This window comes from Saimiri boliviensis, chromosome 12 (genome assembly GCF_048565385.1).
Source record: "Saimiri boliviensis isolate mSaiBol1 chromosome 12, mSaiBol1.pri, whole genome shotgun sequence".
In the NCBI taxonomy this organism is placed as follows: domain Eukaryota; kingdom Metazoa; phylum Chordata; class Mammalia; order Primates; family Cebidae; genus Saimiri; species Saimiri boliviensis.
In genome coordinates, this window is record NC_133460.1 from 21,044,261 (window position 1) to 21,103,691 (window position 59,431).

Genomic DNA, 59,431 nt, shown 5'->3' on the forward strand with positions numbered 1-59,431 from the left:
TGGTGGCAGGTGCCTGTAGTCCCAGCTACTCAGGAGACTGAAGCATGAGAATCCCTTGAACCCAGGAGGCGGAGGTTGCAGTGACTGTGCCATTTGCACTTCAGCCTGGGTGACGAGTAAAAACTCCATCTCAAAAAAAAAAAAAAAAAAAAAAAAAAAAAAAAAAAAGCTTACTCAAATAAAAAGTTTATACATATATTACTTACAAACTGTATACATATAAACTGCATATATAGATACATACAATTAAAAAAGAAAAGCAGGCTGGGCCCAGTGGACCACACCTGTAACCTCAGCACTTTGAGAGGCTGAGCTGGGAGGATTGCTTGAGCTCAGGAGTTTGATGCTAGCCAGGGCAACATAGCAAGACCCTGTCACTACCAAAAAAGAAAAAAAAATTTCTTAATTAGCCAGACAAAATGGCTCCCTCCTGTAGTCCCAGCTACTTAGGAGGCTGAAGCAGGAGGAGCACAGCACTTGAATCCAGGAGTTCAAGGCTGCAGTGGGCTGTGATCACACCACCGTACTCCGGCCTGCGTGACAGTGAGGCCCTGTCCCTAACAACAAAACAAAAAGCCAAGGTGTGCGGTTTCAGATGTGCTATAAAAGCCACCCTGACAAGAGGCAGCCATATTTGTTAAGTGCAGAGACCTGAAATAGCAATGTGGTCACAGGAAGGGAGAATTTGGTGGTGACTGGGTGGTTCATGAGGTGTCCTTGGGATGGATGAGTAGTTATTTCCTATTGGGGCTAACAAATTACCACAAACTTAAAGGCTGAAAACCACACCAATTTATTATCTTACAGTTCTAGAGGTCAGGAGTCCAAAATGGTTTTCACTGGGCTGAAGTCATGTGAGTGTGGCTGCGTTTCGCCACCGAGGCTTTGGGGCAGAATCCGATGCCTCTTCCAGCTCCTCCAGGGGCCACCTCATCCCCTGGCCCAGGGCCTCCCTGCCATCTTCAGAGCCAGCAGCTTCCTTGCCTCAGTTGCAGACCCTCCAGACTCCCTTTCCCTTATAAAGGCCCCCATGATTACTCAGGGTCCACCTCAACCGCCCAGGGTCATCTCCCTACCGTGAAATCCTGGGGAGCCATGGTGGCTCAGGCCAGTTGTCCTGGCGCTTGAGGAGGCGAGGGTATGTGTCCAAGGCCAGCTTGGGCAACATAAGAACCTCTCATTCATTCAAAAAAAAAAAAAGGCTGGGCGTGGTGTCTCATGCCTGTAATCCCAGCACTTTGGGACACTGAGGCGTGTGGCACAAGGTCGGGAGATCGAGACCAGCCTGACCAACATGGTGAAACTCCATCTCTACAAAAAAAAAAATTAGGTGGGCGTGCCTGTAATCCCAGCTACTTGGGAGGCTGAGGCAGGATAATAGGTTGGACCCAGGAGGTAGAGGTTGCAGTGAGCTGAAATTTCGCCACTGCACTCCAGCCTGGGCAACAGAGCAAGACTCCCATCTCAAAAAAAAGAAAAAAAAAAAATTTGACATCACCTTGGCCAACATGGTGAAAGCCCATCTCTACTAAAAATACAAAAAATGAGCAAGCTGGGTGTGGTGGTGCGTGCCTGTAATCCCAGCTACTCGAGAGACTGAGGCAGGAGAATTGCTTGAACCCAGGAGGCAGTGGTTGTAGTGATTATGCCACTGCACTCCAGCCTGGACAACGCAGCAAGACTCCGTCTCAAAAAAAAACAAATTCCGAACTGAAGCACTGGGCGCTGGGTCCCTTTTGCTACTATGCAAGGGAACATTCTCAGGTTCTGGGGTTCAGAACCTAGACATCCTTGGAGGCTGTTATTCAGCCCACCACCATCATCAGTGAGGCCGCCTCAGAGGGACTGTGAGGTCAGCTGTGGAAGGGCTGGATTTGAGTGCTTGGAAGACACCCACAGGAGGCCCCCTTGGGCTCCATCCATTTACCACGCACTCACCCAGCACCCCCAAGAGACCATCCCTGGGGCCTACAGGCAAACCCTGTACTCAGCAGCCCTGATACCTGCTTGCTACTTCCGGACCTCTCTGAAATCAACACGTCTTTACATCAATGGCATCTTACTGTGTCACTGACAGGTCTCTTCTTTCTTAGTGATGGTTAAAGAAAGGTATCTCACCTCTGATGGCTTCTTGGAGTCAATGAAATTCCAGTGTGGTCAAGCACTAGAGGGGGCCTCACAAGAGTGTCAGGTACTCCCACTCCACCCTGGCCCCAGGTCTTTGCTAGTTGCTCATCTGGCCCCTTCTGCCCTGGGCTCCCGTGCATCCTACAGCTCTGGTGCCTAGACCTCCGTAACCATGAACCTCATCAGAGTCACACACACTCAGCTCTACAACCATGGTGGGGTCCAGGAGCCACCCCTTCCCCTAGGTTTGCCTCAACCATGGGGGTTAAGCCCAGGGGCTCTTGGCCTGGCTGTGCACTGGAAACACCTGGGGGCTTCTGAAAAATGAAATGCCTGGGCCACAACCTAGACCCACTCAATCTGAATCTCCACGGAGACATTACAGCTCCCCGGGAGACTCCAAGGGGCAGCCAGAGTGGAAAAGTGGAAGAAACCATCTAGCATGGTGCAGGGAGGTGTAAGGCAGTGCTGGTGGGGGGTGGGGGTGCCAGGCCCAGGCTATAGAATTACACTTGTCTGGGCCAGGTGTAGTGGCTCACGCCTGTAACCCAAGCACTTTGGAGGCCAAGGTGGGCGGATCACCTGAGGTCGGGAGTCAAGACCAGCCTGACCAACATGGTGAAACCCTGCCTTAAAAAAAAAAAAAAAAAAAAAAAAAAAAAAAAACCCGGGCACAGTGGCCCACACCTGTAATCCAAGCACTTTGGAGGCCAAGGCAGGTGGATCACCTGAAGTCGGGAGTTCAAGACCAGCCTGACCAACGTGGTAAGACCCCATCTTAGAAATAAAAAAAAATTTTAAGAATTATACCTGTCTGTCTTCCATTCCCCCACCACCAGACTCCTGAATTCCTAGACAGGGACCAGCCCAGCTACCTCAGTTTCCTCAAGGCACTAGCCCTCTGCCAGGCACATAGTGGGGCCCAGAGAATGTAGGCCGCAGGGCCACAAAGGCTAGACAGCAAAGGCTGTGTGCCAAGAAAGGTCTGGGAAAGGGTTCACTGGGTCTGGGCCAGCCCTTCGATTCCTTTGACTTCCAGTGAGTCACTGCCCCTCTGTGCCCGTACAATGCAAGCTTGGCCCATGCTTGGCCACTGAGTTTGCACTTGCCTGAAGGGCTGTGGGAACAACTGCAAGGACAGAGGAAAGCCAGGTTAGAGAAGATACTGGCTCTCAGAACCTCAGGGATGGGCCTTGGTCTTGGGGACTCATCTCACTTCTGCCCAATGTCTAAGGAGCTTGAGAGGGCGGAGCGAGAGTAAGAGGATTCCTGCTCTCCCCTAACAGGGTCCCAATGTCTTCTGGATGCCCAGGTCCTTCTGATCCTAAAAGCTCCCCTTCTGGGGCTCTATTCCCTGGTGGCTGCAAGGACAAAGGATCTGAAATTCTGAAAGCCACAGACCTAAGGAGAATCAAACAAGAAACCTCAGAGAGAACCAGAGAATGACACAGTTGGGGGTGTTTACATAGCAAGCAGAGTCCAGGCATGGAGGCCACGGGACGCCTGACAGGCCCCTCCAAGGAGGATCTTCATGGGAGCAAATACTCAGGGACCAAAGGTGAGTCCAAAGGGGCTGTGGAGAAGACCCCTGTCTTCCGGCCGTCAGCACAGCCAAGGCCCTAATACACAACTAAAGGCTTTTATTGGAAAAGGGAAATTGAAAAATGGCCTCCAATTTCCTCACTGCCTGAGACACTTGGGGGTCTCCTCCACAAAGTCCAGGAAAGAAGGGCCCACCAAACTGGGCCCCCAGTAGGCTCAGGTGTAGAGGTCAAAGTCAATGCGTTTGGAGTTGTAGAACTGACCACCAGGGGGGTCCAACTTCCGGCAATAAACACCGTCCGGGAAGTAGCCTTCGCTCACCCAGGTCTGCAAGGAGAGGGCAGAGCTGGGGAAGGACTGACAGGAGTTGGGGCAGCAGGGACAAGGCAGGAGGAGGAAGAAAACGGCTCACCTGCATCTGGGCGCTGGTGAAGGGCCCATACAGCTCGGCATCCCCTGTGTTCTCCCACTTATATTCCCACATCACATCCACCAGACCATCTCCCGGCGACTCTGCTTCTAAAATAACAGGCAAAGCCATTTGGCCTCCAGTGTCTCTGCTTCCTTCCCAGTGCCCCCTCCTGTGTCCTCCCAAGCTCACCTCCTTTCTGGGTAGGGGTTGGGGTCTCCAGTTCCCCCTCCGCCACTTCCTCAGCGAACATGTCCAGGGAGGGCGGGGGTGTGGGATTGTGGGCTCCCAGGGTCTGGCACCCCAAACCCTTCAGCCGCATGGCCAACCGTTCCCTCGTTTCCTGGTACACACCAAGGTTGCCCCGGGCCACCATCTGGTCGGCCAACCCAGAGAGCCGGTCCAGGCGCTGTGGGGAATTGGGTCGTCCGGGCCCCTTGCTGCTCCCTTTGCCTCCTCCTCGGGCCCCCAGACGCCTCAGTGCCCCAGCTACTGTTTCTCTGGGCAATAGGAGCTCCAAAAGTCCCTCCAAAAGAGCCTGGGCACTCATTGGGGTCTGGCCCAAGCCATCCTCCTCCTCTGAGTCTGAGGTCTGGCGCTGGCCAGGTGGCCGCTCCCGGATCTTCACCTGTAATGGGAAGAGGAGGAGTGATTTCCCACAAACTGCCACGGAAGCAGGACCAGCAGCTCTGCCACTCCCTGGTCCCAGCCATGCCAGCCCCTGGGCCACACCCAGTCAATGTTGTCCAGCCAGCTGTCTCGGATCTGAGCATCCCGGTTCAGGAAGTAGTTGCCATCAGCATCGAAGTGGCCTTCCTCCATCTCCTCCTGCAGGTTAAAGGGTGTGATCCGCACACCCCCCTCGCTGGGGAGTGTGGCTGCCTCCTGACCTGCACCAAAGACAGGGGTGTCCTTTGCTAGGGATTAAAAAAAAGGAGAACGGGGCCTCCCTCACTTCACACCACCAGAGGCCTCTACTTGTTCCTCCAGTAGAGTGTATTCTTGGGTACAGCTCACCTTCTACATCCTCTGAGGCCAAGATGTCATATTTGCTGGACCCCCCATCATCATCATCCTCCTCATCGCTGTCCAAAGAGTGTTTGCCTTTGAAGCGGCTCCCAGGACCCCCTGACCCAGCCACAGGGTCCACCAGCTGTGAGGAGGAGCCAGGAAGTCAAGAAATGCAGGTTACTGGCTACCTCCCCAAATATTTGGGTTCGGATCTGGACCCAAACACTCCCCAAATATTTCAGGATCTCGACTGCTTCCCCAGATATTTCTTTTTTTTTTTTTTTCTTTGAGACAGAGTTCACTCTTGTTGGCCGAGCTGGAGTCCAATGGCTGATCTCAGCTCACTGCAACCTCCACCTCCTGTGTTCAAGTGATTCTCCCACATCAGCCTCCCGAGTAACTGGGACTGGTGCCTGCCACCACCCGGCTAATTTTTTGTATTTTTAGTAGAAACGGGGTTTCACCATGTTAGCTAGGCTTGTGTTCAACTCCTGACCTTAGGTGATCCGCCTGCCTCGGCTTTCCAAAGTGCTGGGATTACAAGCGTGGGCCACCACGCCCAGCCCTACTTCTCCAAGTATTTCAGGATCCACATTGAAGATGCTCCCAATCCACTCCTCAGAGAACCTGGAAAAACTAGGCTTTTCTCTGCCAGCCCGCCCTGCCCTGCCCAGCTTTCTTCCTCCTCAGGCTTCTAGCTCCTCTCTTTCCCCCACACAAAGAAGTTTAGTCCCCTCACCTTCTTCTTGGAGACACTGATATCATCCTCTTCCTCTTCATCTCCCACGCCTTGGAAGGTCACTTTCCTCTTTGGCATGACAGAGCAGAAGAGGCGTTCCTCAAGCTGAGGAAAGGATGCAGAGGAAGAGAACGGGGTGAGGAGGGGACTCGCCGCCAGAGGATTCCCGGCACAGCAAACATTTTTCTTGGTGACAAGTACAGTTTGAGTGGGAAGGGAGCAGGAAAGCAGGGGCGGAAAGGGAGCAGGAAGACAGAAGGCCCCTGGTACTTGGTCTGGCATCCTCGAATTAAATGAGGTGGGGACGGAGGGGCGATCCCTCTGGATTCCCAGACCCCGGCCAAAAGGAGACAGGCTCCACCACGTGACCACCCCCAAGCCCAGCCCCCGCAGTCTCGGTATCACCGGGCTCGACTGGCTGACCCCCGCCTCCCACCCAGGCTCTCTCGGAGCTCGCGGGGCCCGGGCGGACCCAGGACCTGGCGCCCTCGCCGCCCCGCTCCTCCCTGCTCCAAACTCCCAATTCCGTGTGGTGAGCTCCAACTGTCCCGGGTTGTGTACAAATTAGAGGGCCACGGGGATTCAGACCGTCCCACTCCCGCGCGCTTACCTGGGGATCCGCGGGAGGTTGGTGGAAAAGAAGAGATGCTTGCGCCAGGGCTACATCCGGGGCACCCGGACACCATAACCCGGAAGAGGACTGCGGAAGGCGCCCTGAAGGCCGGAAGTGGCTTCGCTCCAGTTAGAAGACCAACTGGAAGAGCGGGCGGAAGTACGCGGTGAGCGAGGGAAGACACCTCCACCCTTTCTTACGCCAGAAGTGACGTCAGTCGCGTGGGAGGAGAGTGGCGAAAAGAGGAGACTTCAGAATTCCTAGACTCTGACCCGGCGTGAGAAATGGCCGGAAGTAGCTTGGATTCCCTCATTGAGCAGTAGAGGCTCTGGAAAAAACGTGCAGCGCATCCACTTAAAGTGTCGCCCAGGGTCAGGATGGAGGAGCAAAGCCTAAGCAGGGCCACTGGTTTGCTTCCCTGTCTTCCCGTCCTGGGTTCGAATCACCCTTCCCCCAGAGCTAAGGGCTCTGTGCCCCTACGGTCTCGTTAGAAATCCTGCCTCCGGCCAGGCGCAGTAGCTCACGCCTGTAATCGCAGCACTTTGGAAGGCCAAGGCGGGCGGATTGCCTGAGCTCAGGAGTTCAAGACCAGCCTGGGCAACACGGTGAAACCCTGCCTCTCCTAAACTACAAAAAAAATGAGCCGGCATACGCCTCTAGTCCCAGCTACTCGGGAGGCTGAGGCAGGAGAATTACAAGAACCCGAGAGGCGGAGGTTGCAGGGAGCCGAGACTGCACCACTGCACTCCAGCCTGGGCAACGGAGCGAGACTCGGTCTCAAAAAAAAAAGAAAGAAAGAAATCCGGACTTCGGGCCGGGCACGGTGGCTCACGCCTGTAATCCTAGCACTTTGAGAGGCCGAGGCGGGTGGATTGCCTGAGCTCAGGAGTTCGAGACCAGCCTGGGGAACACGGTGAAACCCCGTCTCTACTAAAAATACAAAAAATTAGCCGGACATGGCGGCGTGCGCCTGTAGTCCCAGCTAGCTACTCAGGAGGCTAAGACAGGAGAATCGCTTGAACCCGGAAGGCAGAGGTTGCAGTGAGCTGAGATGGCGTCATTGCACTCCTGCCTGGGCCACAGAGTGAGACTCGTCTCAAAAAAGAAAAAAGAAATCATGCCTTCGCACTCCTATGGTCCAGCGGTCAGCAGTCCTAGCCAGAGAAGTGCAGCCTTGCCCTCCCCAAGGGGAAGCCTGGCTCTCCTGATGGCCAGATGGCCAACCTGGGGCCCTTGGATGGCTCTCGGGGCACTTTCTGAACACAGCACTCTTTAGGACACAGGGGAAGTCATGTGTCCCACGTCCATTCCCTGGGCGAGTTCCTGGTTTGAGGTAGGAGAGCCATCACGAGAGGTGGCATTGGCACCAGTACCCAGGTCAGAAGCCCCTTTTGCCCAGCTCTCAGGTAGGCCTGGAAAACGGCAACAGTGCCACTCTGTAGCATGAAGCCCCCCTGAGCAAAAGGGCCTAGCAACTGCTGCCCAGGTAACAGAATGTGGCCCAAGCAGAGGTGGGACTAGGGGAAGTGGGGGAGTCAGCCCCTGTGCTGGGACCTTTAGCTCTTGATGACACTCGGAGCCTGCATCCCCCTAAGCCAGGCGTCCTCAAACCTTTTACACAGGGGGCCAGTTCACTGTCCCTCAGACCGTTGGGAGGGCCGCCACATACTGTGCTCCTCTCACTGACCACCAGTGAAAGGGGTGCCCCTTCCTGAAGTGCGGTGGGGGGCCGCCTGCCCTAAGCCAAGACTGCGCCCAGGCAGCACCTGCTGGAGCCAGATGAGAACAGCATGGGAGTCCCCCCTACTATTCCCCAAGACAACTAGATGGACCACTTCTCTCTCCCTAGGTGTTTCCTCCCATATTGGATGACGATGAAACTGCACAGAAAGTCCATGCTCAGTTTCTTTCACGGTTACAGAACACAGGCCCCAGACCAGGAAGGTATCTTGTTAAAGGGGACCTGAAACCCTAGCTACCAGCGCCAATGGTTCGTCTTCCGGGGAAACCTCCTCTTCTACCTAGAACGTCACACCGACCACACACCCCTGGGCCTCATCCTGTTGGAGAACTGCCAGGTGGAGCCACACCTTCAGGCCACAGAACCCTATGCCTTTACCATCCTGACCCCTGAGGTCAAGGGCACAGGTGGGCGGGCCTACAAGCTGGTGCAGAAACCCAGGAGGAGCTGGAGACTTGGCTGTAGGCACTGGCCAGCGTGAGCTGGAGGCGGCTAGCTGGACTGCTGCCGCCCCTCAAGGCCCAATACCCGGAGCTGTGTCAGACAGCTGGCGCACCCCCAGAGGACCGTGGCCCTCTAGCCACTGTGAGTACCCCCTTCAGCTTCCAGGAGTTGCATGAGCATTTTGGGAAGGAGATCCGGGTGCTGTAGGTGGTACATAGAGGGCTCCAGGCAGTCAGTGACAATGGAGACAGCAAATCCCAGGCAAAGTGCAGCAGAAGCTCAACCACTGTTTGATGAGTGACTGAGAGATTGAACCCAAAGCCAAGAGGTACCTACTTGCCAAGATAGCAGACTGCTTCAACAGAGACCCAGGTCCTGGCTCTGTCCCTCCCTCCCTTGTCCTTCCCCCATCCCCCATCCCCCCATCAAATAACAAGGCAAGAGACAGGCCCAGGTACGACAGCAGGTTCTTTTCCGATTCCTCAAAGCGCTGCATGGGGTGGGGGCAGAGACAGAAGAGAATGTAAACATTGGGTTCCACCCCCTGGAGCTCAAGGGAAGACCCTTACCCAGATAGGGAGTAACTGGAGGGGCAGAAGGGAACAAGGTGAAAGGCAGGGGTCCTGACGAGACAAAGCAGGAGGGCCTGAGAACAGAGCAAGGTGGGTTTGGAGGGAGCACACAGCAGGGTGCAGGAAGGGAAATGGGAGACATTTCCTATTCCAGTGCATGTCCCCTTAAATAAACGGTACAGGAGCATTATGGAAGGAGAACCAAAGGACAGAAGACAAGCGAGACCCCCACTCCCCAACCCGGGGCCAACCCCATCCTCTGTACATAATTACAACACAAAGAGGTCCAGAAGGAGAGCCCTGGCCAGGAAGTGAGGAAGACAGGCAGGGCTGAAGACGGGGAAAAGGAAGCCAGCTCCACCTCATAAGGGGAGCCATGGAGTGTAAGAATCTGAAACTGCTGACTCCCATCACCAGGAGTCACCCCTGGGATGACAACGGGCCAATCAGGACAGCACCTAGGAGGGGACCTGGAGGGAACTGGTGCAGGGGCGACAGAGACCCCAGCTGAAGTCTCATGGGAGGTGAGAAGCTCCAGACTCATTTGCAGCTGCCCATCTGTCCTGCTTGTGTAGGGATCAGCAGCTGGTGAGACGACGGGAAACCAAGCTACTTTCCCCAGTGAGGGACAGCCTGCCGAGGGGCTAGGGGGTGGCACCTCAGGCCAGGCCTGCTCTCGGCTGAGGGAAAGAAGGGGGCCATGCAGTCCAGCCCCAGGGCAGAGGTCAGAAGTAAGCGTCCTGCCGGGCCTCAGCTGCTGAGGGCCTGTCGTCGCCATCGTGGGGGCCTGGGGGCCCATCTGCCTTTCGACGCAGTGAAAGCTTCCGGCCCTGAGCCTTCTTCTCCTGCTTCTGCCGCTCCTTCTCCTGCTTCTCCCGTTCCTTCTCCTGCTTCTCTCGTTCCTTCTCCTGCTTCTCCCGCTCTTTCTCCTGCTTCTGCCGCTCCTTCTCTCGCTCCTTCTCCTGTTTCTGCCGCTCCTTCTCCCGCTCTTTCTCCTGTTTCTGCCGCTCCTTCTCCTGCTTCCGGGTCTCCTTGCTGGAACCCAAAGGGGTGCTGTTGCCAGTGGGTGAGGGAAGGGATGGATGCAGTCCCTCAGCAGTGACCATAGGCCCTGGGGCAGGCCCAGCGCTGGCCCTGCGGGTGAGGGGCGGCGGAGAGGGGGGCCCTCCAGCTGCCCGGGAGCCTCGGCTCTTGAGGCCAGGGAGGCTGAGGAGGCTGGAGGAGGGGCCCAGGGGTGGCTGTTGCCGCCGACGCTCCTCATGGATGGCCCGGGAGCCATGCAGTCGCCGTGAGGGCCGATACTGCAGCTCCCCCCGTGTTTCCCGCCACTTCTTGAGCTGGGCTGCATTCTCCCGCTCAATCAGTGCTTCTGTCACTGGCAGATTGGTCACCTGGACAGAGAGGAAGTGCATAACAGAATGGAGCTGAGGGTGGGAGCGGGCTGAGGCAGGCAGGGAGTGTGCTGAGGCCACAGGCCTACCTCATGCACCAGGAAGTCCTCCTGCATGCACTGCTGGGGCAGGTTGCGCAGCTGCTCCATGGTCTCATACATGCCTTGGCAGGAGCGCAGCTTCTCCACTGAGCCCAGCGTGTGACGCAGCAGCACCAGGGCCACCCGGAAGATGATCTTAACACCTGCAGGGGTGGAGAATAGAGAGCATGGGGGGGGTCAGACACAGCATTGCAGCCTGTCCTGATCAGGACAGACTCACAGCCTCCATCCCCATCTACTGCCAATCTCAGATGAGGAAACTGAGGCCCTAAGAAAGGAAATGAGCTGCCATCGGTCTCAGGCTCCTGGCACGAAGAGCAGGCTCTAGGTTGGTGGCATAACCGAATCAGGAGTTTCTCCAGCCCCCAGCTGCTTATGATGAAACCTCCACTCAACAAGTACCTTTAGTCCTTGGACTACCGGAAACATGACAGGATCCCTGGTAGCCACCATAGAAACCCCAGCTCCTCATGGCCTGGCGGGCCACAGAAGTACCTTCACAGAAAAACATGTCCCAGACGCGCAGCACCGATGCCCAGGGCAGGGTGCGGGCGAAGATGCACATGAACCACTCCGTCATATAGAGCACGGGGTCAATCCGCTGCCGCCGAAGGTGCCGATGTGCCAATGGGGAGGCCCGGCGCAGGAGCGCAAAAAAGATCTCTCCATCCAGCTGAATGGCCTCCTGCAGGTGGAACGAGCCATGAGAAGAGGGCCAAGTCACCTGTGTCCCCCTCAGGAGAACTGGCCCTGTGGGCAGAGGCCCAGAAGGCCGCGGTGGGGCAAGGCAGGCAGGGACCTTCCTGCAGCCTGGAGGAAATGCCACAGCCCCGGATGCACCCAGCCTCCAAACACTCACCAGCCCTGCGCTGTAGTAGCCTGGGAGGTACTTGTCGCAGATCTGCACCAGGCACCAAAAGGCTTGCTGAGAAGAGCAAGAACAAGAGGAGAGGTGGGGCCTGAGAAGCAGGGAGCAGGGAGCTCCCATCACCACTGCAAGCCAAGATCCTCCCACCCCTCCCAGCCCAGGACCACAATGCTGACCTCAGCAGGCATGTGCATGAGCAGGACCGCGGCCACGGGGGCCTGGGCCTGGCAGTAGCCCTCGTCAGGCCGGTAGATGGTGTAGGCCTTCAGGATTCGGTACAGGTCCTGTTGCCTGTGGGGGGTGGGAAAGATGGTGAGGGAAGTCGCAGGGGCCAAGAGCTCTCACCCCAAACCCAGTTCCAGATTCATCCCAGAGCTTTACCACCAGGCTCCTCCATCCACCTGCCCAGGCTTGCTGAGTGAGCACTCCAGGCCCCGGGGCTCCGCCTTTGGCTGCACACTCCACATGCTCCCTGCCATCCCAGCAATGGCTGCGCCCTCACCCTCCTTCCTCTGCCACATCCCAGAAACCTTCAAGGTCATTTTCTCCAGGAAGCTTTCCACAGCCACAGCATCAGCCCTCCTCTAGCACTGAAGGTCTTTGTCACCCCAAAGCAGGAGCTCCCCAGGGCAGAGCCTGCCTTATTGGTTTCACTGAATTTCACAGTTCTTGGGGAAGGGGAAGGCTTGAAAGCCAGCTGTGCCTCAGCCCTTTCTCTTATCACTGCATCCAAAATAATAAAATCTGTACCCTAAACTTGCTCCTCTTCCTTGAGGGTGTCCCGCTGCCATGTCTAGGACTTCTATTCACTCAGCTCCACATCAGAAAAGAGCTCCTGCCTCCAAGCCTAAGCAGTGCTGCACCCTGAATTCCATTCCTGCCTGCTCCCTCTCCACAGCCACTGGCAGCTCAGACCTCCATTTCTTGCCCAGAAAACAATGACCTCCCAAATCCACTCCCTGCCTCCAGTCTCACACATCCCCCTCCTGACCACTGCCTGGAATAGCTTTTCCCAAAACTCCAGGCATTCAAGTGTGATCTTTATCTGTATTTTATCTGCACTGCATATCACCCTACTATTATTTACTTGACATTTTTCCTCCACTTTGCAAAAGCATCCACGAAATGACAGGTTTGATATGGTTACTTTACCTAATGCATATTAAAATAAATACGTAACTTCCACAAGCGCCCACACCCATCACCCACCTGCCGGCTTCCATGTCCCTGCCTTCTCCCTGTTGCTATAAGTGAAGAGTCTGTGATCCTGGCAAGTACTTCCTTTCCACCTGGGCCCAGGATCCCATCCCCTCTCACCTGTACAGGGCACCACTCCAACAACCCTCCCCTCGCTCCTGCACCATCAATTCCTCTCTCTACTATGCCATTCCCACAAGCAAACCCACATGCTGTTATTTCTTTGAGTTTTAAAAAAAAAAAAAGCATCTTGGCCAGGTACAGTGGCTCATGCCTGTAATCCTAGCACTTTGGGAGGCCAAGACAGGCAGATCACCCAAGGTCAGGAGTCTGAGAGCAGCCTGGCCAACATGACAAAACCCCATCTTTACTAAAAATACAAAAACTGGCCAGGTGTGGTGGTGGGTGCTTGTGATCCCAGGTACTTGAGAGGCTAAGGCAGGAGAATAGCTTGAATCCAGGAGGCGGAGGTTGCAGTGAGCCAAGATTGCATCACTGCACTCCAGCCTGGGTGACAGAGTGAGACTGTGTATTTACAAAAAAAAAAAAAAAAAAAAAGGCTGGATGCAGTGGCTCAAGCCTGTAATCCCAGCACTTTGGGAGGCCGAGGCGGGTGGATCACAAGGTCAAAAGATCGAGACCATCCTGGTCAACATGGTGAAACTCCATCTCTACTAAAAATACAAAAAATTAGCTGGACATGGTGGCACGTGCCTGTAATCCCAGCTACTCAGGAGGCTGAGGCAGGAGAATTGCCTGAACCCAGGAGGTGGAGGTTGCGGTGAGCCGAGATCACACCATTGCACTCCAGCCTGGGTAACAAGAGCAAAACTCCGTCTCAAAAAAAAAAAATAATAATTAAAAAAAAAAAAAGTCTTGGGAGCCTGGAAGCTACGTGGTATGGAAAAAAAAAAAAAAAAGTCTCTTTACCCCTCTTCCCTCCAAATACCACAGTCTTTCTTTCCTTACCTACAGACTTGCTGTCTTCAATTTCCTTCCTCCAATTCTCCAGTCGGGGTTTCACCCACTGCTCCACACAAAACTGTTTTTAACATGGTCACTAATCCAGAGGTCAATTTTCAGGCTGGACTTTATTGGACACTTCAGCAGCATTTCACACAGCTGACCCTTGAAACCCCGTTTCACTCTGCTCCCAATCACATGCTCCTGGTCCTCCTCCTCCTCCCTCCAGCTTCTCATTATGAGCTCTTTCTCATCTTCCCATTCCCAAAATATTGGTGCCTCAGGGCTCAATCCTTGAACATTTAGCATCAATTCCTTTTATATCTACACTTGTTGCCTTGGTGACTTCATCCAGTCTCATGGGTTAGTTAATCCCTCTATAAGTTGACGACTCTTAATTTCCAATTTATCTCGTTTATAAACTTCTCCCCTGAAATCCAGGTTTGTGTACATTGTACACTGAACTTTCGTTTCCATCTAGACGTTCAATAAGCATTTTAAACTTAATGTTCCCTGCCAGGTGTGGTGGCTCATGCCTATAATCCTACCTAGCACTTTGGGAAGCTGAGGTGGGCAGATCACTTGAGGTCAGGAGTACAAGACCAGCTTGGCCAACATGGCAAAACACAATCTCTACTAAAAATACAAAAATTAGCTAGGTGTGGTGGCAGGCACCTGTAAGTCCAGCTACTCAGGAGGCTGATGCAGGAGAATTGCTTGAACCCAGGAAGCAGAAGTTGCAGTGAGCTGAGATGGTGCCACTGCATTTCACCCTGGGCAATGAGCAAAACTCCACCTCAAAAAATAATAAATAGCCTCCCAGGCACAGTGGCTCACATCTGTAATCCCAGCACTTGGGGAGGCCAAGACGGGTGGATCACGAGGGTCAGAAGTTCAAAACCAGCCTGGCCAAGATGGTGAAACCCCGTCTCTACTAAAAATACAAAAATTACCTGGGTGTGGTGGTGGGTGCCTGTTATCCCAGCTACTCAGGAGGCTGAGGCAGAGAACTGCTTGAACCCAGAAAGCAGAGACTGCAGTAAGCTGAGATCACGGCACTGCACTCCAGCCTGGGCAACAGAGTGAGACTCCATCTCAAAAAATAATAATAATAATAAACTTAACATTCCAAAACTGAACTCGTGAGATGCCCCCCACAGCTACCTTTACCTCAACTATATTAGTAAACAGCAACTCCATTCTTCTTGTTTCTCAGGCCAAAAACCTTACTCCTCTCCCTCCTCTCACGCTGCATGTCTAATACATTGGCAAATCCCTCTGACTCGACCTTCAAAATATATGCAGAATCCAACCACTTCTCCCCATACTCCCGCTGCTACCATGCTGATCTCTTAGCCCCTCCTTGATTACAGAAAGTCTCCTAAATGGACCATTTCTGTCCTTGTCTCCCTATAGTCTATTCTCAGCATGGTAGCCAGAATGACCCCTTTTTTTTTTTTTTTTTTTTTTGAGACGGAGTTTCGCTCTTGTTACCCAGGCTGGAGTGCAATGGCGCGATCTCGGCTCACCGCAACCTCCGCCTCCTGGGCTCAGGCAATTCTCCTGCCTCAGCCTCCTGAGTAGCTGGGATTACAGGCATGCACCACCACGCCCAGCTAGTTTTTTGTATTTTTAGTAGAGACGGGGTTTCACCATGTTGACCAGGATGGTCTCGATCTCTTGACCTCATGATCCACCCGCCTCAGCCTCCCAAAGTGCTGGGATTACAGGCTTGAGCCACCGCGCCTGGCTAGAATGACCCTTTTAAAACCTAAGTAGCAAAAAAAAAAAAAAACCTAAGTAGCCGGGCGTGGTGGCTCAAGCCTGTAATCCCAGCACTTTGGGAGGCCGAGGCGGGTGGATCACGAGGTCAAGAGATCGAGACAATCCTGGTCAACATGGTGAAACCCCATCTCTACTAAAAATACAAAAAATTAGCTGGGTATGGTGGCGCGTGCCTGTAATCCCAGCTACTCAGGAGGCTGAGGCAGGAGAATTGCCTGAACCCAGGAGGCGGAGGTTGCGGTGAGCCGAGATCGCGCCATTGCACTCCAGCCTGGGCAACAAGAGCGAAACTCCGTCTCAAAAAAAAAACAACAAAAAAACCTAAGTAGGAACAGCCGGGCGCGGTGGCTCACGCCTGTAATCCCAGCACTTTGGGAGGCTGAGGCGGGTGGATCACGTGGTCGAGAGATAGAGACCACCCTGGTCAACATGGTGAAACCCCGTCTCTACTAAAAACACAAAAAATTAGCTGGGCATGGTGGCCTGTGCCTGTAATCCCAGCTACTCAGGAGGCTGAGGCAGGAGAATTGCCTGAACCCAGGAGGCGGAGGTTGCGGTGAGCCCAGATCGCGCCATTGCACTCCAGCCTGGGCAACAAGAGCAAAACTCCGTCTCAAAAAAAAAAAAAAAAAAAAAAAAAACCTAAGTAGGAACAGCCGGGCGCGGTGGCTCACGTCTGTAATCCCAGCACTTTGGGAGGCTGAGGCGGGTGGATCACGTGGTCGAGAGATAGAGACCACCCTGGTCAACATGGTGAAACCTCGTCTCTACTAAAAATACAAAAAATTAGCTGGACGTGGTGGCACGTGCCTATAATCCCAGCTACTCAGGAGGAGGCTGAGGCAGGAGAATTGCTTGAACCCAGGAGGCGGAGGTTGCGGTGAGCCGAGATCGGGCCATTGCACTCCAGCCTGGGTAACAAGAGCGAAACACCGTCTCAAAAAAACAAACAAACAAACAAACAAAAAACCTAAGTAGGATCAAGTCATTTGTAATCCCATCCCCACTCACATTCTCTATTGCCCTCTTGCTTGAAACTCCTCTTTAGGGCTGGGCACAGTGACTCACACCTATAATCCCAGCACTTAAGGAGGCTGAGGCAGGCGGATCGGTTGAGCCCAAGAGTTCAAGACCAGCCTGGGCAACATGATGAAAATCCGTCTCTATCAAAAAAAAAAAAAAGTAAAAAGTAAAAATAAAAATAACTTCTTTATGCTTACCATCATTTCACATACAACATACTTTCCTTTCCCTGATTTATTGTTTGTCTCCACTAAAATATAAACACCATGAGAGGAGTTTGTGTTTTTTTTTTTGTTGTTGTTCACTGCAATTTTTGAGACTAGACAGTGCCTGGCAGATAGCAGATGCTCAATAAGTATTTGCTAAAGGATGAATTATTATTATTATTTTTAAAGATGGGGTTTCACCATATTGGTCAGGCTGGTCTTGAACTCCTGACCTCAGGTGATCTGCCCGCCTCAGTCTCCCAAAGTGCTAGGATTACAGGTGTGAGCCACCATGCCCGGCGTAGGATGAATTACTGATTTTTAAAATGTCTGGCCAGGCATGGTGGCTCATGCTTGTAATCCCAGCACTTTGGGAGGCTGAGGCAAGTGGATTACCTGAGGTCAGGACATCGAGACCAGCCCAGCCAATGTGGTGAAAACCCATCTCTACTAAAAATACAAAAATTAGCTGGGCATGGTGGTGTGCGCCTGGAATCACAGCTACTTGGGATGTTGAGGCAGGAGAATCACCTGAACCCAGGAGGCAGAGTTGCAGTGAGCCAAGATCGCGCCACTGCACTCCAGCTTGGGCAACAAGAGCAAAATTCCATCTCAAAAAAAAAAAAAAAAAAAAAGCCATCTGGCTGGGTAGAGTGGCTCACACCTGTAATCCCAGTGCTTTGGGAGGCCTAGGTGGGCACATCACTTGAGGTCAGAGATTCAAGATCAGCCTGGCCAACATGGTGAAACCCTGTCTCTACTAAAAATACAAAAATGAACTGAGCATAGTGGTGTGCGCTTGTAATCCCAGCTACTTGGGAGGCTGAGGCATAAGAATCACTTAAACCCTGGAGGTGGAGGCTTCAGTGGGCAGAGATTACGCCACTGCACCCCAGCCTGAGCAACAGAGCGAGACTGCGTCTCAAAAAAAAAAAAAAAAGTCCATCTGAGAACCCCCTAAAATCATCTTGCATACTACTAGGGAACAGTATATATTGACATCTGGAGGAAGCTTGGTCTATAGAACAAAATTCCAAATGACTTGGCACAACATTTAAGAGTCCCTGGTGATCTTTTCCATTACCCCTGGGCAGAACCCTGCCCACAATCCCACTCTAGCTCCCACCTCTCCAAAACCCAGCCCAAATGCAAGCTGTTAAAGGAGCCTGTGATGTGCCCCACACATAACCCAAGTCAAGTCTCCTTCCCAGGACAGTTCCTTTGACATGGCTTGACACTTGGTCCATTACAGATCCCTCTTCTACAAGTCCTGGAGGGCAAAAACCGCTTTCAACTCAGCCTTGTATACACCTAGATAACAGGTGGATCCTCCAGCCAGTGTTTGCTGACTGATCCCCATGGCCCAGCCACCTTACCCATGCCCCCCTCGAGCAGCAAACATCTCGTGGAAAGGGAACTGGCGGTGCAGGTCCTTCTCAATCACATCCAGCCACTTGGGGTCCCCAGGAGCCCGTTCCAGCTCCTGCAGTGGGACAGCGGGGATTATACCTCAGGATCTAGGGGAACTGATACCCCTCGCACAGACAGGGCCACATGTCCCCACACCCTGGAGCTGCACGCACCTCAAACTTTCCTGGGTTCTGCTCCAGAAGTTCCTTGCTATTAGACAGGTACTGCCAGGCCTTGGCTCTGAGAGAGGAGGGGATCCCCTTCCGGCAGCGCAGCTTCACCTAAGGCAAAGTGGCAGGTGGGGTACAGCTTCAAGGGCCAGCGTAGCCTACAAGCTTTCCCCAGAAGTCCATAGGCTCCCTGGATACTCCCCGTACATCCCATAAGCTTGGTTCCACTGTACCTGGCCTGGCCTTCTATTTTTAAAGCAACTCCCCCACAAGGCCCAAGTACCATCTATCCCCAGTGTGGTCCAGAGGGCAGATATTATCAGCTTCCAGGGCTTCCCTGGAGCACATGCCACCCCTCCCAGCTTGTACATCACCCTGCCCACCATTCAGCCCTCAAACCTTCTGGAATCGCCGTGACAGCCACTTATCCCAGTTACTGAACATCTCCAGCCATTTGAGCTCCCGCTGCCGAGCCACATCCACGGGAATGGAGCTCTCTCTGCAGGGTGGGGGGAGCACGGAAGGGGTCAGTAGCAGTAGTGTAAAACCTGCATTGCAGGGGGAACTGAGGCAAGCCACCTCCCCAGGCTCAAATGACAAACTGGATAGTCTGTGAGCTACCAAACATCAGAATGTCTGGCCACATGGCCATCCCAGGGCACACTGAAACGGTTTCCTTCCCTGATGTATCTCTATTCAGAAGTCATATTTAAATCTCACTCCCGACACATCCAAATCTGAAGAGAGAGTATGGAGTATTTTAAAGCCACATTTTGCATTAGATCTCAATCCAAGTCCTACCTTTCCCATTTATTCATTGTGTGATCTTGGGCAAATCAGTTAATTTTGCTAAGCCTCAATTTCCTCATCTGCAAGGTGGAGAGAGTAACAATATCTACCCAAAGGGGTTTGTTGAGAGTTTATACAAAATAACACGCAGCAAGGTGCCCATTAAGTAATACCTTACTATCCATAAAATAAAATACAGAGGGCTCATGCCTGTAATCAGGCACTTTGGGAGGCAGAGGCAGGAGGATCACTTGAGGCCAGGAGTTCAAAGCCAGCCTGGGCAACGTAATGAGAGTCTGTCTACAAAAATAAAAATAAAATAATAAAATATGCTGGGTGTGGTGGCTCACCCCTGTAATCCCAACACTTTCAGAGGCTGAGGCAGGCAGATCACTTGAGGTCAGGAGTTCAAGACCAGCCTGGACAACATGGTAAAACCTGTCTCTACTAAAAATACAAAAATTAGCCAGGCATGGTGGCACACTCTTGTAATCTCGGTTACTTGGAGACTGAGGCAGGAGAATCACTTGAACCCGGGAGGCAGAGGGTACAGTGAGTCAAGATTGTACCACTGCACTCCAGCCTGGGCAACAAAGGAAGACTCTGTCTCAAAAAATAATGAAATACAGAACAAATGTACTTTTCTGTCTCCTTAGACGCAACCATGTGAGTTTTGTCCTATCAAATTTTTACGATCCCTTTGGATCACCTGCAATTTACCTCTTCCTCCTTGAAATCACCCTAAGCAAATAAAGGTCTCCCTGCCCTATTTACTCACTGTTCTGTCAGAGCTTCACACTCATAGTGCCCCATCATTCTTCAGTTACTTTAGGAGCCAGTACTAGCAGGTGAGTGGAATGGAAGAAAGCTTGGGTCTTAGGAATCAAACCCACCTAAGTTCAAATTTCAGTTCTGTCTGAGACCCTGGGGAGCCTTGGCAAGGGATGACCTGAGTCCCTTCCTCAGTTATAAAAAGACACCATCACCCACATCACAAAGTTATGAGAAGACTATTGAGAAACTGCATATAAACAACTGTTCGATAGAAGAGGGCTCGTTACATGTTAGTTTCCTTTGTCCTAGAAGCTCCTTAAACAGAGAGACTATCTCTCATTAATTTCTATCACAAATCAGTTCCAAACTCTAGCAAGGGCTGGGAAGAGTGAGATACCTTCTGGCCCTCAAGGTCATGGCCTAAGAGGAGAGATAACTAATGTGGTATGGGAAATGCAATGACAAAGATGCACCAAAGAGGCATCTAATTGGAGTGGGGGCAGTGGAAATCAGGGAAGGCTTCCTGGAGGAGGGGACATCTGAGGTAAGCCATGAAGAACTGAGCAGAACTCAGCAGGCAGGTGAACAGTGTGAATATGAAGGCAAAAGGACTACAACTAGTTTAAGGGCTACAGTGCAAAGCATCCGGTGAGGAGTGGTGGAAAGGTGACCAGAGAGGCTGTGCGCAGGCTGAATAGCCTGGACTGCATCCTGTGGACAGAGTGAGCCACTGAACGATGCAAAAGTAACATGGGTTACAGTCAATCTTGCCCCAGAGGTAAAGCATTGGAAGCTGATCTTAGAGGGACAAAGCTACAAAGCAGAGGAACAGCACCTGGCACAGTGCCTGGCACACAAGAAGGACTCCCTCAAACTGAATTCAGCCCAAGTTCCTTAGGACAGTCTGCTATTGAGGAAAGAGCCACTGGTCACACTGATCCAGATTATTTGAGGGAACAATTCACTCAATTGCGCTAATTCTGTTTCTTCATCTGTAAACCAAGTCCTCATGCCTAGAAAGCACCAGGGTCAAACTTCAGTTGCTTTCCCCTAGAAGACCCTGAATGTTGGTAGCCAATCAAAGGCTTTCTGATTTGGGTTGGCTTATGAACCCTGCCTGGAAAACCCTCCCACAGGACTTACCCCCATCCCGGCACACACAGTCATGACTAAACCCTACTTACTCTCCGTGATTCAGAGAAGCTTCAGCTGATACCCTGCTCTAGGTGCTCAGGAAACCCTCTGGGTACGTCTAGGCTAAACCTGATGTTTCTATTGAAACCAACTGTTAAGTATTTGTCTTTCTCTCCAGATGATTGGCTCTTTGAAAGGACTATTTTATCCTTAATACCTGAGGCCCGACAAGGGGAGGGGGGGCAGGCGATGCTGGAGGCGGAGTGGACCTACAGGTCAAAGGGACATAGGGACAAGGGGCAGGATCCAGAGAGGGGGGAAGGAAGAAGTCAGAGGCAATCACCCCCTACCTCGGGAGTGACTCAGGCCCCGTAGGGAACTAGGAAAGAGTAAGCCGGGCTGAGGAGATGAGGAAATGGGGAAGAGGCCTCTCCCACCCCCTTTCCTTAAGACCGCCCTGTTTCATAGAGGGGTCCTGACTGCGCGGTCTCCCTTACATCAGCCAAACTTCTCCACCTGTATTCCATCCCAGGGACCCAGGGCGATGCGGGAAGGGAGGTGCCTGCACCCCTCCCAGGCTCTCCCCTTAAGAGACCAAGGGTCTCTACCAGAACCCTCGCCCAACCATCCCTCCAAAATATCCTGCCTGAAGCGGGTGTTCCCCATCAAAGAGCTGGGATGACCTCAGGTATCACCTCATTCAACCCACTTTATAGAGGAGGAAACTGAGGCACGGAAATGGAGAAGCCACTAGCTGAAGGGCACACAACCCATCAAAGGCAAGGCCTAAACCCAGACTTCCTGACCCCTGGTCTGAAACTCACTAACATGCCAATGTCAGACACCTCAGGATGCTCGAGGCACGGCAGCTCGTGCTGATCACCCCTTGGATCCTCAGAGAAGGCTGGGCTGCCAGAGTCTGGGCAAAGTGTATCGTTTCGCCCTCCCCCAACCTCTGCTTCCCCAAGGCGGTCCCGCTGGGTGCCCACTGGTACTCACAGGCTGCCCGAGTACTGGCTGCCCCCAAGGAAGCCATATTTGTCCGTCTTGCGCAGGGCCAGCCCGTTTATCTCAGAGTCTGAGCCCATGGAGCTCACATCATCCGCCAAGGACTCCAAGGTCCCAGACATGAGGCTCACGGAGTCCAAGTAGCTCAGCGTATCCGGGGCCTGCCCTCGAGGCCCAGAGATGCCAGGTCCCAGGCTGGACGTGGAGCCCAGGTCTTGAGAGTTTTCAGCAGGCTCCGGAGCTGGGGTCACGGTCACGACAGCTACCGGAGCCTCACAAGTCCCCGAGGGGCCTGTGCCAGGGCCTGAGGGGTCCTCAGGAGCCTGTCCTGCTGATGTTGATGTTGCTGCGGCAGCTCCATGCCCACCTGTCACTTGTCCTGATGCACTCCGTGCAGTCACTCCTGAAGCCACTGTGATTCCCGGCTTGGGGGCAAGCGGGGGTTTGGCGGTCAGGGCCCCAGGAGCCGTTCTGGAAGGGGTCCTGGTGGGGGTCCCTGATCCTGGGACGGGAGAGGGTCGAGCCTCCTCTGTCTTCGGAGAGTCTGCCCCTGCGGCCAGAGCCCTCAACGCCTCAGCTCCTGCCACCGCCGCCGGCTCTGGGGGTACAGGGCCGGAGGGAATCTGCGTCTTCGGGGCTTCGGGCGAGGCCTCCAGGGTCAGCACCACTACCGTGCTGCCCGTGACGGCCGGGGCCGGCACGGGGGCCGGGGCCGGAGCAGAGTTCTGGGCCGACCGCGCCTCCCCGGGGGCCACCAGGGTGACAGGGGCCGAAGTGGCCGTAGTCACTGGAGGTCCCGAAGCCACCACCCGGGAACCCCGGGGCGGCGGCGAGGGAACCGCGGGGGCGCCGTGACGGCGCGGCGGGGCCACCAGGGGCGCCGGGCCCGTCTCCATAGCCGCAGGCCGCCCCTCACATCCCCCCGCCGGGGAGGCCGCAGAAGGCGCCGCCCCTCAGGCCTCCCGGCGAGGCCAGCTGAGAAAGGGGAGAAGGCGAAGGGCGCAGCTCGGCCCGCGCCGGGGGCGGGGCGGCCGCCGAGCAAGCAGAGGCGGGGCAGAGGTCCGGGGGCGCAGTGCGCCGGGGTCTCGCTCGTGCCCTCTCACCCTCTCGCGCGCTCTCGCCGCCGCCCCCTCCCCCCCGCTTAGGGCGAGCCGCCGACCTCGCGCCTGCGCACACGCTGCCGAGCCGGCTCCGCGGCCAGCGTCTCGACGTTCCACGCCTGCGCGCGGACTGTCCCGTCGCGCTCCTTTTTTCTCCCGCCTCGTCAGAGGATTTGGACGAATAGTGGGAGAGAGGGAACTGGGCTTCTGCCAATCGTTGGAATCGTGGGCGGGGCTGGAGGCGAAAAGGGGATGGATCATCTGAAAAGAGGAAACGGAGAAGGCGGAGGGCTGTAAGACCAGTCAGAGGGTGAGGAAAGTCAGGAGGAGGTGGCGGGGGGTAGGTGGGACGAAGAAAACAACCATTAGAAGTGCAAGGGCCTGAACCTCCTGGCCAATGAATATGACTGAAGAGTGAATGACCGCGGAAGGGCGGAGGAAGAGGCAGGGGCTGTACGAGCAAGAGGCGGGGCCTGGAAGCTTTTTGACCAATAGCGACGGTAAAAAGGAAGCCAATGAAAAGGGGAGTAGGTGGAGGTCAAATTGACAGGCAAGGATCTCTAGTTGGGCGTTGACAGACAGCATCTGCAGTCAATAGAAGGAGCTGAGGACTACTTTGGGTCTCCCAAAATGGTCAGGAAGGAATGACAGCTGGGGGAGGCGGGGCAAACAGATTAATTCGCCTCCTCAGCCAATGATCGCGTTCTTCCACATTACCCACAGGTCAGGAAGATAGATATCTGTCTCAGCCAATGGGAGCATCCAAAGGGCAAAGATGCTGCCAGCAGGCGGTGCCAGCCCAGGGATAGTCGGTGACAACCGGAGACAACCCCTAGAGGAGGGTGACAGCTGGGGACAGCACGGAGAAGGGGCGGGGGCATTAGTGCAGCCCTCAGCCAATGAGTGCCGCGCTGCCCTTCTCGAGTTCTTTCGGGGTCCCTATTTTCCGTTCAATTCCTGAGCCCCCTACTCTGGTGGTCTGTGGGACCCTGAGCCCTACCACAGATCCAGTGCCCTGACCCAGTACTCTCATCCTTCACTCTAATTTTCCAATCCCGTCCCCAACTAACCCTAACACTCTAGGTCCAGCTGGCAATAGCCCGAACCCCAAAATCCTATAAGCAACTCATCTCTCTGCTTCACCCATTTCCTACGGGAATCCCAACCTCCAAATCCCTCTCCTCAGTTCCCATCTGTCTGAGCTCCTCCGCAGAACCCAGCTCCAATTCCTCAGACCTTATCCCTCTGAGTCCGCCCCCTCCATTTCTTTTAGTGAAGATCTCAAACCCCAAATCCATGAATCCTCAATACCATGAACTCCCCGTGTGTGTTACTATTCTTTTGGGGGATTCAAGACCCCAGTTCCATCAACCCCTGTCCCCTCATTGCCACATCCAACTTTGCAACTTTTTTTTTTTTTTTGCAACTTTTTTTTTTTTTTTTTTTTTTTTTTTTTTTGAGACAGTTTCACTCTGTCACCCAGGCTGGAGCGCAGTGGCACGATCTTGGCTCACTGCAACCTCCCGCTCCTGGGTTCAAGCGATTCTCTGCCTCAGCCTCTGAGTGGCTGGTATTACAGGCATGCACCACCACTCCCAGCTGATTTTTGTATTTTTAGTAGAGATGGGGTTTTACCATGTTGGCTAGGATGGTCTCGACCTCCTGACCTCCTGATCTGCCTACCTCGGCCTCCCAAAGTGCTGGGATTACAGGCATGAGCCACCGCGCCCGGCCCAACTTTCCAACTTCTAAAACACCCTCTTCTCTCTCTGACCCCCACAGTCCAATTTCCATATAGCATCCACCATCCTGGAATTCCAGTGAGACCTAGCTCCCGACTTCCCAGCCCCTCCTTGATTTCTGAGTTCTCTAAGCTCCCTCACTGCCAACTCAGCCGAAAGTCCTGTCAATTCCCATTCAGTGTCTCATCTCCTTCTCACCTTCATCTTCCATTTGACCCAAGCTTCCTCAACACTCCTCCCATTCCCCTTTTTGGAGTCCTCCTCCTCTCCCAGAACCCAGTAATAAGTGAACCCCCCCGGCCTCGACCCCCATGGTAACCCTATAAGGTGAGGCAGCTGCCATCTGAGGCAGGGAGGGGCTGGTGTGGGAGGCTAAGGCCAGCTGCTAAGTTTAGGGTGGCTCCTTCTCTCTTCTTAGAGACAACAGGTGGCTGGGCCTCAGTGCCCAGAAAAGAAAATGTCTTAGAGGCACTGGTATGGGGCTGGGGGAGGAGGAAGGGGGAGGCATCCTCCTCAGGACATTAGGTCATAGAGGGAGCAGGAGGAGAAGGAGATGGTTGTCTTTGCCAACCTGGGGCTTCCTCAGCCACTATTTTCTCAGACTTCTGCTGCATGGAGAAGACTGGGCTACTGAGGCCCAGAGGGAAAAGAGAGGGTACATCAAAGTCACACAATCAGCCAAGCTAGCTCTTGGCCAAAATGAAGCAAGCTGCCACTAGCCATCAAGCCACCTCAGAGAAGGTGGTCAGCTGGCTGTCTGATTAGGGTCTTTGCCTCCCTCCTGATTTCCAGCCTCCACACCAGTACCCAGAGAAAAGATTCTAGACTCATACTAGACCATGCCCTTCTGCATGAAACCTTTCCAAGGTTACCCAGGGTCTCCGCCCTGTGCCTGGCTTTCAAGGGCCCTCAGGGGCTGGTCACCAGCCCCATCACAATTCTGGCAACCTGAACACCTCTGATCTTCCACTCTCCAGGCCTCTGCCTAGGCCATGCCCTCTATCGAGCACACCTGTTCCTCCGCCTGCACCTGACTCCCTGGCCCTCGTTAAGCCACTCCCATACTCCTAGACAGGGCCGCCATGCCCTCCACTTCTGCACTCCTGACCAGCTGCTGTGTCCGTTTCTGCATTCATTCCTATCTCTATGGCTAGACTATAAGTTCCAGCAAGGCAGGGATAATTATTAGTTATAATGCAAGTTCTGAGGGATGGGAACTACATCTCCCTTTTACAGAAGGGAAACCAAGGCTCAGCACAAAACCTGAGACCACAGAGCATCTCTCCTCAAAAAATCCCCCTCTTGGCCAGGCACGGTGGCTTACACCTGTAATCCCAGCACTTTGGGAGGCCGAGGTGGGTGGATCACCTGAGGTCTGGAGTTCAAGACCAGCCTGGCCAACATGGTGAAATCTTATCTGTACTAAAAATACAAAAAATTAGCCTGGTGTGGTGGCATGTGCCTGTAATCCCAGCTACTTGGGAGGCTGAGACAGAAGAATCACTTGCCACTGCACTCCAGCCTGGGTGACAAGCAAGACTCCATCTCAAAAAAACAAAAATTCCCCTCTCTTTGAAGGGAGGTAGCTGATCCCCCAGCTTCCACAGATGGCTCTTTCCCACCACCTCCACATATACATACACTTGACTATGAAGTCCACCATGTGGAGGTGGAGGGATTGTGTCTGCCAAAGTGCACCCACAAAGCCTGGCCTAGCACGTGGCACACTGTGTGCATACAATACGTGTTTACTAGGTTTATTTTATTAATTTAAAATAGAGGACCAGGAGCAGTGGCTCATGCCTGTAATCCCAGCACTTTGGGAGGCTGAGGAGGGCAGATCATCAGAGGTCAGGAGTTCGAGACCAGCCTGGGCAACATGGTGAAACCCCATTTCTACCAAAAATACAAAATTAGCTCGGTGTGGTGGCACATGCCTGTGATCCCAGCTATTCTGGAGGCTGAGGCAGGAGAATCACTTGAAACCAGGAGGCGGAGGTTGTGGTGAGCCGAGATCGTGCCATTGCACTCCAGCCTGGGCAACAAGAGTGAAACTCTGTCTCAAATAAATAAATAAATAAAACAGAGACAGGGGAACAGGCACTGTGGCTCACGCCTGTAATCCCAGCACTCTGGGAGGCCAAAGTGGGTGAATCATGAGGTCAGAAGATCGAGACCACCCCGGTCAACACAGTGAAACCTGGTCTCTACTAAAGATACAAAAAAAATTGGTGGAGCGTGATGGTGTGCACCTGTAATCCCAGCTACTTGGAAGGCTGAGGCAAGAGAAATGTTTGAACCTGGGAGACGGAGGTTGCAGTGAGCTGAGATCACATCACTGCACTCCAGCCTGGGCGACAGAGCAAGACTGTCTCAAAAAAAAAAAAAAAAAAAAAGAGACAGGGGTCTCACTATGTTGGCCAGGCTGGTCCTGAACTTCTGGCCTCAAGCAATCCTCTTGCCTCAGCCTCCCAAGGTGCTGGAATTACAGGGGTAAACCACTACACCCGGAAGTTTACTGGGTTTAAATCTGAGCCCCCCCGACCCCACACAGGAGTATAGGATGTGGTTCATTTCTCTCCCAGAACACTGCCTTGGGTTGGGTCCACCCTAAACTCTGGCACATTCCAGCCCCTCTTTGGGAGAAAGAATATCCCTTCTTGCCCAGGCCTCAGTGAGACATGCATCCTAAGACCTGCTTCTCCCCCCACCCCCCACTCCCCCTGGGCTCCAGCTGTTGCAAGCCCTCCAAGAAAGGAGAGGCCCTGAGCTGGGCTATTTTGGTATCTGGGGTGGGTACCCACAGGGCTAAGGTTACCTTGGTATGTTAAGGGCTCCCTGGGGCAGGACTATATAACCCCAGAGGGACTGCCCCATGCTGACTCCCTGCTTCTTTCCCACCGGAGCCGCTGCCTTGCCCCCCGGAGACTGAAGACATGGTGAGTGACAATCCTCCAACCCCTGCCCAAATCCGTTAGACCTCAGGGCAGCCTCACCCTTTGAAAGAAAGTTGCCGGTTCCCAGTCCAACAAAAAGTTAAAAGGATGGTCATCTCTTTCTCAGCATCACTGATGGAAAATAGAATGTGTAATAGCCTGAAGGATCCAATCAATGATAATCTGCCCAGACATTCGACTCACAGGGGCCCAGTCCCTTTCAAAACCTGTTCCATCCTTCCTGCACTCCATTTTCCTAAAGCCCTCTGGCACCACACAGGCAATAACTCATATCCCATTTTACAAATAGGAAAGTAGAAGTTCAGGCCAGGTGCTGTGGCTCATGCCTGTAATACCAGCACTTTGGGAGGCTGAGGTGGGCAGATCATTTGAAGCCAGGAGTTTGAGACGAGCCTGGCCAACATGGCAAAATCCTGTCTCTACTAAAAATATAAAAATTAGCCAGGTATGGTGATGGATGCCTGTAATCCCAGCTACTCCAGAGGCTCAGGGTGTTAGATTTGCTCGAACCGGGGAGGCAGGGGTTGCAATGAGCCGAGATCGAAGCACTGCACTACAGCATGGGTGACAGAGTGAGACTCTCAAAAAAAAAAAAAAAAAAAAACAACAGAAAGACAACACGAAAGAAAGGGAAGGAAGGAAGGAAGGAAGGAAGGAAAGAAAGAAAGAAAGAAAGAAAGAAAGAAAGAAAGAAAAGAAAGAAAAGAAAAGAAAGAAAGAGGAAAGGGCTGGGCGCGGTGGCTCATGCCTGTAATCCCAGCACTTTGGGAGGCCGAGGCGTGTGGATCATGAGGTCAACAGATCGAGACCATCCTGGTCAATGTGGTGAAACCCCATCTCTACTAAAAATACAAAAAATCAGCTGGGCATGGTGGTGCGTGCCTGTAATCCCAGCTACTCAGGAGGCTGAGGCAGGAGAATTGCCTGAACCCAGGAGGCGGAGGTTGTGGTGAGCCGAGATCGCGCCATTGCACTCCAGCCTGGGTAACATCAGCGAAACTCCGTCTCAAAAAAAAAAAAAGAAAGAAAGAAAAAGGAAGAAGGGAGGGAGGGAGGGAGGGAAGGAAGGAAGGAAGGAAGGAAAAGAAAGTAGAGGCTCAAACAGGGCAAATAAGTGGTTGGGGTCACACAGCAAGTCTGGGGCTCAGAGGAACCTGGTTCAGACCACTGAGAAGAGAAGGAAGCTTCCATTCTTTGTGGGGAATGAAGAGATAAGAGGCCCAGGAGCCACCGGTGGGAATTTGGGGAATGCAATCAAAGCAGGTCCCCTCAGCAAAGAGGTCCCCAAGGAAGGGGAGACTCAGGCCAAAGAATTGTTTTGGGAACTAGGACTCAAAGAATTCTGAATCTAATCCATTGCCCCCAGAGAAGTGGAAGGACTGGTCCATGGGCCCCTTTGTTCAACCCTCACCCTCCAGGCACCCAAGAAAGCCAAGAGAAGGGCAGTAGAGGGCGGAAGCTCCAATGTCTTCTCCATGTTTGACCAGACTCAGATCCAGGAGTTCAAGGAGGTGAGTGAGGGGACAGGGGAAACTGAAAGGCTGACCAAATGCAACCCTCACTCCCGCCCTCTCCCTGGAATGTGCACCTGTTTGAAGGAGGGGAAAGGTTTAGAATTCCTTCCTCCCCTCCCTGCTTGGGGTAGAAGAGGACAGCTGGCTAGGAGCCAGCATCTGATCTGCCTGGGGTAGGGATGCTGAGGTTGGGCCATGGGAGACCTAACCCTACCCATCCCGGCCCTGCCCAGGCCTTCACCGTGATTGACCAGAACCGTGATGGCATTATCGACAAGGAGGACCTTCGGGACACCTTCGCAGCCATGGGTGAGCCCACTACCCCAGGTGGGAATATTCAAGGCTGCAGAGTCGAGGAAATTCAGTTGCCTTGCGTTCCGGCCCTGTCAACTCCACCTTGGGCCTCAGTCTACCCAGCTGAAAAAATGGATGGGAACGTCTGAATTAGTGGGAAGCACAGCCCCGGCCTCAGAAGCCTACTCCAGCCTATGCTTCCCCCACCAGGCCGCCTCAATGTGAAGAATGAGGAGATAGATGCCATGATGAAGGAAGCCAGCGGTCCCATCAACTTCACCGTCTTTCTGACCATGTTCGGGGAGAAGCTCAAGGGTGAGTGGAGTGTTCTGTGTCTAAGGCCCCAGCTGCCTTTTCCCCAGACCCTTCAGGGACCCATCAGCTTCATGTGCCCTCTGACCCCCACAGGTGCTGACCCTGAGGATGTGATCACTGGAGCCTTCAAGGTCCTGGACCCTGAGGGAAAGGGCACCATCAAGAAGCAGTTGTGAGCATTGGTCCCCCAACCCTTCCTCCCCTTCCCCTCACTCCACCAGCTGCTCCCACACTGAAAGCCTCCTTTAAATTCCTACCAAGGCTGGGAGCTGTGGCTCAGTATTTTGGAAGGCAGATACAGGAGGATAGGCTTATATAATCTCAGTGGTTTGGAAGGCAGAGGCAGGATTGGCTTGAGGCCAGGAGTTTGAGAGCAGCCTGGGCAACATAGCATGACCCTGTTTCTAAAAGCTTAATTTAAAAATTCGCGGGCTGGCCAGGCGCAGTGACTTGTTTCTGTAATCCCAGCACTTTGGGAGGCCAAGACAGGTGGATCACGTGAGGTCAGGAGTTCAAAACCAGCGTGGCCAACACGGTGAAACCTAGTCTCTACTAAAAATATAATAATTAGCTGGGCATGGTAGCAGGTACCTGTAGTCCCAGCTACTCCGGAGGCTGAGACATGAGAATCGCTTGAATCCTGGAGGCGGAGGTTGCAGTGAGCCGAAATCAAGCCACTGCCTTCTAGCCTGGGACACAATAGTGAAACTCTGTATCCAAAAAAAAAAAAGAAAGAAAGAAAATCGCGAGCGCGGTGGCAAACACCTGTAGTCTCAGCTACTCTGGAGGCTGAAGGAGTTAGATCCCTTGAGCCCAGGAGTTCCAGGTTGCAGTGACCTATGATCAAACCACTGCACTCCAGCCTGGGCGACAGGGCAAGACCCTGTCTCAGAACAAACAAAGAAATAAAAATTCCTATGAAGGGTTAGGCACTGTCAGAGGTAAGGGAGTAGTTGGGATTGTGGTAATGGGCGGTAAGATTGCATTTCCACAGCAAATGTGGGCGGAGAGGGCAAAAGAGAACCTCTGGGAGGGCAATGAGGAAGTAGAGTGACCGGGTTTTGGGGAGGCTGGGGCTAGCAACGGGCATGAGGTGCGGGCATGAGGTGCGAGAGAGTTGAAAGGAACCAGGAATCCAATTGCAACTCCCCGTGTGTCACCTCTCTCCAGCCTGGAGGAGCTGCTGACCACGCAGTGTGACCGCTTCTCCCAGGAGGAGGTGAGTAGGGGCGGGTCGGGCTGGAGAAGTGAAGGGGCAAGGGCCGGGGAGCCTAAGGGCCGGTGCGAGACGCCCCTGCGTCTTTCCCCAGATCAGGAACATGTGGGCGGCCTTCCCACCCGACGTGGGCGGCAACGTTGACTACAAGAACATCTGCTACGTCATTACGCACGGCGACGCCAAGGACCAGGAGTAGGGGCCCCCGCGGGCCTCCCTGGCCGACGCTTCCGGCCGGCCCGACCCCCGTCCGGCTCCCAATAAAATACAACTGGTCTTTCTTTCTTATCGGCAATGCCTTCAGTGTGTTTGCACAAGAGCCTCAGGTTGGAGGCTGGGCCCAGACGCGGCCCACCCCTAAGGGAGCACCCCACAAATGGAGCGATGTGGCCTGGAGGCCTGCGGAGGGGGCGGTCCTACAATCTACGGCTGCCGCCTGTTTCCGCAAGGAAGGAGAAGTCTCGCGTGGCTGCGGGAAGCTGTTTTTATTGAAGACAGAGCCTGGGAGAAGAGGGGCGACCCCGAAAGAGTGCCGCGGTCAGGGACTGAGCCGCAGGCTCTGCTCGGGAAGTGGGCGGGGTCTGTCTGGGCGGGGCAGGGGCGGGGCTTCTGATCCGGGCTCGGAGACCCTCCCCCGAGCCAGAGCGGGGGCGGCACCCGCGGGCGTCCGGGATTAGGCGCTGGGCAGTGTGGGGCGCGGGGATTGGACAAGAGGCCGACTGAAGGCGGAAGCGAGGTAAGGCCGGGCGGGGCGGGGCCTCAGAGGGCGTCTGACTGCTCGCCCTGGGCTTGGCTCTGCTGCATCTGGGCCTGCATCTTCTCCAACATCTCTTGCATGCGGCGCAGCTGTGCGGGGCGAGATTGCAGGCGGTGACCCGGCGAGGCCAGAAAGGGACCTGGGGCCTCGGTCGGGGAGAAGCGAGGTGCGTGCTCACCTCTTCGTCTTTCTCGCGGATCAGCTTCTCGGTGTCCGCCAGAGGCATCATGGGCAGCGGAATCTCCGTGGCGCTCTGGCGGGAAAGCTTGCTGCAGGGCAGTGGGAAGGGGACAGGAATCAGGAACCGGGCCTGAGGTTGTGAGAGAGACCCAGGAGGCAGGGCCTGGGGCGAGGTTGGGGTCTAGGAGGCGGAGCCAGGTCCCTGAGGTTAGGGCCGAAGGCAAAGGGGGTGGGGAGTGAGAGGTCTGAGTGGTGAAGGTGGGGTCACGGGTGGTGAGGACCGGGTCCTGGGTGAGGCGGGACCTTGGAGGCTCCAAGACTGTCGGCCCCGGCTCTCACCTGCGGCTGGCTCGATCGCGAGCCCCAGGCCGGGCCAGGCTCTGTAGGCAGCGGGCCCGGTAGCCCTCGTAAAGCAGATCGTGCGTCACCTCTTTCAGGTCCTGCAGGTGTGTCTGCACCAGCATTCGTCGCAGGTTCAGGAAATCGCAGTGATGTGGGTTCTCCACTGGGAGGTTGGAGGGGGAAGGGGGCGGCGGAGCAGCGAACATCAGGGAGTTTCAAGTCCAACCCACCCGCAGGGTCGGGTCTACAAGGAAGTCCTGCTGCCACTCTATAGGAGGGTCCACAATCTGCAGCCCAAAGACCCCCCCCCTTTCCTCCTAGGATCCACCCCAACCTCACATGTTGAGTGCGCCTGACCCAGAAGCCCCGAGCTCCCTTCTGCCACAGGACCCCTGCTTGTCCTCACTCACCCTCCACGGTCCCCCAAGAGTATTGGCGTCCCCTCACTGGTCGGTTCTTGCCATCCTTCACCACCTCGCAGGAACCCACAACTGCAAAAGGGATGCTTTCCTGGAGGGCAGGGGGCAGGTGTCACTCCTGGCCCACATGGCAGAAACTCTTTCCCAGCTTCAGCCTCCACACCCGCCTCCTCTGCTTCCCACCCCTCCCTTTTTTTTTTTTTTTTCACTTTTTCTTTTCTTTTTTCTTTCTTTTTTTTTGAGACTTGGTCTTGATCCATTGCCCAGGCTGGAGTGTTCAAGTGATTCTCCTGCCTCCGTCTCCCAAGTAGCTGGAATTATAGGCACCTGCCATTATGCCTCGATAATATCTGTATTTTTGGTAGAGGCAAGGGGTCTCAGCATGTTGCCCAGGCTGGTCTAGAACTCCTGACCTCAAAGGATCCGCCCTCCTCAGCCTCCAAAGTGCTGGGATTACAGGCGTGAGCCACCACACCCCGTACCCCCTTCCTTCTTTGTCTCCCACACCTTCATCTCCGCATCCTGCCTCTTGAAGTCTTCATCTTCGTCAGAGTCACATTCAGGGAACTGGTAGATGTGGATCTCCTCTTCCTTCAGCTGATCCCGGATCTCGGGAAACATACAGAGACAGTGTGAAACAGGCCACAATGACAACCATTGCGTGGCCAGAGACAGTGAGACACAGAGATACTGGGTGGTCAGAGATAGAGAGAAAGCCATAAAAGACACAGATGGGGAGAGATGGACGTACAGGAAGACCAAAATTAAAACCTCAGACAGTGAGAAACAAAATTCTAAGATGGGGCAGACATTAAGAGATCAGGAGAAATCTGGGAAATATAGCTAGATCCCATCTCTTAAAAAAATATATATATATATATATTTTTTGAAGCAAGGTTTCACTCTGTCACCCAGGCTGGAGTGCAGTGGCTCCATCTTGGTTCATTGCAGCCTCAGTCTCCCAGGCTCAAGTGATTCTCCCATCTCAGCCTCCCGAGTAGCTGGGACTATAGGTGCACATCACCACACATGACTAATTTTTGTACTTTTTGTAGAAATGGGGTTCTGCCATGTTGCCCAGGCTGATCTTGAACTCTTCAGCTCAAGCAATCCTCCAACCTCAGCCTCTCAAAGTGCTGAGATTACAGGTGTGTGCCACCGTGCCCAGCCAAAAAAATATTTTTTAAGTTAGCCAGGCATGGTGGTGCACATTTGTAATTCCTGCTACTCAAGAGGCTGAGGCAGGAGGATCACTTGAGCCTACAAGTTTGAGGCTGCAGTGGTATGCCACTGTACTCCAGCCTGGGCCACAGAGTGAGACTCTATCTCCAAAAAACAAACAAAAAAGACAGAGGTCAAGAGAGACATAGGCATAAACGGTAGGAAAGGGTGCTGAAGACACAAGGTAGGGGCCAGAGGGAAGTCACCATGTCCTCGTGTCTATGCTTCTGCCCTCAAATAGGCCTTAGCCAAGCATCTATCCCAGAGGCTTCGTATCTCGCCTGTTTTGAGCCTTCAGAGACATGGCTACGCTGGCAGCTTACCACGTGCCTTCCTCAGAAGCTGCTACAGTCTAGCCTGACACACCGTGCTCCAAAAAGGCCACTCCAAGATCAAAGATGTCTAAGCTGAAATCATGTTATGTTTGGTGGTGACTTTTGGCCTCACTTGGGGTTAAAGGTCAGAGGTCATTACTCACACCTTCTGCTTGAGGGCCTGGGTTTCCTGGGGCAGCAGGGCATCCGCTTTGCCAATGACTGGGATAATGTTGACTTTCTCGTGTACTGCCCGGAGGAAGGCCACGTCTAGGGGCCGGAGCCTGCACGCAGGGATTGGTCAGTGCCCAGCCTCAGGGCACAAAGACCCCCAGCCCCTAGGCCTCCCTAAATGCCCCAACCCCCAGGATTCCCCCACCAGACCCCCGGCCGAAGGGTGAGATGAAGTAGAGGCAGCAGTGGACTCGGGAGTCCTGGATGTTCTTCCTGTTCAGGCCACTCTCATCCCTAAGGTACTGCTCAAATTGCTCCTCGATGAATTTCACCACAGGAAGCCAGCTGGGTGTTGGGAGAGGACATGAAGTCAGAGATCAAAGGCCAGAGGGCAGGGGGTGAGGCTAGCCAGGACTGTGAGAGTAAAACATTTATTTGGCTTCATCCAAAGACATTAAAGGGAACTGGTGGGGCCTATGTGAGTCCTCAAGAAGCACAGGGACCCGTGGCCCTCCGAAACAGATACCACCTTTTGGGATAGGGAACCAGAACAAACCAGCTCTATAACTGACCCCTTGGTCTCCAGGGAGTCACCACGGTGAAAGGCTGAGCCTCTGTCTCCTCCTCACCAGTCAGAGCAGTCCACCGAGTCCCCAAAGCCAGGCGTGTCCACCAGGGTCAGCTTCACCTTCACACCCCTCTCCTCGATCTCCACACCCCGGCGCTCAATGGTCAGAGTCTGTGACAAGCGAGCTTTGGGATGGGAGAGAGGTCAGGGATCCAGGGAGGCTCTGAGGCAGGATTAATTTCCTTTGTCAATTTCACAGTTGCCTGCACCCATTTTCCAGGGAAGAAAGGTCTCAGAAAAAAAGTCAGCTACCCGAGTCCCCAGATGGAAAAGACTAGGATGTGACCCAGGAACAGGGGACTGCCTGTAGAGGGTGTCGAGGGACTTACCACTGGCCTCTGGCACCTGGCGATCCTCATAGAGGTTGGTGAGGAACAGGCTGTTGATGAGGGTAGATTTCCCTAGGCCTGACTCCCCTGTGGACAGAACAGGCCCCACTGGTCACGGGAGAGGACAGCAAGGGTCTCCTAAGGACATCCCCTCCACAGTTCCCTCTCCAAAATCCCCAGACCTGCCACCATGAGTGTGAAGTCAAACCCCTTCTTGACGGACTTGCGATGCAGCTGGTTGGGGAGGGCAGCAAAACCCACGTACTCCTTGTCCTGTGGATGGGGGTGCACAATATGAAGCTGTTGGCAATGGCAGGCAGGGTCCCCCAGGATCACTTGAGCTCTTGGGCTAGGAAGAGTCAGCAGGGTCTGTGACCCTGGGTATAGGGGGTTGGGGGCCAAGATGCCCAGGTTTCTGGGCTTAAGGACTTACCATGGCTCCGCCAGCCGTCACTGCACCTGCTGTCTCGCCCCACTTCCTGTGGTGGGGCAGGAAGTTGACTGCGGCTAACAAGGGGGCGGGCAGAAGAGGCAGCTGAGATGCTTAAGCTGGCCCAGTCCCAGAGAGGTAGGGAAGACCAAGGCCAAGAAACTTGGGGTTACCACCTCCTGGACCCCTTGTCCCATCACCCCTCCATGCACCTTCAACCCCTCCATTCTTCACACATCTGGATTCCAAGTCCCACTGCAGCCCCATCACAGTGGTAAGACATGGGATATGTGCAGACGGGAAGAAAGCAGACTGCTTTTGTTAGCAGGTGAGATGAAGGAGGTTTTGGTTTTTTTTTTTTTTTTTTTTGAGATGGAGTCTCACTCTGTTTCCCAGGCTGGAGTGCAGTGGTGTGATCTTGGCTCACTGCAACCTCCACCTCCCGGGTTCAAGTGCTTCTCCTGCCTCAGCCTCCTGAGTAGCTGGGATTACAGGTACTCAGCACCACACCCAGCGAATTGTTGTATTTTTAGTAGAGACAAGGTTTCACCATGTTGGCCAGGCTGGTCTCGAACTCCTGACCTCAAGTGATCTGCCCGCCTCAGCCTCCCAAGGGCTGGGATTACAGGCCTGAGCCACTGTGCTGGTGGAGATGAAGGTTTGGATGAGCTGGTTAAAAAACGGTTCCCACCGGGCGCGGTGGCTCAAGCCTGTAATCCCAGCACTTTGGGAGGCCGAGGCAGGTGGATCACGAGGTCAAGAGATCGAGACCATCCTGGTCAACATGGTGAAACCCCGTCTCTACTAAAAATACAAAAAATTAGCTAGGCATGGTGGCGCGTGCCTGTAATCCCAGCTACTCAGGAGGCTGAGGCAGGAGAATTGCCTGAACCCAGGAGGCGGAGGTTGCGGTGAGCCGAGATCGCGCCATTGCACTCCAGCCTGGGTAACAAGAGCGAAACTTCCTCTCAAACAAAACAAAACAAAACAAAACGGTTCCCATGGGAGAGATCCAAGATGGTTGATCACTAGCAGCTCAGAATTGTAGCTCCCAGTGAAAGCGCAGAGAACGAGAGGATGCCACACTTTCAGACGAATTTTTGTTGCTTACACACCAGGAGATTCCCAGTGGAGGAGCCCGATGGGTCACCAGCACGACTCTTATAGCTGGCGAGGCAGTTTTGCCGCTGCCTTGGTGCAGCGGTCCTTGGTGCAGAGTCAGAAAAGCACCATCAATCTTAACGCTGCAGTTTTGGCTGGCGCAGTGGGTTGCTCAGATTTTAGCACTAGGAATCAACAAAGTTGGACATCCACTCAGAAACCCAATTACAAAGATGGTAATTATAAAGACCACAGATGGATAAATCTAAAACAAAGGGAAGAAACCAGCCTAAAAAGGCTGAGAATACCCAAAACCAGAACACCTCTCCCTCTACAGGGGATCATAGTTCCTCATCAGCAACAGAACTAGGCCTGATGGAGAATGAGTGTGTTCCATTATCAGAAGCAGGTTTCAAAAGGTGGATGATGAGAAACTTCTGGGAATTAAAAGAACTTGTTCTAACCCAATACAAAGAAACTAAGAACTATTAAAAAACGTTTGACGAAATGTTAACAGGAATACACAATTTAGAGAGGAATGTAAGTGAATTAATGGAGCTGAAAAACACAAGAACTTCGCAAAGTATGCACAAGTTTTAACAGCCAAATTGATCAAGCAGAAGAAAAGATATCAGAGGTCGAAGACCAACTTAATGAAATAAAACGAGGAGACAAGATTAGAGAAAAAAGGATAAAAAGGAACGAGCAGGCCGGGTGCAGTGGCTCAAGCCTGTAATCCCAGCACTTTGGGAGGCCGAGGCGGGTGGATCACGAGGTCAAGAGATCGAGACCATCCTGGTCAACATGGTGAAACCCCGTCTCTACTAAAAATACAAAAAAATTAGCTGGGCATGGTGGCGCGTGCCTATAATCCCAGCTACTCAGGAGGCTGAGGCAGGAGAATTGCCTGAACTCAGGAGGCGGAGGTTGCAGTGAGCCGAGATCGTGACATTGCACTCAAGCCTGGGTAACAAGAGTGAAACTCCGTCTCAAAAAAAAAAAGGAACGAGCAAAGTCTCCAAGAAATATGGGACCATGTGAAAAGACCTAATCTACGTTTGATAGGTGTACCTGAATGTGACAAAGAGAATCAATCCAAGCTGGAAAATAAGCTTCAGGATATTATTCAGGAAAACTTTCCCAATCTTGCAAGGCAGGAAAATATTCAACTCCAGGTAATACAGAGAACATCAAAAAGAGAACATCAAAGGGCCGGGCACGGTGGCTCAAGCCTGTAATCCCAGCACTTTGGGAGGCCGAGGCGGGTGGATCACAAGGTCAAGAGATCGAGACCATCCTGGTCAACATGGTGAAACCCCGTCTCTACTAAAGATACAAAAAATTAGCTGGGCATGGTGGCACGTGCCTGTAATCCCAGCTACTCAGGAGGCTGAGGCAGGAGAATTGCTTGAACCCAGGAGGCAGAGGTTGCGGTGAGCCGAGATCGTGCCATTGCACTCCAGCCTGGGTAACAAGGGCGAAACTCCGTCTCAAAAAAAAAAAAAAAAAAAAAAAAAAAAAAAAAAAAAAAAAGAGAACATCAAAAAGATATTCCTCAAAAAGACCAACCTCAAGGCACATAATCGCCAGATTCACCAGGGTTGAAATGAAGGAGAAAATACTGAGGGCAGCCAGAGAGAAAGGTCAGGTTACCCACAAAGGGAAGCCTATCAGACTCACAGCAGATCTCTCAGCAGAAACCCTATAAGCCAGAATAGAGTGGGGGCCACTATTCAACATCCTTAAAGAAAAGAACTTTCAACCCAGAATTTTACATCCAGCCAAATTAAGCTTCATAAGTGAAGGAAAAATAAAATCTTTTGTGAACAAGCAAGCACTCAGAGAATTCATCACCACCAGGCCTGCTTTACAAGAGCTTCTGAAAGAACCACTACACATAGAAAGGAACAACCAGTATCAGCCTTTCTAAAAAATACCAAAAAGTAAAAAGCAACAACATAATCAAGAATTTACATCAACTAATGGGCAAAACAGCCAGCTAACATTAAATGGCAGTATTAAACTCACATTTATTATTATTATTATTATTATTATTATTATTGAGACGGAGTTTCTTTCACTCTTGTGACCCAGGCTGGAGTGCAATGGCGCGATCTCGGCTCACCACAACCTCCGCCTCCTGGGTTCAGGCAATTCTCCTGCCTCAGCCTCCCAAGTAGCTGGGATTACAGGCACACCCCACCATGCCCAGCTACTTTTTGGTATTTTTAGCAGAGACGGGGTTTCACCATGTTGACCAGGATGGTCTCGATCTCTTGACCTCGTGATCCACCTGCCTCGGCCTCCCGAAGTGCTGGGATTACAGGCATGAGCCACTGCGCCTGGCTCACATATATTAATTCTAAATTTAAATCGACTAAATCTCCCAATCCAAAGACACAGAGAGGCAAAAAAAAGCCAAAACCCATCGGTGTGTTGCATTCAGACCCATCTCACATGCAATGATACACAAAGACTCAAAATAAAGGGATGGAGAAAGATTTACCAACCAAATGGAGAGCAAAAATAAATAAATAAAAAGCAGGAGTTGCCATTTTTGCCTCTGATAAAATAGCCTTCAAAGCAACAAAGATCATAAGAAGCAAAAAAGGACATTACGTAATGATAAAAGGATCAATGCAACAAGAAGAGCTAAAGATCCTAAATATATACGCACCCAATACAGGAATACCCAGACATACAAGATTTATAAAGAGACTTAGACTCCCACACAATAATAGTGGGAGACTTCAACATCAGTATTAGACAGATCAATAAGACAGAAAATTAACAACGATATCCAGGATTTGAACTCAGATCTGGAACAAATAAACAATTAACATTTACAGAACTCTCCACTTTAAATACACAAAATAGACACTCTTATCGGTACCACATAACACCTATTTACAGGTTTAAATGAAATATTGGTTGGCTGCTTGTTTGTTATTTTCTTCCCTCATTTTAATTTTTTTTCACGTCTTTATTATTAAGCACAATTATAGGCAAACCCATTTTTAGATTGCATTCTAGCCCAGGCAATAAAGCAACACCCCGTTCTCTCTCCCTCTTTCTCTGCCTCTTTCTTCCTCTTCTTCAGTTTTTAAAATTATTATTTTTCTTTCTTTCTCTTTTTCTTTTTTTTCTTCTAAAAAATAAATAAAAATAAAACCGGTTCCCAGGCCGGGCAAGGTGGCTCACGCCTGTAATCTCAGCACTTTAGGAGGCAGAGGTGGGAGGACTGCTTGAGCCAAGGAGCTCAGACCAGCCTGGGCAACAGAGGGACATGGCCTCCAACCATCTCTACAAAAAATTTTAAAAAATTAGCTAGGCATGCCGGGCGTGGTGGCTCACGCCCGTAATCCCAGAATTTTGGGAGGCCAAGGGTGGATAACTCAAGGTCGAGAGTCCAGGAGTTCAAGACAGCCTGATCAACATGGAGAAACCCCATCTCTACTGAAAATACAAAATTAGCTGGATGTGGTGGTGCATGCCTATAATCCCAGCTATTCTGGAGGCAGAGGCAGAAAATCCCTTGAACCCAGGAGGCGGAGGTTGTGGTGAGCTGAGATTGCACCATTGCACTCCAGCCTGGGCAACAAGAATGAAACTCCATCTCAAAAACAAAAGAAAGAAAAAGAAAAAAGGGAGGCCGGGCGCGGTGGCTCACACCTGTAATCCCAGCACTTTGGGAGGCCAAGGCGGGCAGATCACTTGAGGTCAGGAGTTTGAGACCGGCCTGGCCAACACGGTGAAACCCCATCTCTACTAAAAATACAAAAATTAGCTGGGTGTTGGGGGGCCTGCTTGTAATCGCAACTACTCTGGAGGCTGAGGCAGGAGAATTGCTCGAATCCAGGAGGCGGAGGTTGCAGTGAGCTGAGATTGCGCTACTAAACTCCAACCTGGGTAACAGAGTGAAACTCCATCTCAAAAATAAATAAATAAAATAAAATAAGCAAAGGGCGGGGATCATGGTACCCCTGAGCACTCCACGACTGCCTTCCTCCTGCGTCAGGCTGAGCATCTCTATGGTCTTAGTTAAAATTCTGAACTGCTCCGACCCTCCTCCCCACAAGTGTTTCCAAGTCCCGCCTATCCATCAGACAAATTTGGTCCCCTTTTCTTTACACCCTCCATGACATTAACCCACTTTGGGTTCGGACCCTGATCAACTGTTCTCTGAGTTGTTCAAAAGCCTTTAAAAGAATAACATGTTACAAGAAAAAAAGGCTGGGCATGGTGGCTCACGCCTGTAATCCCAGTGCTGTGGGAGGACTGCTTGAGGCCAGGAGAACAAGACCAGGCTGGTCAACATAGTAAGACCCCATATCTATAAAAATAAAAATAAAAAAGATAAAATAAAAAATAATAAAATAATAAAAATAAAAACATGTAGACCTGGCAGTGGTTCATGTCTGTAATCTCTGCACTTTGGGAGGCCAAGGTGGGAGGATCACTTGAGGCCTGGAGTTTGAGACCAGAGTGAGCAACACAGTGAGACTCTGTCTCTACAAAAAAAAAAAAAAAAAAAAAAAAAAAAAAAATTAGCTGGGTGTTGTCCCAGATAGTTGGGAGGCTGAGGCAGGAGGATCACTTGAGCCCAGGAGTTTGAAGCTGCAGTGAGTCATTATGGCATCACTGCACTTTAGGATGGGTGACACAGTGAGATCTTGTCTAAAAAAGAAATAATGTATCTATTTATGATACAACCAACACATGCCCTCATAGAAAAATTATAAAATGTGGCTGGGGGCGGTAGCTCACAACTGTAATCCCAGCAGATCACATGATCCAGTGGATCACGAGATCAGGAGTTCAAGACCAGCCTGACCAACATGGTGAAACCCAGTCTCAACCAAAAACACAAAAATTAGCTGGGCATGGCGGCACATGCCTGTAATCACAGCTACGCAGGAGGCTGAGGTAGCGGGAGGCAGAGGCTACAGTGAGCAGACATCGTGCCTTTGCACTACAGCCTGGGCAACAGAGCAAGACTCTGTCTAAAAAAAAAAAAAAATAGGGTCGCACCATAACTTTGGAAATCTGCTTTTGTCACTTCTTGTATTCTCTACATCTTCCTATGATACATGTACATGTACTTTTTTTTTTTTTAAGCTGGGACCACAGGTGCACACCACCATACTCAGTTAGCCTTTCTGACTTTTAGTAGAGACAAGTTCTTGCTATGTTGCCCAGGCTGGCTTTGAACTCCTAAACTCACACAATCCTCCCATCTCAGTCTCCCCAAGTGCTGAGATTACAGCCACTGCACCTGACCCAGGAAGTTATATATTTAAGGCATTTGTACATATTATGCCAAGCTGGGTGCAGTGGCGACAGAGTGAGACTCTGTCTCAAAAAAAACAATTTCTAGTTACTTTCTTAAAAAAACAAAAACAAAAACAAAAAACAGGCCGGGAGTGATGGCTCTTGGCCTGTAATCCCAGCACTTTGGGAGGCCAACGCAGGTGGATCACCTGAGGTCAGGAGTACAAGACCACTCTAGCCAACATGGTGAAACCCTATCTCTACTAAAAAAAAAATACTAAAATTAGCCAGGTGTGGTGGCATACACCTGTAATCCCAGCTACATGGGAGGTCGAGGCAAGAGAATCACTTGAATTCGGGAGGTGGAGGTAAAGTGAGCCAAGATCGGACCACTGCACTCCAGCCTGGGCAACAGAGTGAGACTCCGTCTCAAAAGAAAAAGAAAAATAAGCCAGGTGCAGTGGTGCGTGCCTGTAGTCCCAGCTAATCGGGAGGCTGAGGCTGGAGGATCACTTGAGCCCAAGAATTCTGGCCTGTAGTTCGCTATGCCGATCGGGTGTCCGCACTAAGTTCTGCATCGGTATGTTGACGCTCTTGGGAGCGGGGAACCACCAGGTTGCCTAAGGAGGGGTGAACCAGCCCAAGTCGGAAACGGAGCAGGTCAAAACTCCCGTGCTGATCAGTAGTTGGATTGTGCCTGTGAAAAGCCACTGCACTCCAGCCTGGCCCACATAGGGAGACCCCATCTCTAAAAAAAGGAAAAGGTAAAAAACAACAACAACAACAAACCAATTGCCCTGCAAAAAAAGGCTCTTGCTTGGTCATTTTGTTAAATGTAGAGTTTATATGAATTAACAGTGACACCATAATCCATTTACGTGCTTATTTATTTATTTTTTTTGAGACAGAGTTTCGCTCTTGTTACCCAGGCTGGAGTGCAATGGCACGATCTCGGCTCACCGCAACCTCCGCCTCCTGGGTTCAGGCAATTCTCCTGCTTCAGCCTCCTGAGTAGCTGGGATTACAGGCACGTGCCACCACACCCAGCTAATTGTTTATATTTTTAGTAGAGACGGGGTTTCACTATGTTGACCGGGATGGTCTCGATCTCTTGACCTCGTGATCCACCCGCCTCGGCCTCCCAAAGTGCTGGGATTACAGGCTTGAGCCACCGTGCCCGGCCTATTTACCTGCTTATTAATTCCAATTAATCATGGCCAATCATTCACATGATATTTGGGACTCATTTGCTTCAACAAAGGAAGGTTGTACCCTGAGTTTCATATAGGGCAGTGTGTGGTGGACAACTCTCTTCCTATTTAATTATTTAGTAATTTGGATTCGTTCTTTTATTTTTAGAGACAAGGTCTTGTTCTGTTGCCCAGGCTGGAATGCAGTGGTGCGATCATAGCTCACGGTAGCTTTGAACTCCTGGGCTCACTTCTGCCTCCCAAGTAGCTGGGACTACATATTTGCACCACCATCCCTGGCTAACTCTATTTTTTTTTTCTGGAGATGCGTTCTCACTATGTTGGCCAGGCTGGTCCCGAACTCCTGACTTCAAGTGATTCTTCTGCCTGAGCCTCCCAAAGCACTGGGATTCCAGGCGTGAGCTACTATGCCCAGACTGGATTCGTTTTTCTTCATCTTGCCATTATGTTTTCATAGTTACCTCTGCCCCTCCCCCTTGCATCCCTGAGGGACTTCTATATCTTTCTTTAGACATGAATTCAAGTTCAGATCTAATAACTCTAGGCTTTGTCCTCTGAAAGTCAAAGTTAGGTAGCAAGTAAGTACGGCAGGCAGGCTGACCATTTATACTATTCTATTTCCCAGCACAAGTACCTGGTACCTGATGGATACCCAGGAAATGAATAGACATTCTTTTTTTTTTTTTTTTTTTTTTTGAGTCAGAGTCTCGTTCTGTCACCAGGCTGGAGTGCAGTGTCGTGATCTTGACTCACTGCAACATCTGCCTCCCGGATTCAAGCGATTCTCCTGCCTCAGCCCCTCTGAGTACCTGAGACTACAAGCACGTGCCACCATGCCCTACTAATTTTTTGCATTTTTAGTACAGATGGGGTTGCAGCGTGTTTGCCAGGATGGTCTCTATCTCCTGACCTCATGATCCGACTGTCTTGGCCTCCCAAAGTGCTGGGATTAACAGGCATGAGCCACCACACCTGGCCGAATAAACTTATACTCTGTCTTCATCTGTCATTGCTTTCCTATTATGTAAACTCATAGAATATTAAAACAACTATTCAAGCCAGGCGAGGTGGCTCATGCCTGTAATCCCAGCACTCTGGGAGGCTGAGGGCAGACAGATCACCTGAGGTCGGGAGTTTGAGACCAGCCAGACCGACATGGCGAAACGCTGTCTCTACTAAAAATACAAAATTAGCCGGGCATGGAGGGGCATGCCTGTAATCCCAGCTATTTGGGAAGTTGAGGCAGGAGAAATCACTTGAACCCAGGAGATGGAGGTTTCAGTGAGCTGAGATCGTGCCATTGCACTCCAGCCTGGGCAACAGGAGCAAAACTCCACCTCAAAAAAAAAACCAGAAACAGAACTATTCTCTATTTTCCCCTCTGAGAATAAGTCATAATCCATAGTCATCTTTGGATCTCAAGCTTCTAGCACACATTAGGTTTTCTTTTTTTTCTTTTTTTTTTTGAGACAGAATTTCGTTCTGTTGCCCGGGCTGGAGTGCAGTACTATGATCTTGGCTGGCTGCAACCTCTGGCTCCTGCACTCAAGTGATTCTCCTGCGTCAGCCTCCCGAGTAGCTGGAATTACAGGTGTGCGCCACCATACCTAGCTAATTTTTATATTTTTAAGTAGAGATGGGGTTTCACCATGTTGGCCAGGCTGGTCTCGAACTCCTGACCTCAGGTGATCTGCCCACCTTAGCCTCCCAAAGTGCTGGGATTACAGGCGTGAGCCATTGAGCCTGGCCTTAGGTTTTCTTTTCTTTTTTTCTTTTTTTCTTTTTTTTTTTTATAGGATCTTGCTCTGTCTCCCAGGCTGGAGTACAGTGGCATGATCTCAGCTCCCCACAACTTTTACCTCCCAGGCTCAAGCAATCCTGCACCTGAGCCTCCCGAGTAGCTGGGACTACAGGTGTGAGCCAGCACTCCCAGCTAATTTTTCTATATCTTTTGTAGAGATGGGGTTCCACCATGTTGGCCAAGCTGGTCTCAAACTCCTAGACTCAAGAGACCTGCCCACCTCACCCTCCCAAAGTGTTGGGATTACAGGCGTGAGCCACCATGCCTGGCCCATATTAGGTTTTCAATTAGTGTGTGGCCCACTGTTCATTTCATTCCCTCTGCCTGGAGTTGTTTATCCAGCCCCCACTCCAAGCAGACTCTGAACTTTTCTGAAATCAAACCAATTAGAGTAATAGCTGATACTTTTTTGCTAAATGCTTTACACATATTCATCCTCAACCATTCAAAGCAGCTGTTATCATCCCTATGTTACAGTTTGAGAAACAGAAGCGTAAGTAACCTCCCTAAAGTGAAATAGCAGTTGAGTGACAAGGCCAAGAATGAAACTGCATGAATGGTTTTATAAAGACAGCATCTGCAGCCACTGAACTCTACAGAAGGTATCTCTCTCTGCACTACACTCCTATAACATTTTGTTCATACAGTCAATATAGAACCTGTCGCACCATCTGTACAACTCCATCTCCTATTGGGTGAAGAGCTCCCTGAGGAGTTTCTTTGTATTTCCAGGGCCCAGGACGATGTCTAGATATTAGCTAGTGATCAGTAGGTGCTGATTTGTGGTCCCTGTTTCTGTCAGTGTTAACATCCACGCATCCCAGGCACACAGAAACTTATTCCTACAAAGTAGAACCCTTGCTGTTCTCCCACACTATCTTGAATTAGTCAATGTAACTTTTTTTTTTTTTTTTTTTTTTTTGGAGACCAAGTCTCTGTCACCCAGGCTGCAGCGCAGTGGCACGATTTCGGCTCTTTGCAACCTCCATCTCCCAGGTTTAAGCGATTTTCCTGCCTCAGCCTCCTGAGTAGCTGGGATTATAGGCCCGTGCCATCACACCTGACTAATTTTTGTAGTTTTAGTCGAGATAGGGTTTGGCCTGGCTGGTCTCAAACTCCTGACCTCAGGTGATTTGCCTGCCTCAGCCTCCTGAGTAGCTGGGATTATAGGCCCGTGCCATCACACCTGACTAATTTTTGTAGTTTTAGTCGAGATAGGGTTTGGCCTGGCTGGTCTCAAACTCCTGACCTCAGGTGATTTGCCTGCCTCAGCCTCCCAAAGTGCTGAGATTACAGGCAAAAGCCACTGTGCCTGGCCGAGCCCAGTGGCTCTTTAATACCCTTAACGGTCTCTTTTTTTTCAGATAGGGTCTCGCTCTGTTGCCCAGGTTGGAGTATCACAAACGTGGTTCACTGCAGCCTCAACCTCCTGGGCTCAGGTCATCCTCCTGCCTCAATCTCCAGTGTAGCCAGGACCACAGACATGCGCCACGATGTGCAGCTAATTTTTTGTTTTTTTTGTAGAGACAAGGTCTCACTTTTTTGCCCAGGCTGGTTTCGAACTACTGTCCTCAAGTGATCCTCTCACCTTGGCCTCCCAAAGGGATTACAGGCATGAGCCACTGGGCTCAGCCCAGTTTGCCCAGGATGGAGTACAGTGGTATGATCATGGCTCACTGTATCCTTGAACTCCCAGGTTCAGGGAATCCTCCTAGTTGGGATTGCAGAGGCAGGCCACCAGGCCTGGCTAAATTCTCTAATTTCAGTGATTTGTGTACTTGCTCCTTTAAACTAGGAGCTCTCCAAGGGCAAATCTTGCAAGTGTTTCAACAATTTATCCCCAACTCTTGGCTTAGCACTAAGATGCTAATAAGTGTGAATTAATACACAAACCACAGTTACCCCCACCATCATTGGCAGAGGGGCTGAAGACACCTCCAGACACTCCACCCCAAAACTAAGCCCTTCCAGAGTGCGGATACTGGGATCTTGCTCTTGGGGCCTGGGAACCCGGTAACACAGCTCCAACCAGGCCCCACCAGGATGGGAACAGGGCTTCTTCTTCAGCCTCTCCCTGAGCCTGGCCTTTGTAGGGCTGTCGACCTGTCCAGAGTCTTTCCGGCCGCCTCATTCTTTGTGTCTCTGTCTCTTTGTCTCTGCCTGTTTCGCTACCTGCCGTCTTTTGTTCCACTGTTCCTGGGCCTGTTTCTCTCCAGGTTCCCAGCCTCATCTTACTGCTCCTCCGACTCTGCTTCGATGACTTTATCTCTTATCCGTTTCGATACCTCTTTGTCTGTAGCGGCCAATCTTTGGCTGGCCGTAGTTTTGGTCAGCCGCTGTCCCTCGGTCTCTCTGCCCTAGCGTCCTCTGTGATTCAGGGCTCTGATGTGAGTCTCTGGCTCAGGGTCTCTGTTCCGGGCCCCCGATCTGAGTCCATCTCCCCAGCAGCACTTACTTGGCGTCCGCCTCTAGCCTCTGCTTCTGCCTCGATCTCCCCAGCCCAGCCCCCGTTCCACACCCACCCCGGGCCCTCGGCCTCTCGGACCAGCCCCGCTTTGTTTCCCCAGTCTCGGCGCCCCGCCCCGCCCCGTCTGGGGTCTCCGCCGCCCTTTGTCTGCCTTGGTCTCTCCCCCACCCCTTTCCCTGGGTCCGTCTTTGGATCCCTCTTTCTTTGTCTCTCCCAGGCCGGGGTGGCTGGCGCTGTCGGCCAGCCCAGGAGGTCGGCGCGGGTGGCCGGAGACACAGCCACAATTACGAAGAGCCTCGGGCCTCATCACCCAGCTGCAGCCCAGGAGGCACACGGTTAATACCACCGAGTTCGGGCCGCCGGCCTCGGCTTAGAGTAGCCCCTGGACCGCACGCTGCTGCCCGCCGGCTACCGAGCTCCAGCCGACGCGGGCGACCCCCACAGGCGCGCAGCTCCTCCAAGGTCCTAGAGCGGCTCCGTGCGGCCCCGCGCTTCCGCTTCCCGTCCCCGCCCCCGGCGGCCGCCCCCGGGACGCCCAGGTCGGAGCCCCGTCCCGGCTTGGCGCGGAGCCCGCATCCCGGAGCCGCCGGCGGCTCGGGCGCCCGCACCCCGCTGAGGAGCTCCGGAGGGCGCCAGGGTGGCGGAGCCGGAGGCGGCCGGCAAGGTGAGAGCGGCGGCTGCGCGCGGGGAGGAGCAGCAGGTGCAGGGGCGGCCGGCTGCGCGGGCGGGGGGCACCGGGAGCCGCGCCCGGATCTGAGACCCGACGCCGCCCGGTGCCCGCGCCGGCCCGCAGAGGGCAGCGGCCGGGCGCCGCGGGCCACACATGGCTGTGTGACTGCGGGATGCTGTCTGTCCCTTTGCTCAGGGCGGCGTGCCGGCGATGGAGCGCGCGGTAGAGCCCTGGGGCCCAGATCTCCACGGCCGGGAGGAGAGGGAGCAGCTGAGAGGCGCCCGCACAGGTGAGGGCCTCGGCCGTGCGCCGCCACGGACAGGTAACGGCTGGTGGGGACTCCGATGCTGGGCTGTGGCCGGCCGAAACCCAGGAAGATCGGACGTGAGCTGTACCTCCGGGAAGATGGGGGGAGGGGACCAAACTCCTAGGGAGGGAGCCGAGCTTTCGGAGCACCTACCGTGCTCCAGGCCGCAAGGGGCTCCTCATGGGACTCCGTCCCCCTCCCCACGGCCTTCCCTGTCCCCGCTGCCTCTGCCCTACTTCAGACTTCATTCGGTTTCATCCTGGCAATTGCAGTAGCCTCCTCTCTGCCCTTTTCTCTCCACTGATGCATTCTGCCGCCAGATTGATCTAAGTCAGATCTAATCCTATGCCTCTTCTGAGCCTGGCCTTTGTAGGGCTGTCTATAGCGTCCCCCTGTCTCCTAATTAAAAGCCTTAGCTAGTGTCCAATCCAAACTTTGCGTGCTCAGGCTAGTCCCAACATGCTTTCACGCCTTATCTTCCATTCCACTCCATTATTTTCTCTTCGCTCTGCCCTGATGCCGGTTCCTATTTCCTTATCTCCTATCTCTCTTGTGGCAACATAGTTATTCTGAACCCACAATTATAACCATTGATACTTTATCTTATCTCTCCTGCCACCCTAAGCTTCTTGAAGGGATGTGTGACTGGGTCCTCTCAGGTACACACAGGATAACTGATATAAGAAATTACCAAATGGGCTAATATAATAAGATACAATAATAACAGCAAATACCAGGTTTTCCAAATAGACAATATAATATAGGGATTAACATGGGCTTGAGTGTCAGACAGACTTGAGTTAGACACCTGGCTTTGTTACTTTCTCTTTTTTTTTTTTCTTTTCTTTGTTTTTTGAGACAGGGTCTCACTCTGTGACCCAGGCTAAAATGGCACAATCACAGCTCACTGCAGCCTCTACCTCTGGGGCTCAGGTAATCCTTCCACCTCAGCCTCCAGTAGCTGGGACCAGAGATGTGCACCACCATGCCCAGCTTTTGGTATTTTTTTAAATAGAGATGGGGGTCTCACCATGTTGCCCAGGCTGGTCTTTAACTACTGGGCTCAAGGGATCCACCCACCTTGGGCTCCCAAAGTGCTGGAATTACAGGCATGAGCCACCTTGCTGGCCTGGCTTTGCTACTTTATAACCTTTCTAACCTCCAGCAAAGTGACTTAAATTCTTTGAGTCGATTTCCTTGCCTGCAAAATGGGGATAGTCATAGTGTTAGAGTAATGCTCAGTTCAGCTAATGGCATACATTAAGAGCACAGTATAAAGAAGTTTTTATTGAGAGGCACAGACAGTAAGTGCAGCAGAAGTTGAGAGAAGAGAGATTGGGGTTACTGCCACCACGGATTGTCAAGGGAGTCTTCCCTGGAGAGTTTGCTGTCAAAGATAAGGACTGAACTACCATCCCAGCATACAACTTCCTTTTCTTTCCTCAGGTCTAGGGAGTGAGAATGTAGAGATACCTCAGCAGAATGAGTTTGAACATACAGCACAAGAAGATGACTTGGGGTTCAAGGAAGAAGAAGATATGGCCCCAGGTCATGAAGTAGGAAATGCCTCTCTCAAACCCGAAGGCATCCAGACCTGGGATGACTTATGGGTCCAGGGAGAGGGTCTAGGAAAGCCTCAGCCTCGGGACAGAGGCCCCCGGCTCCTGGGTGAACCACGCTGGGGCCAGGCTAGTAGTGATCGGGCTGCTGTGTGTGGTGAGTGTGGCAAGAGCTTCAGGCAGATGTCGGATCTGGTGAAACACCAGCGGACCCACACAGGGGAGAAACCCTACAAGTGTGGGGTCTGTGGCAAGGGCTTTGGGGATAGCTCTGCCAGGATCAAACACCAGCGGACTCATAGTGGGGAGAAGCCCTATAGAGCCCGACCACCAGCTCAGGGTCCCCCAAAGATTCCTCGGTCCCGGATCCCTGCTGGTGAGCGTCCCACTATCTGCGGTGAATGTGGTAAGAGCTTCCGGCAGAGTTCTGACCTGGTGAAACACCAGCGGACACACACCGGTGAGAAGCCCTACAAGTGTGGCATCTGTGGCAAGGGCTTCGGTGACAGTTCTGCCCGCATCAAGCACCAGCGGACACACCGGGGGGAGCAGCCCCCCCGGCCAGTGGTGCCCAGACGGCAGCCATCTCGGGCAGCCACGGCAGCTACCCAAGGACCGAAGGGACAGGACAAGCCATATATCTGCACTGATTGCGGCAAGAGGTTTGTGCTCAGCTGTAGCCTCCTGAGTCACCAGCGCAGTCACTTGGGGCCCAAGCCCTTTAGCTGTGATGTGTGTGGGAAGGAGTTTGCCCGGGGCTCTGACCTGGTGAAGCACCTGAGGGTGCACACGGGCGAGAAGCCCTACCTCTGCCCGGAGTGTGGCAAGGGTTTTGCCGACAGCTCTGCCCGAGTCAAGCACCTCCGCACCCACAGCGGCGAGAGGCCCCATGCCTGCCCAGAATGCGACCGCACCTTCAGCCTCAGCTCCACCCTTCTTCGCCACCGCCTCACTCACATGGAACCCCAGGACTTCAGCTTCCCAGGCTATCCCCTACCTGCCCTGATCCCAAGCCCACCCCCACCTCCTCTGGGCACTAGCCCCCCGCTGACACCTCGAAGCCCCTCACACTCAGGTGAGCCTTTTGGCCTACCTGGCTTGGAGCCGGAGCCTGGGGGCCCACAGGCTGGGGAGCCACCCCCACCACTGGCAGGCGACAAGCCCCACAAGTGCCCTGAGTGTGGCAAGGGCTTCCGTCGAAGCTCTGACCTGGTGAAACACCATCGAGTGCACACAGGGGAGAAACCCTACCTCTGTCCTGAATGCGGCAAGGGTTTTGCCGACAGCTCAGCCCGAGTCAAGCACCTCCGCACCCACCGTGGTGAACGGGCCCGGCCACCACCACCATCCACTCTCCTGCGGCCACATAACCCCCCTGGCCCAGCACCCACAGCCCCTCGACCCCGAGTCCGGGCCCAGCCTTCTGGCCCCAGCCAGCCCCACGTGTGTGGCTTCTGTGGGAAAGAGTTCCCCCGGAGCTCAGATCTGGTCAAACATAGGCGCACACACACGGGGGAGAAGCCATACAAGTGTGCAGAGTGTGGCAAGGGTTTTGGTGACAGTTCTGCCCGCATCAAACACCAGCGGGGGCACCTGGTCCTGAGGCCCTTTGGAATAGGGGATGGTAGGGCAAGGCCCCTCAAGGAGGAGCCACCAACAGTACTGGAATGATGGGGTCCAGGGAGGGTGGAGGCCCAGGAGACCAAAGGGAGGGGCTCTGCTGCTTAGCAGAGAAGAAAGGGCCTGGGAGGTGGTGGGAGGGAGGAGAATAGATAGAAATAGGGATTGGAGACAGTAAGCTTGCAGCTCAGGAAACTGTCCTGGCTGGGCTCAGGACCTTGCCAGGACAGGCTGTACCCCCGGCTTCTAGAAGACTGCCTAGCACACAGGAAGCATTCAATACTTGTTGAATAAGTAAACTGGCTTTCACCCGAGGACTCAACCCTAAATTCCTGCTGCCTCCTCTTTTAAGAACTGACACTTTCCCCTTGCTGGGCAGTAGTACACACCTGTAATTCCAGCACTTTGGGAGGCTGAGGTGGGAGAATCACGAGCCCAGAAGGTTGAGGCTGACTGCACCACTGACGCCTCCCAAGCAAACACCTGAACCACGGTGTGTTAACCTGAGCTGCAGTAATGGGGCTTCTGGAAGTTAAGGTGATGAAATGAGGTGGGGTGGGGGGCAAATGTTGCTGTGTGGCAGGCAGTACCCACCCCTATGGAGGGGCACTCTTGGACAGAGCCCAGACTTTTGTGCCCTAGAGGGAGCTAACCCACCCTGACACAGAGACACTGGCAGAATAGACCAGAGACAGAAGGTGCACTCACGGCATACAGCCTGGTGCCAAGCCCAAGTCCTGGTGGATAGCAGAGGCCAGCTGGCTGGGAGAAGGGCAGGACTGGAGTGAGGAAAAGCCAGGATGCTCCGGGGCCTGGCAGCTACATTTTCATGTGTCTCCTTGCCAATAAGCGGCTTGTCGTCTTATGCTTGGACTGTGTGTACATGCAGGCATGAAAAAGGTGGAGAGGGGCCTCTGTGGGCAAAACTCAAAACTGTAAATTTTGTGTGGTTCTCTTGCTCTCTGAGCCCATTAAATAAAGAGGTTGTCTTGGCGTAGTCAGCGGCTTTCTAGCTCCGATGTCTGGTTCAAAAACGGCCGCCAGCTCCATCAGCCATTGCCCCAGGCCTGAGGCCTGGCTGCCCGCAGGCACCACCTACGCCACAGCATCCAGTGCGACCCTTAAAAGGAAAACCGCGCGGCGCGGCTAAGGGAGGGCAGCGAGGAGGAGGAGGGGGCGTGCGGGGGGCCCTGTTGCTACGGCGACGGCTGCGGGCATGAGGCGGTCCACAGGTCTGGAATCAGCTTGGAAAGCCCGGACGCCGGCGCGCCGCCCACCGGGACCGGGGAAACTCCGCATCCGTGACCTCTTTTTATGCTTCGGGAAACGAGTCATTCGGCTGCACGGCCTAAAGGGAGGGCAAACAGGATGCTCCTTCTGCCCTGGAAAAGCCTGCCGGATTTCCCAGCGCACCGCGGGGCCTCAGGAGCAGGTCTGCAATTCCTAGTGTTTTGTCAGCCACAGGGATTTAACAATAAAGTCCAGGGCGGTTCTCCTCACTGAGCAATGAAGGCAACCAAGCACAGAGTCGCAAGCTCCCGGCCCCGGCTCTCCCGATCGCTGTGTGGGAAGAGTCTCCAGACAGGTTCTCGCGATATCGAAAGCACCGGCCCGGCTTCCCTAGAAACCGACCAGGGCTGGCTGCAGCGTGGCTCCTCCAGCTCTGCCCGCCCCTTCCAAGTTGATGCGCTCTCGAAACCCTAGAACCCTGCGTTCAGGGCTGCGGCTCTTGATGGCTTCTGGACTTAAATGCAAGCGCACCCACTGGCCTGAGCGCAGCCTTTTGGGGGCTTCTGGCAGTTACTTCTCGCTGGTTTCCCTGACTCCCTTCCCTACCAGTGTGCCCTCCAAGTCGGCCTGCAGTGAACTTCCTTTTCTTTCTTTCTTTTTTTTTTTTTTTTTTTTTGGAAACAGGGTTTCACTCTGTCGCCTAGGCTGGAGTGCATTGGCGCCATCTCAGCCAACCTCCGCCTCCCGGATTCAAGCGATTCTCCTGCCTCAGCCTCCTGACTAGCTGGCATTACAGGCGCCCGCCACCGCGCCCTGCTAATTTTTGTATTTTTAGTAGAGATGAGGTTTCACTATATTGGCCAGGCTGGTCTCGAACTCCTGACCTTAGGTGATCTGCCTGCCTCGGCCTCCCAAAGTGCTGGGATTACAGGCAGGAGCCACTGCCCCCGGCCTGCTTTCTAAAATTACATTTGGCCATGTCAGTCTCATTAAAACCCAACTGGATCTCCACATGCTGTCTGTAAAGCCTAACTTTAATTGGCACTCAAGCCCTTCCACTTGTGTAGCTTCAGCCCTGGGCCCCTTAAATGTCGTTTCCTTTACTTGGAATGCTCCACCACTAACCACCCCTTTTTAACCTCCTGTCAAAACACTTCAAGCACTACTTCCCCCAAGAAGTCTTCCCTGACCCTCTAGCCTGGGTTAGTTAGAATCCTCTTCTCTGAGCAACCCCTCTCTGAGCACCTAATACATGAGCTTCTTGAGGATAGTCACTCACTCAACAGCGGCACCTACTGTGTGCTGTGTATTGGGACAGAACGATAAACAAGACGAAGTCCCTCACCTATTTTTATGCAGGACATAGGCATTGAACAAATAATTACAAGTGAGGTGAGAACTGTCCAGCAAACCTACAAGCAGGAGAGAATCCTGTGTGATCCAAAGGCCTCTCCAGGCCAGGTGAGGTGGCGCAGGCCTGTCATCTCAGGAGTTCAAGACCAGCCTGACCAACATGGTGAGACATCATCTCTACAAAAAAATACAAATGAGCCAGGCGCAGTGGCTCACGCCTGTAATCCCAGCACTTTGGGAGGCCGAGGCGGGTGGATCACGAGGTCAAGAGATCGAGACCGTTCTGGTCAATATGGTGAAACCCCGTCTCTACTAAAAATACAAAAAATTAGCTGGGCGTGGTGGCGCGTGCCTGTAATCCTAGCTACTCAGGAGGCTGAGGCAGGAGAATTGCCTGAACCCAGGAGGCGGAGGTTGCGGTGAGCCGAGATCGCGCCATTGCACTCCAGCCTAGGTAACAAGAGCGAAACTCCGTCTCAGAAAAAAAAAAAAATACAAATGAGGCCTGGCACCGTGGCTCATGCCTGTAATCCAGCACTTTCGGAGGCCGCTGCAGTTCAACCGCTGAGGTCAGCAGTTCAAGACCAGCCTGACTAACATGGTGAAACCCTGTCTCTACTAAAAATACAAAAATTAGCTGGGTGTGGTTGCACGTGCCTGTAATCCCAGCTACTCAGGAGGCTGAGGCAGGAGAATTGCTTGAACCTGGGAGGTGGAGGTTGCAGTGAGCTGAGATCACACCACTGCACTCCACCCTGGACGACAGAGCGAGACTCTCAAAAAAAAAAAAAAAAAAAAAAAGAGAAAAAATTTGGTGGAATGCACCTGTAGTCCCAGCAGCTCAGGAGGCTAAGGTAGGAGGATTGCTTGGGCCCAGGAAGTTGAGACTGCAGTGAGCCATGATCATACCACTGCACTCCATCCTGGGCAAAAGAGTGAGATCCTGTATCTAAAAAACAAAAACAAACAGCCGCCCCCACCCCCCACCCCCACCACCAGAAAAACACTGTAATCCCAGCTACTCGGGAGGCTGAGACAGAAGGATCACTTGAGCCTGGGAGGTTGAGGTTGCAGTGAGCCATGACTGCCCCACTGCACTCTAGCCTGGGGGACAGAGTGAGACACTATCTCAAGAAAATAAGTTTGTATTTCCACAAACTACTGCCTCCTTGCCAATCTGGAGGCAGTAGTTCGTGGAAATAGAAACTTATTTTTTTGAGATGGGTCTTGCTCTGTCTCATCTTGTTTTTGTTTGTTTTTTTAGAGATGGGGTCCCACTATGTTGCCCAGGCTGGAATACAGTAGCTATTCAGAGGCACAATCATAGTGCACTACAGCCATGAACCCCTGGGCTCCAGCAGTCCTCCTGCCTCAGCCTCCTAAGTAGCTGGGACCATAGGTGTACATTACCACGCCTGATACTCACTCATCTTTCGAGATCTCTCACAGCTATCTCCTCAATGAGACCTGCACCAGATACCTAATGCCCCAAAGGAGTTGCTCACTTACCCCACCCTTCTTCTGCCAAAACACTCTCTTGTCCTTTTCATATATCACTCGTACTGCATATATATAATATATATATATATATATATTTTTTTTTTTTTTTCTTTTTTGAGATGGAGTTTCATGCTTGTTGCCCAGGCTGGAGTACAATGGCACAATCTCGGCTCACTGCAACCTCCACCTCCTGGGTTCAAGCAATTCTCCTGCCTCAGCCTCCCAAGTAGCTGGAATTACAGGCGTGTGCCACCACGGCTGGCTAGTTTTGTATTTGAAGTAGAAATGGGTTTTCACCATGTTGGCCAGGCTAGTCTCACACTCCTGACTTCAGGTGATCCACCCACCTCGGCCTCCCAAAGTGCTGGGATTATAGGCATGAGCCACGACACCCGGCCAATATTTTTAAATCACAAGGTTTGTTTTTTTTTTTTTTTTTTTTTCAAGACAGGGCCTCACTTTGTCACCCAGGCCGAAGTGCAGCATGCAATATCAGCTCACTGCAGCCTCAACCGCCCAAGTTCAAGCGATCCTCCTGCCTCAGCCCCACAAGTATCCGGGACTACAGGTGTGTGCACCATTATGCTCAGCGAATTTTCTTTAGTAATTTTTGTAGAGATGAGTTTCACCACATTTTCCAGGCTGGTCTCCAATTCCTGAGCTCAAGCAATCTGCCTGCCTCAACCTCCCAAAGTGCTAGGATTACAGGTGAGAGCCACCGCGCCTGGCCCACAAGAATCTTATTTATTTATTATTATTATTTTTAAGACAGGGTCTTGCTCTGTTGCCCAGGCTGGAGTACAGTGGCACGATCTCAGCTCACTACAACCTCCACCTACTGAGTTTGAGCAATTCTCATCCCTCAGCCTCCCGAGTATCTGGGACTACAGGTGTACACCACCATGCCTGGCTAATTTTTGTATTTTTAGTAGAGACAGGATTTTGCCATGTTGGCCAGGCTGGTCTTAAACTCCTGACCTCAAGTGATCTACCCGCTTTGGACTCTGAAAGTGTTGGCATTACAGGTGTGAGCCATCGCTCCCGGTCCCAAAAACTTCTTTTTTTTTTTTTTTTTTGAGACAGAGTTCAAGCGATTCTCCTGCCTCAGCCTCCTAAGTAGCTAGGACTATAGATGTGTGCCACCACACCTGACTAAATTTTGTATTTTTAGCAGACAGGGTCTCACCATGTTGGCCACACTGGTCTTGAACACCGGACCACAGGTGTTCAAGGAGGCCTCTTTTGGTAGAGCCAAACAAGGTTTCACTATGTTGGCCAGGCTGGTCTTGAATCCCTCCCAAAGTGCTGGGATTACAGGCATGAGGCCACCGTGCGTGGCCCAAAAACTTCTTTGCTAGATTATGAGATCCTCGACAGCATGAACTAGATCCTATTGCAAGTAGATACCTGTACATTGTTGCCAGGCAAATTGATGGAAACCTTTCCCTTGTTTTTGCAAGTTCCTGTTTAAAACAGCAGGAGGCCCCTTTCAGTAGGGACTTTCCCTGCCAGAGGCAGGCTCCTGGCGGAGTCGCCTCGCTGATTCTCTCTTAATCAGGGCAAGATGCCTTGCGTTCGCTAGAGGTTAGGTTCTGGCCAAGTTTAGCTCCTGCCTACTTGCCTACCTCTCCTTCACCTTCCCTGCTACATTTCCCCTTCCTCATTCCCTTGGATGCTCAGATTCAGCCACACAAACCTTCTTCCTAATTCTCAAACATATCAAGCTTCTGCCTCAAGGCAGAACACCCTCAAAAAGAATCTCAAACACTCTTCCAGATTTTCTTTCTTTTTCTTTTTTTTTTTTTTTGAAGACGGAGTTTCGCTCTTGTTACCCAGGCTGGAGTGCAATGGCGCGATCTCGGCTCACCGCAACCTCCGCCTCCTGGGTTCAGGCAATTCTCCTGCCTCAGCCTCCTGAGTAGCTGGGATTACAGGCACACGCCACCATGCCCAGCTAATTTTTTGTATTTTTAGTAGAGACGGGGTTTCACCATGTTGACCAGGATGGTCTCGATCTATTGACCTCGTGATCCACCCGCCTCGGCCTCCCAAAGTGCTGGGATTACAGGCTTGAGCCACCGCGCCTGGCCTCTTCCAGATTTTCGAATGGCTAACCCTTTCTATCGTTCAAGGTTCAGCTCAAATATTGTATCAAGACCAGGTGTGGTGGCTCATGCCTGTAATCCCAGCACTTTGGGAGACCAAGGTGGGTGACTCACTTGAGGTCAGGAGTTAGAGACCAGCAGGGCCAACATAGTGAAACCCTGTCTCTACTAAAAATACAAAAAACTGGCCAGGCGTAGTGGCAGGCACCTATAATCCTAGCTACTCGAGAGGCTGGAGCAAGAGAATTGCTTGAACTGGGGAGGCGGAAGTTGCAGTGAGCTGAGATCGTGCCACTGCACTCCAGCCTGGATGACAGAGTGAGACTCCATCTAAAAAAAGAAAAAATCGGCTGGGTGCGGTGGCTCACGCCTGTAATCCAAACACTTTGGGAGGCCGAGATGGGTGGATCACGTGAGGTCAGGAGTTTGAGATCAGCCTGGCCAACATGGTGACACCCCATCTCTATAAAAAAAAGAAAAAAAGAAAAAAAAATCAAATATTGTATGCTGAGACGCATTCCCTGCCTGCATTAAAGAAGCCCCGGCCAGGCTGGGCTTGGTGGCTCAAGCCTGTAGCCTCAACACTTTGGAAAGCCAAGATGGGTGGATCAGCCGGGCGCGGTGGCTCAAGCCTGTAATCCCAGCACTTTGGGAGGCTGAGGCGGGTGGATTACGAGGTCAAGAGATCGAGACCATCCTGGTCAAAATGGTGAAACCCCGTCTCTACTAAAGATACAAAAAATTAGCTGGGCATGGTGGCACGTGCCTGTAATCCCAGCTACTCAGGAGGCTGAGGCAGGAGAATTGCCTGAACCCAGGAGGCGGAGGTTGCGGTGAGCCGAGATCGTGCCATTGCACTCCAGCCTGGGTAACAAGAGCGAAACTCCGTCTCAAAAAAAAAAAAAAAAAAAAAAAAAAAATGGGTGGATCATGAGGTCAGGAGCTCAAGACCAGCCTGGCCAACATAGTGAAACCGCATCTCTACTAAAAATACAAAATATTAGCCGGAGGTAGTGGTGTGCCTCTGTAATCCCAGCTACTCAGGAGGCTGAGGCAGGAGAATCACGTAAACCCAGGAGGCAGAGGTTGCAGTGAGCTGAGATTGCACTCCAGCCCGGGTGACAGTGCGAGACTCCGTCTCAATAAATAAATAAATAAGCCCCTGCCACCACAGTCACTCCGTTGGATCATCTTGTCTGACTTCCCTCATTGTACCAATATTATCTCCCTTATTCACATGTTTACATTTTTTGCACCCTGAGTAGTGCCACAAGAGCCAAGATTTGT

The 59,431-nt window shown here is 52.5% G+C and overlaps 5 protein-coding genes across 6 annotated transcripts; 2 read left to right on the forward strand and 3 right to left on the reverse strand.

The window, feature by feature from the left end:
- Positions 1-769: 769 nt before the first annotated feature.
- CD2BP2 (CD2 cytoplasmic tail binding protein 2) lies at positions 770-6,540 on the reverse strand. Its single transcript, XM_010340687.3, has 7 exons — positions 6,439-6,540; positions 5,829-5,933; positions 5,096-5,231; positions 4,811-4,968; positions 4,271-4,706; positions 4,082-4,188; positions 770-3,996 (listed from the first exon to the last, which is right to left on the reverse strand). Exons 2-7 carry the CDS (start codon positions 5,904-5,906, stop codon positions 3,886-3,888), a joined length of 1,026 nt encoding a protein of 341 aa, XP_010338989.3. The 5' UTR covers positions 5,907-5,933; positions 6,439-6,540; the 3' UTR covers positions 770-3,885.
- Positions 6,541-9,076: 2,536 nt separating this feature from the next.
- TBC1D10B (TBC1 domain family member 10B) lies at positions 9,077-23,235 on the reverse strand. Its single transcript, XM_003930079.4, has 9 exons — positions 22,009-23,235; positions 18,712-18,811; positions 18,316-18,423; positions 18,109-18,215; positions 11,735-11,849; positions 11,550-11,615; positions 11,186-11,375; positions 10,679-10,833; positions 9,077-10,589 (listed from the first exon to the last, which is right to left on the reverse strand). The coding sequence occupies exons 1-9, from the start codon at positions 22,911-22,913 to the stop codon at positions 9,924-9,926; spliced, it is 2,412 nt and encodes an 803-aa protein (XP_003930128.1). The 5' UTR covers positions 22,914-23,235; the 3' UTR covers positions 9,077-9,923.
- A 4,454-nt stretch (positions 23,236-27,689) lies between these two features.
- Positions 27,690-31,443, forward strand: MYL11 (myosin light chain 11). Its single transcript, XM_003930083.3, has 7 exons — positions 27,690-27,798; positions 29,235-29,327; positions 29,564-29,639; positions 29,835-29,939; positions 30,033-30,111; positions 31,110-31,158; positions 31,250-31,443. The coding sequence occupies exons 1-7, from the start codon at positions 27,796-27,798 to the stop codon at positions 31,352-31,354; spliced, it is 510 nt and encodes a 169-aa protein (XP_003930132.1). The 5' UTR covers positions 27,690-27,795; the 3' UTR covers positions 31,355-31,443.
- Positions 31,444-31,618: 175 nt separating this feature from the next.
- Positions 31,619-36,294, reverse strand: SEPTIN1 (septin 1). Of its 2 annotated transcripts, XM_010340684.3 has the most exons (12): positions 36,169-36,294; positions 35,953-36,026; positions 35,702-35,792; positions 35,520-35,606; positions 35,192-35,315; positions 34,773-34,907; positions 34,555-34,672; positions 33,361-33,462; positions 32,845-32,944; positions 32,432-32,597; positions 32,091-32,181; positions 31,619-32,001 (listed from the first exon to the last, which is right to left on the reverse strand). In XM_010340684.3, exons 1-12 carry the CDS (start codon positions 36,230-36,232, stop codon positions 31,915-31,917), a joined length of 1,239 nt encoding a protein of 412 aa, XP_010338986.1. In that variant the 5' UTR covers positions 36,233-36,294; the 3' UTR covers positions 31,619-31,914. The 2 variants fall into 2 exon arrangements, with proteins under 2 accessions (XP_010338986.1, XP_010338985.1); XM_010340683.3 differs by lacking the exon at positions 36,169-36,294 and having other exon boundaries at positions 35,953-36,138.
- An 11,981-nt stretch (positions 36,295-48,275) lies between these two features.
- Positions 48,276-52,953, forward strand: ZNF48 (zinc finger protein 48). Its single transcript, XM_039477793.2, has 3 exons — positions 48,276-48,464; positions 48,666-48,759; positions 50,224-52,953. The coding sequence occupies exons 2-3, from the start codon at positions 48,681-48,683 to the stop codon at positions 52,005-52,007; spliced, it is 1,863 nt and encodes a 620-aa protein (XP_039333727.1). The 5' UTR covers positions 48,276-48,464; positions 48,666-48,680; the 3' UTR covers positions 52,008-52,953.
- Positions 52,954-59,431: the final 6,478 nt, after the last annotated feature.

What these genes read in the sequence shown, in the direction of transcription:
- MYL11 (XM_003930083.3), top strand. An exon ending in AGATCCAGGAGTTCAAGGAG is followed by an intron (nt 29,328 to 29,563) that starts GTGAGTGAGGGG and finishes GGCCCTGCCCAG; the next exon opens with GCCTTCACCGTGATTGACCA. An exon ending in GTTCGGGGAGAAGCTCAAGG is followed by an intron (nt 29,940 to 30,032) that starts GTGAGTGGAGTG and finishes TGACCCCCACAG; the next exon opens with GTGCTGACCCTGAGGATGTG.
- CD2BP2 (XM_010340687.3), bottom strand. Translation starts at nt 5,906, where the DNA reads ATGCCAAAGAGGAAAGTGACCTTCCAAGGCGTGGGAGATGAAGAGGAA. An exon ending in GGCTGGACAACATTGACTGG is followed by an intron (nt 4,707 to 4,810) that starts GTGTGGCCCAGG and finishes TTCCCATTACAG; the next exon opens with GTGAAGATCCGGGAGCGGCC. An exon ending in TCACCAGCGCCCAGATGCAG is followed by an intron (nt 3,997 to 4,081) that starts GTGAGCCGTTTT and finishes CTCTCCTTGCAG; the next exon opens with ACCTGGGTGAGCGAAGGCTA.
- SEPTIN1 (XM_010340684.3), bottom strand. Translation starts at nt 36,232, where the DNA reads ATGTCTTACCACTGTGATGGGGCTGCAGTGGGACTTGGAATCCAGATG. An exon ending in CCAGGTGCCAGAGGCCAGTG is followed by an intron (nt 35,316 to 35,519) that starts GTAAGTCCCTCG and finishes CCCATCCCAAAG; the next exon opens with CTCGCTTGTCACAGACTCTG. An exon ending in CCCAGGCCCTCAAGCAGAAG is followed by an intron (nt 33,463 to 34,554) that starts GTGTGAGTAATG and finishes ATGTTTCCCGAG; the next exon opens with ATCCGGGATCAGCTGAAGGA.
- ZNF48 (XM_039477793.2), top strand. Translation starts at nt 48,681, where the DNA reads ATGGAGCGCGCGGTAGAGCCCTGGGGCCCAGATCTCCACGGCCGGGAG. An exon ending in GCTGAGAGGCGCCCGCACAG is followed by an intron (nt 48,760 to 50,223) that starts GTGAGGGCCTCG and finishes TTCTTTCCTCAG; the next exon opens with GTCTAGGGAGTGAGAATGTA.
- TBC1D10B (XM_003930079.4), bottom strand. Translation starts at nt 22,913, where the DNA reads ATGGAGACGGGCCCGGCGCCCCTGGTGGCCCCGCCGCGCCGTCACGGC. An exon ending in AGAACCCAGGAAAGTTTGAG is followed by an intron (nt 18,216 to 18,315) that starts GTGCGTGCAGCT and finishes GTCCCACTGCAG; the next exon opens with GAGCTGGAACGGGCTCCTGG. An exon ending in GGACATGTTTTTCTGTGAAG is followed by an intron (nt 10,834 to 11,185) that starts GTACTTCTGTGG and finishes CCACCCCTGCAG; the next exon opens with GTGTTAAGATCATCTTCCGG.